This window comes from Grampus griseus, assembly GCF_964374135.1.
Source record: "Grampus griseus genome assembly, chromosome: 11".
Classification (NCBI taxonomy): domain Eukaryota; kingdom Metazoa; phylum Chordata; class Mammalia; order Artiodactyla; family Delphinidae; genus Grampus; species Grampus griseus.
This window is the reverse complement of record NC_139005.1, coordinates 9,438,502-9,510,590: the sequence shown is the minus strand read 5'-3', so window position 1 is coordinate 9,510,590 and position 72,089 is coordinate 9,438,502. Positions and strand designations below refer to the sequence as shown.

General features: G+C 41.3%; 2 protein-coding genes across 3 annotated transcripts in view; one reads left to right on the top strand and one right to left on the bottom strand.

The window, feature by feature from the left end:
* The window catches only part of GPR19 (G protein-coupled receptor 19), a 30,915-nt gene extending 7,204 nt beyond the window's left edge, over positions 1 to 23,711 (top strand). Inside the window, exons 3-4 of one of the 2 annotated variants that reach the window (XM_082665089.1) lie at positions 6,466 to 6,622; positions 22,319 to 23,711. In XM_082665089.1, coding sequence (XP_082521215.1) covers positions 22,335 to 23,588 — 1,254 coding nt within the window. In that variant the 5' untranslated portion in view covers positions 6,466 to 6,622; positions 22,319 to 22,334 and the 3' untranslated portion in view covers positions 23,589 to 23,711. Of the gene's footprint in view, positions 1 to 6,205; positions 6,623 to 22,318 lie in introns of those variants that run through there. The other variant, XM_082665090.1, reaches the window with a different exon arrangement.
* A 15,014-nt stretch (positions 23,712 to 38,725) lies between these two features.
* On the bottom strand, positions 38,726 to 62,421 carry CREBL2 (cAMP responsive element binding protein like 2; the record flags this gene model as incomplete). Its single annotated transcript, XM_082665233.1, is given in 5 exon segments — positions 38,726 to 38,752; positions 38,754 to 38,921; positions 40,104 to 40,189; positions 40,192 to 40,300; positions 62,407 to 62,421. Coding segments are annotated over 5 exon segments (405 nt in total).
* Between the last annotated feature and the right edge of the window lie 9,668 nt (positions 62,422 to 72,089).

Here is a 72,089-nt window from a genome sequence, read left to right as displayed (position 1 = left end):
TCCTTATGATAATCTCGCCTCGGACATTACAGAGAATCACTCCTGCCACATTCTCTTCACTGGAAGCAGGTTATGAGTCTGGCCCATGTTCAAGGGAAGTCGTATTAGATGTCACCATTTGAAGGGAGGCATATCAAAAATTTGTGGACATATTTTAAAACCATCACAACTGTTAGGTTAGAGAGAAAAAAAACCAGGCAAAGTGTCCAATTCAGTCTCAGGTATAGTTCAATTTCATTTCTTAAGTGGTTTCTTTAAATAGTATAAGTCTCCTTTGGGTAAAAATGTTTTCTCTTTCATAATGCCTCCCAAGGAGGTCCTGTCATCCTCTCTGAAGATAACATCCATTTGAATGGAGGGTGGGGAGGGGTAACATACACATCCTTGTGGAATTGCTGAGAGGGGGGTATCCCCGACTTCATTCTGGACCTAGAGCGTGCACTGGCAGGGTTCCGGCATGATGCCCCTCGCTGGCCTGAGCGCTGGGGAACCTGCTGGCCTGCGATGCTGAAGCCTGCAGCTGGTGAATTCATGGCCCATTTTTGGCTTCAGGCAAATCTCCACGGGGAGAATCGGCCTCCTCCCCTTGGGGACTCTTTTCCCCTTGGCCCCGGCTGTGGAGTCACCTCACCTGACCACGGCAGGCCCCCTGGCTGTTAGTTGAACATCCATGCTTCAAGGGAACCGGAAACACTTGGGACAGTTGACTGCTCTGTATGCCTACGTACACTGTGAGAAACTTGCCATTGGCCCGAACGGCCATGCAGAGTGCAGAGGATGAGGTATGAGGGGCCTAGGCAGTGGTCCCCAGAGGGGAGCAAAGGCAGAGAGCTCTTGCCCTGGGTGCCCCTCTCAGCATGGAGGTAACTTACTGTGGTACGCAGAGTAAGGACCCCTGAAGATATTCACCCTACCACCCGGAACCTGTGACTGTGTTACCTTACAGGGCAAATGGGACTTTGTAGATGTGACTAAGTTAAGGGCCTTGAGAGGGGAGATTATCCTGGATTATCTGGGCGGGCCCAATCAAGTGACTTTCCAGTCTGAGGTCAGACAAAGGGAGATGTGACTGTGGAATAATGGTTAGAGAGATACAAGGTTGTTGGTTTTGAAGTTAGGAGTTAGGGGGCTACGAGCCAAGGAATGTGGGTGGCAAGGAAACAGATTCTCCCTGTGTAGCCTTCAGAAAAGAACACAGCCCTGCTATCACCATAATCTTAGCCCAGTAAGACCCATGTTAGATTTCTGACCTGTAGTACTGTAAGATAATAGATTTGTGTTGTTTTAAGCTACTGTTTGTGGTAATTTGAAACAACTACAAGAGAAAATGAATGCACTCATATCCGCCTTTGGTCTAGAAAGAGGTCAGGCCCAGTGACTGGCTGCTTTATTCTCTTCTATTTCTCTCTGAACCTGAGACCTAGAGGGAGAGACTCTTTTTTTTTTTTTTTTTTTTGCGGTACGCGGGCCTCTCACTGTTGTGGCCTCTCCCATTGCGGAGCACAGGCTCCGGACGCGCAGGCTCAGCGGCCATGGCTCACGGCCCAGCTGCTCCGCGGCATGTGGGATCTTCCTGGACCGGGGCACGAACCCGTGTCCCCTGCATCGGCAGGCGGACTCTCAACCACTGCGCCACCAGGGAAGCCCGAGGGAGAGACTCTTACTTTCCATGTGGCATGTCCTTTTTCACCACAGAGCAGAATTTATTACTTTTTTATTTTCATTCAGACAACAAATTGAAAGTAAGTACAGTAAACACCCATACACTCTTCACCCAGATTTCGCCAGTTAATGTTTTGCCGTATTTACTTTCCCTTTCTGATTATGTGCGTACATATTTTTTGTTGTTGTTGAACCATTTGTGGGTAACTTGAATTCGTCTCGACCCTTTATCCTTAATACTTCAGCATCTCCTAAGAATAAGGAAATCCACTTATTAACCACAATTCGTTTCTCACACCTAATAGAAATAATAATTCCATGACACCATCTAATATCCAGTTCACAAGACAAATTTCCCTAATTTCCACAAAATATTTTAGAGCTTTTTTATACCAATTCTCCCTCCCTCCCCAGTCAGCATCTCATCAAATTACATGCTTTGCAATTGGTTTTCTTTAGTCTCTTTAATAATAGCTCACCCTTCTTATTTCACAACATTGACTTTCTGATAAGTCCAGACTAGTTCTCTTGTAGAATATTTTGTTTTCTCATTTTGGTCAATTATTTTCTCATGATGTCTTTAATCTGTTTCTCCAACCCCTGCCCTTCCCCCCCCCTGCCCCCGCAAACTGGGCACTCTGTCTAGAGGTTTGATTAGATTCAGGTTAAATGCTTTTAGAAAGAATATTTCATTAGTAATGTTGGGTAGGTCACCTTGCTTTATGTTAGGCACTAATTTCAGGTTGTCCCACTGTTAGGTTAGTGATGCTAAATTTGGTCACTTGGTTAAGATGGTGAGCCCCTGCCAGTCTCACCCTTGAAAAAGTACACATTTCCCTTTGCAGTTTGTAAATAACGTACAAACAACCTGTTCCCAACAACTTTTCATCTCATAGTTTGAATACCTGCTGTGGTCCTTGCCTGAATCAGTTATTTCACTGCGGCCTGCAGAAATGGTGTTCTAACTATTATATTCTGCCTTTATTAGCTGTCATTCTTTTGTAAAAAGAGCTTTCTTTTAAGAGAACTGTTGTAATGACTCTCTCAGTGGACAATTGGATAGTGGTTTGCTTTCAGTTTTTTTGTTTTTTTTTTTTTTTGCGGTACACGGGCCTCTCACTGTCGTGGCCTCTCCCATTGTGGAGCACAGGCTCTGGATGCGCAGGCTCAGCGGCCATGGCTCACGGGCCCAGCCGCTCCGCGGCATGTGGGATCTTCCCAGACCGGGGCACGAACCCGTGTCCCCTGCATCGGCAGGCAGACTCTCAACCACTGCGCCACCAGGGAAGCCCTGCTTTCAGTTTTGTTTAAAGCAATTGGAAAGCTCTTGTTTCTTAAAAGGATGCGTTAACTCAATTATTGAGTTCACTAATATCTCAATAGCATCCTCAATATTTCCAGTTGTTTCTTTGCTTGTTTCCCAGGGCTTTTTAAGATCCAGGCAGTTCACCATTGTAGGATTTGAGGTGGAGGTGGGTGAGACGTTCACCAATCTATGGTAAAAGGGAAGAAAAACTACTAGATGGGAACCAAGAACGAGCACGGCATCTTGACTGCACCCGTTCTCAGGAAAGTCAGCTTGTGGAAGTTGAGAATCTAGAAATTCCGATAGAACTGCCTGCAGGCTCTGGAACCCCTTGGAAAGGTTTTGCCTGCCCCAGTGTGAAGGCCTTCTCTATGGTACCAAACAGTCTGAGCAAAGTCTTCCATATTTGGTTGATGACAAATAAAGGAATTTTGAGAATGGCTTTCAAAACGGTAGCTTGGATTTCAAGCCTGTTGTCTTGCTGTACACTCCTATTTTGAATTTCAGAAGCTGAATATTATTTCCTTCTTTCTTTCCATTACTTTTATAATTTCTGAACAGTGCCACATTCCCTATCCCCAAGGCAAATCGATTCCCCAGGCAGGCAGAGGGGAAAAGAATCACATAAATTATTTTCAAAATATTACCCTAGCTACACAGTATTATGGGATTTTTATGGGTTTGAATAGAAGACAGCTATTTTCTTCCCAATGGCTGGGAATAAGTTTGGTGATTATAAATTTAATATTTTTAACAGAATTAGTATATTACATAACATGTTTTATAGCCATCCTTAATAATATTTCAGATTATGATTCCTTATAAAATCGTTTTTATTATTTTATCACTAAGCTGTGATGTACACATACAATCATCCTAAAAAGAATGAATAATTTGGCCTTTTTTTTTTTTTGCATCTCAAATGATTTAAAGAAATCTTTTTGTTTTTTTTGCCGTACGCGGGCCTCTCACTGTTGTGGCCTCTCCCGCTGCGGAGCACAGGCTCCGGACGCACAGGCTCAGCAGCCATGGCTCACGGGCCCAGCCGCTCCGCGGCATGTGGGATCCTCCCGGACCGGGGCACGAACCCATGTCCCCTGCATCGGCAGGTGGACTCTCAACCACTGCGCCACCAGGGAAGCCCAAAGAAATCTTTTTGATTTCTTCTGTCAGAGGCCCATAGTAATGAATCACATCAGTCACATTAAATAGACAAGTTATTTTGATCGAGTCCATTATCCATGATACAGATTCGTATCATATAATATGCCTGCTCTGGAGTCATATTAAATACTCCTCAATCCTAGCTCCCACACTAACTAGTGGTGTGGTTTTGGGCACGTTACTTATCTTCTGTAAGTTTCCTCGTCGGTAAAACAGGAATGTTAATAATAGTACCTGTTTCATGGTTTGATAGGATTAAATGACATCATGTACTGAATACCTGGTGCATGATAAATATTAGCCGGTTTTGTTGTTGCTGTTATCATTCACTAAAGGAAGAGAGGTGATCTCTTAAGTAACCATCTGGCTGGCTCTCTAAAACTTTCTTCAAACACATATCCAGCTTTCCTGATAAATGAATTTTCTGAAAGTGACAAATATTAGAACTAACAGAGTTGAATTTCTCTGTGAGTCTTACATAGAAAAACTAGAATTAACTTGATTCTTATCCTAAAATAAAAGATGTAAACATATCTTAAGCTGTGGATGTTGGACCAGGAAGGCGCTTCAGTTTCCTGAAATTATACTCCAGCTCCTGTATGCTACCTCTTTTCTTATAGAGTTTGCATTATTGCACATTGAAAGTCAGCATTTCTATCCCTCAAAATAAATATTCAGAATTGCCATGCTTAGGATTCTGAGTTAGAAACAATCAGCTCTATGCATGCCTAATGAGACAAGTGCATAGCTAGCTTAAGTTCCTGACTTGGGATAGTCCAAATGCTATCCAAGGGATTGACCTTATTATTCAAATTTATTTTTATTCAAAATAATCCAGCAAGGCACGTTAAACCATATTTATCTTTTCCGCTATACAATTGTAAAGCATTCACAAATTGTTCCTGGTTCAGGTGTGGCTCTAAAGTATCTCCCTAAAATTAAGACTGTTCGACTTAGATAAACGGCCTCATAAAAGTCAGAAGCCTCAGCCTGAGAAGAAATACGTTTCCTGTGTTCTTCCCTGTGCTCTGTGGTGGCATGCCACAGTCGTTCTGTGAAGCTGGCATTTTCATTTAGTTGCACCTAAATAGATTTTTAAGGAAAGAAGCAGTGGAGGATGGGGGGAGTTACCATTGCAGAGTCCATACGAATTCCTAGAAGCCTTTCAAGATTTAGGGTCAACAACAATTCAGTAAAGAAAGGGCCCATTAGGTAAATTTGGCTCTGCAAATGCTAATTGAAAGTCCTCCTCTGCAATTCAGTCCTGTTCCCTCTTCCTTTCTTTAGTCAGTAGGGTCCCATGGTGACTGGTTCTGAACGAAATCATCCCCTTCAACAGTTACCATGGCAACCGGGACGTCAGTGAAGCAGGAAAGACCCTGCACAAAACTGCTCCTGCCGGGCTCCCTCTCTGAGTTGGAGAACTCAGCCCTGCCTGAGGCCTAGGGATGGGACTAAAGACATCTGGACGTGCACACTCACGTTTGTCTGTCACTGTGCCTGTGAGCGTAGATATATGGGCATATGGTAAACTGTGTAATGAGAATTTCCCCTCCCCCCAAAAAACATGGAGCATGTTTAAAGGGTGGGGATGGGTGGTGGGATGGGGCCGGGGAGGTGGACATGGGATGGTCTTTTTAGGTTTAATGATATGTAAAAATTATATTTGTGTTTATAAGGTTACAGTAAGTTGATAGTAGGGGAGGTTGGAGCCTTACATGTATATAGCCTGATGTATATTTAGACACAAGACCTCAGGGGAAATATTTTTTGAATATTTTTATTTACCTGAGAGTGAAATAGACAAATGGCTTTAAGGAGCTCTGAAGGGGGTGTAATGCTGTCCGTGGTGCTGAACACTTGATTGTCTCAGATGTGCCAAGGGGGCTCTGGAGGGAGGTTAGGGAACACCTTGCCATGTTAGGGTACTGATGATAAGAAAGAAAGAGACGGTCTGGGGAGAGAGCATTCTTTCCTTCCCTTCCAAGCAATTCTGAATGCCCAGGAAAAATGTTCAGATGAAAAATAAAACAAAAAAGAAAGCGGAGAAGCCTGGAGGTTTGGGTGGTTGAATCTTCCCCTTTTCATGTGGAGATTTTTGGTCCGAGCCAATCAGGTCGGAGATTTCTGCTGCTATGCTCCCAAAAGGAAAAGTGGGGGAAGGGAGAGAGAAGCCGGCCACATTCTCCCCTGGAGCCACATGATCCATTTCCCATGTGACACATTCCAGAGCCCTGGAAAGGAGAAGGGAGGGGCACCAAGAGAGTGGGGCTGGGGGCGGGAAGATGGTTTAACAGTCAACCCTGCACAGCGTCATCTTGTCTTCCTACCAGGAAGCAGGCTCTGAGCCAAGGGGAAGGCAGAGGACAGATATGGATGTGTTCCCAAGCTTCCCTGGTGGTTTATGGCATTCTCCAAACTCCTCTGCAAGGGCTGTTCCTGACCAAGAAGACCCAAGGAGACCGTCTCTGAAATAAAGTCCGGATGAAGGTATGTGCTAGAGATCCCGCGGTTTTGTGGCTGAAATTTGGCTCAGAGGACATAATACCTTCTGTTTTCCAGACAATTTCGAGATTTTGTCCCGTCTTAGACGCTGGTTCGGGGCTTTAGATTTGTCACAGGTCCAGAAAAGATGCCTAGGTAGTTCTGTAAAATGAACAATTCACCACAGTCACTGCCTGTTGAAGAAAAACGAGATGGGAATTGTATATAGTGATAATTAATAAAACAAAGCACTCATTGCTGAAAAGCATTTTTTTCATTGAATCCTGGAAAGAGGGAAAAAGATAATATTACTGACACCAGCCAGATGTCATTGTCACTGCAATAAAATCCTGTTTCATCCTTTTTCAGCTGCTTATTCTGTGCCCATGTTCCCCGAGGTTATTGGCAGTGGCTTAGGGAGCCTGAGTGGGCTGGCGTGCTGTTTCTTTGTGCTGTGTGATCGTCTTCCTTCTGATGTTCCTGATACCAGGAGTGCTTGTGATTGTTGCCAGCTCTCTTAGGGACAGTAGACTGTCACCAAATTCCATATCTTTCAGAATAGCTACCAAGAAGGCTTCCAGGAAGTTCTCAAAGGAATCTTCCAAAGTTACAGGCTAAAAGAATCTGCCATGCACTCAGATCTTGATATCTTTGACTATTTCTATCCAGCACAAAGAGACGAGCTAGCAGATTTACATTTTATTTTGTCTTTATTTAACGAATACTTGTAAAGTTCTTGTTATGTGTAAAGCATCATTCTAAGCACAATCAGTTATTTAATCCTTATATAACCCTCTGGGGGAGTTATTATTAGTACCCACATTTTGGAGACGAAGAAACTAAGGCACAGAGAAGTTAGGGAATTTTCCCAAGGTCACACAGCTAGCAAATAGGAGAAACAGGGTTTGGACCCAAGAAACTTGACCCTAGAGTCCATGATCTTAACCACTTAACTATGCTGCTTCCCTGCTCCTATTATTTCAAATGATGTCAACAGTTGATTTGGCTACAAGTTTTGTTCAGCTGATGCTACTAGAACATTGAATCAGCTTTCCTGGCTAAAACAGACCCCCAGTGAAATCTATAGTAATCTTGAATTATCCCAGTAGTCACATTCTGTACCCCCAAATAACCCAGTAAGTAATTACCTGTTCTTCTCTTCCCCTTGTGCTGTATAGATATCTGGTGGTAAAACACTGTATTGCAATGGTGACCAAATGATGTCTAAAGGAAAAAAAGAAATCTAAAATTACATCATGGTTCATTTTTTTTTTTAATCAAACCTAGAAACATTCTTCCATCCTCAGGACCTAGTAATAAGACCAGCCTAAGCATATTAACAGTACTTACCTGGTTTTCAAAATAAAATAAATAGATTAAAAACTTCTGAAATTATGAACACAAACTATGTTATCAAACTGACTGGATTTATTGCTTTAAAATAATATTATCATACTTTAAAATAGGGAATAGATTTCTCTCTTTTTGCAAATTAATTTAGGTTTTTAAGGGGAAAAGAGGAATTTTTGTTAACTTCTGGAAATATCTGAAATATAAGGGTTACCTCCTTTTGGTCTGTGTAGTTTCCCTTTTGGTCCTTGGCAAGAAAAGATGACTGATCTCATTCTTATATGCTGTGGGAAAACTTAGAGAAGTTACTAGGTCAGAGATACAAAGAGGAAGAAAAGGGGGTAGGAATCCAAAATTTGTGAAATTCCTCACTATATAAAGTGTTTCCTTCACGGTTTCAGTTGAAGAATACTTTGAGAGGAAGGAGTCCCCTTGACACCTTAAACTTTATTGAACTTTAGTTCTTAGATTTGATCCCTGCTGAAATCAGCATTTCCCTGGAACAAGTACACTTAACGCTAGCTACTATAGTCATCCGAAGTCAGCTTCTGGACAGAAGGGACCATCTCCTTCCATCTCTGGATTTCTAGCACTTAGCACCCAGCCCGTTTATGATATCATCTCAATGTACCCTTGTGAATGAAGAATGGGAAGACTCAAGACTGACAGCATTCTGGGGGCCCATGCCTGTTTTGTTTTGCATGCTTTTATGGGGAGGATAGTGAGGAGGTAAAAGTGTAGTAGGAGAGAACTTGGCAACAGTCAATATTATGTCTGAAATGTACATATGCTAGTCAGACAGACCCTGGAGCAATAGCAGACTAGAGTTCCAGAAGGATCCATAAATTATTTCCTGGTTATTACCAATCCCCCTGACATTTTATTTATATTTAGAATGAAGTTCTCCTGATATTTTTATTTACATGTAGATGGGAGCACCCCAAATAGTCTCATTTTCCTCTGATGTTTTGCCTGGCACCGTCTCCCCGTGTTGAAATAGTTCACCTTGGGTTGAGAGTGAATGTCGTGAGAAGGTCAGTTCCTGCCCCAGGCAATCCTGCCCTAATCAGCTGTGCCTCCCGGTCGCTAGAACACTTCACCAAGAGCCCACCTGGTAGGACTACAAGACTCCTCCCTGGAGAGCCATGGGATCTTCAGAGTCAGAGTGGGTTGAGCCAGACTGCCTTTTCCACACCGTGGCAATTAGGACCTGAGTACGAAAGATGACCAGCGCGTCTTGAAAGGTTGCTTAGGATTTGAATTTAAGCTAGCAGTCTAACCTGGCTTAAAATAGTCACCCCTCCTGATAATATACACAAATATAACCTATTCTATTCTTTTTCCATCTGATTAAGTCATTAAGGAGCATTAAGAGTGGGGTTTGTGGTTACGGTTTGGGTCCTTGAATCCTGTCTACTCATCCTCCTGGTCTTTAGTGTGACCTGGAGTGAATGAGGGGTGGAAAAGAAACAGCCCTGCTGGAAGCAAGGTACAGCCAGGCCAGTGCTGCCTGCCCACCGCACGCTTGCCGGCCTCAGATGAGCCAGGCTAGTGCACACAAGAGGCTTAGATCTGGAAGCCTCTCTGGGCTTCCTACTCATCCTTCTCAAAACTGAAAGGGGGCAGTCCTCTCTACCAGCTGAACAGGAGAAGTAGAATAGAGAGAAAGTGGAGCGGTTCCCCTGGAGGAGAGGCCTTGCCAAGAGTGCTTCCAGCTTGGAGGCTAGGGATGAAAGAAGAAACAAGAAGAAGGACAATGGACTTGTCCCTCAGTGGGCATGTGAAAGTGATGCCTGGGTCCTGCTTTTCACTCTTAGTAACTTCCCGCTGCTAGTAAGCCCTGCCTGCTGAATTATCAGGTCCTTTCCTAGGATGTATATGTGGGGAGGTGGAAAGAATAGAGAGAAGGACCAAAGTGTGGATGCAATTTCTCCTCTGAACCCAGGCAAACAGTGGGTTGAGATGGGAGGTGGCTTCTCCAAGAGGACAGTTTAAAAAGCAAGAGGGGAGTTACCATCATGACTATATTTCCCTGTTTATAGAGTCACTTTTCCTGGGCCAAACTTTGAAAGCACCCATCTCTTGGAGCCTGCCATTCAGCATATTTCCAAGACACTGGATGTCTGTCATGTTTAATCCTGATGGAAGCTCTCTGATATGCATTATTAGCCCCAGGTTCTGATCAGGAAGCTGAAGCTCAGAGTAACTAATCTGCCCAAAGTCACACACAACAAATAAAGCCAGGATCTGAATCCAGATCTTTCTGATTCTGTGCTCTTTCCACTATGTCACAAAATAAAGTTCTTTCCTCTACATTCTTTTTAAAAAAGTGTTTTTGGATATTAGGGTAATACAAATACAGTTCTAGAAAATTTGGAAAATATAAAGAAATATAAAAGTGTAATGAAAATAAAAATCAGTCATGGTCTGGCCACCTAGAAACAACTTATTTTAAAATTTTGGTGTTTCTCTTCTCAGTCTTTTTCGATGCATCTAATGGTAATGAAAGTAAACATTCGTTAAACACTAGCTTTTTTCCAGACATTGTTCTTAGCTCCTGTCTGTGTCATTTGTTTTATTCTCACAACAAATCAAGAGGGTGGACACTGTTTTTATCCTAATTTTACTGGTAAAGACGATAAGCACATAGATGTTTAGTAACTTATATAAGTAACAGGTGATTTGAAACCCAGGCAGGTTGGCTTGAGAGCAGGGTTTCTCAGTCTCAGCACTGTTGGCCTCTTGGATCGGATAATTCTCTGTTGGGGGTTGGGGGGAAGCTGTCCTCTTCATTGTGGAATGTTTAGCAGCATCCCTGGCCTCTACCTACCAGACGTCAACACTTTCCTCCCCGAGTTGTGACAACCAAGAATGTCTCCTGATATTGCCAAATGTTCCCTGGGAGGCAAGATGACCTCTGAACCACTAGTCTAAGAGCCCGTGCTGTCAACCATGCATTATGGTTGAGATAACGTAGCCTCTTCACATTTTAAATGTGTTCAGAGTTATTTTCTTCTACATCTAAAGAAGGGAATACACCTTTGAATTTGGAGGCAGGCTATGAAGACTCCCTGGGATGTCAGTGGCTTTAAAGAGCATAGGTAGGAAATTAATTATTTCCAGGGAAATGCTAGACTTTTGTAACAGGTTTGTCATATCCCACCGTTGCCCAGTGTGGAGAATAGCCATGTTTCTTTCTCTTATTACCTTTTCCTGGTTCTATGTGTCAGGCACCCTTAGCCTTCAAGAATTCAGATTTCAGGTGTACACTTATGGTATAGCAGGGCAGAGCTTATCAACCAAAGTGTCAAAATATGTCCCAGACAAAAAATGTCTGTTGCAAATAATTTCTAGCTGATAAAATACCAAAGTTTGCTGGTGATTCATTTTTTAAAAAACTAATCAGAATAAATGTAAGGATATCTACATAATTATTTTCTTTTCAGCATGGCTTCTAGGTTGAAGATTGTAGGCTGAGCTCCTGGTGTTACACATAATTCTGGATGTGTCCGTAGGAGTGTATCACATGTATGGACACATTTGTCACATCTGCCTCTGAAGAAGAGGTTGAAAATTGCTGGTGTTGGTGATTTTGGTCAATCATTGCTGATATGCAGAGAGGATTAAAATAAGAAGCACTGAGAAGTGATAGCAGTAGCATTTTAACTTATAAAATGTCTAAAAATATAGGGCACTAAAAAATATATTAACCATGTGAAACATATGCAGATACACGTTCAGCCATATTTTCAGTCACATCTGACCACATATATAGTTGCATAATTTGTCCATGAAAAATACATGTTACTGCAAATTCAAATCTAACTTCTGCTCCATGAATTTGAAGGTTGCTTTCTTGGAAAACCCTGATTGAAGACAGTGGTGCAGATCAAAATTTCCCCAGAGTGTTGATGTAAACTTGATGTGAGACAGAATGTAAATGCTTCTGAAAAACGGAAGTTCTTAGTAACTTCCTGTTCGGTGCTTACACTCGGTTCTTAACAAATCCTTCACCTTCTTTTCAGATAGCTATAAATCATATCTACTGTACAGCTCTTTGCTTTGAGTGTAATGAGTCTGCTCTTTGCCTCCCCCCCTCTTTCCTATTTCAGTCATACAACTAAAGATGTTGATACTGAAATCAGAGATTGGACATAAAACTGAACATTTCCCTCCCAAACTTGGACTCAGTGAGCACACGGCAACTATTCAAAAAATGTTTGTTGTAATAAATTAAATTGAATTTGGCAAGGTGCAAATTCTGGAGCCAAATTGTTTTCTTCAAAATTTGGAAGATCCCTTACGAGGAGGAGAGGTGTGGAAAGTTGGTCGAGGACAGTCAGGGGTTCTAGCAAGTGTTTCTTCCTGCTGAGAAGTTTGGTGTTACATGGGATGAGAAGCAAACACAGGTGGCAGGTCTTCTTAGACCAGACCGCTTCTTGCAAGGAATCTTCAGTAAGAGATTATTGGCACATCCAGGATAATTAGTGAGGAGGGCTTGGCTGGCCCCTCTGTACAATTCATCTCTCCTTTGGAGACCCAGACTACCAATCTTGGACAGCAGAGGCTCAAGAACTGGGCCCCAGCAGCCCTAAACAGCTTCCCTGTCCTCCCATCACAATGCCCTTTCAGGATGCACTCTGCGCCAGGTGAAAGTGGTGGATTATAAGTTAAATGAAAGTGTGTTGCTCGTCACAATGTCTACCTATCAGTTGTAGTTCATAGAGCAAAAATGATCCTAGAAATCATCTAGACCAACTCATTCATGTTGTAGATATGGAAATAGAGATTCAGGGAGATTAATTTACTTAAGGTCCTTACACCGATGTAAAAATAAGACCTGGGCCTCTTGACTTGCTGTTCAGTGCTTATAATCATAATCATAACTTAGGTTTCTTAGTCTCCAGTCTAACATTTAAGGTGAAGTAGAAAGTGCTACATTCTTTAAGCTTTTGGGGGTTTCTAATATTCTAGATGACGGTGGGGTAGTGGAAAGTGATAGAATGGCTGGTATGAGTTTCAGTTTTCACACTCAGTTATATAACAAATGCTATATTGAATTAGTTTCTATTGCTGCTGTCACAAATTAACACAAACTTAGTGGCTTACAATAATGGCCATTTATTACATCACAGTTCTGCGGGTCAGGAGTCTGCGTGGGCTTGGCTAGTTTCTCTGCTTAGAGTCTCACAAGGCTTCAAGGTGTTGGCAGGACCATGCTCCTTTTTAGAGGCTCCAGGGACGATTCCCCTTCCACGCTCATTTTGGTGGTTGGCAGAATCCAGTGCCTCGTGCTTTAGGACCAAGGTCACGTTTCTTTGATGGCTCTCAGTTGGGGGCCACCAGTAACTCCCAGAGGCCTCTCCCTGGTTCTTGCATGTGGGCCCCGGCATCTCAGAGCCAGAACAGCACGTTGATTCCTTCTCACGCTTGGAATCTCTCTGGCTTCTGCCGCATCTCTCTGTTACTAGACGAGAAAGTTCTCTCTTTGTAAGGGCTCATTAGTTTGGGTCCCCCTGGATAATCCAGGATAATCTTCCCATTTTAAGTTCCATAACCTGAATTGTATATGCCGAGTCCCTTTTACTATATAATGTAACCTATTCACAGGTTCCAGGATTGGGGCGCGGGCATCTTTGGGGGCCCAAAGTGATTATCTTTCCTTTTCAGCCTCTGGAAAGAGGAAGGCAAGGAAGGAGTTGGGAATGGCCATTGGGTAACCAACCAACCATCTGCCATCCATTTCCCATCCATTTTGGTTCCCTATTCTGCTATATTTTTCTCCATAGCACTGACCATTTCTTTGTTAATTGTGTTGTTTTTCTTATTTAGCTGTGTAGTATTGTTTCTCCCACTAGAGGAAAGCTCCATGAAAGCAGAGACCTTGTCTGTCTAGTTAACTTCTGTATCTCCAGCGTTTAGCACAATCCTGACTCACACTAAGTGATAGAAATTTGGATGCTTTGTGTGATTGAGGACCACTTTGCATATACCATCCTAACACATTAGCCATTTCTTACGGTGAAGTTTCTTGGTGTTTCTTTTTCTTTTTCCCATTTTATCTGACCACCGACTTTGTGAGAACAGTAGGGAGGGAAGTTCTGTGTTATTAAACCATTCCACACAGAATCCTAAGTGGCAGTTAGGGTGGGAAATACCGGATAGTGTCCTTTATATATTCCCCCAAAGAGGAGCCAGTGTGACCTAACATTTTCTCCTGCAACTTGGTTTGCAGAGAATTTGGGGAGGACTGCAGCTTGTGGTCAACATAAACCTCCACATGGGGTGAAGCTCGGGCTCCTTTCTGAGATCATAGATCTCAGAGAGAGACGTAGTCTCAGAGGTCACTGCTCTACTGATAATATGTAAAAAATTTACTCTTTAAGTAGTAGTTACATTTTAAATGGAACTTTGGTGCTCACTTCGGCAGCACATATACTAAAATCAGACTCTGACTTTAAAAGAATGATGCTCTGATGGTGATAGAAGCCTTCCTGGTTTCTGGAAATCACGCCAAGGATGCTGACTTTGTTTATTTCTAATATTTTAGAATTCGTGTAAAGAACAAAGATAGGTAAAGGTGATAGAAGAGGAATAGTTCCTTAAATCTAGATATCTAGAAATTTCTCACCCAGAAATGTCGTTGTGGGTTATTTTGTGATGCTAGAAGAGGCTGTTCTGAAAATCCTTCTCTGTTCAAAAAATCATGTTCTCCTTGAAAGCATAACCAATATTCAAACAAAAAGAAAATGTGCCAAGTCTGATCTCAGGAAACTGCTTGATCCCAGTTGGGAAACAAACTGAAAGGCATAGACCGGGAAATATTACGGAGGAATATTTATATATCTTATATAACAGGAGGAAAGGGAAAAGGGCATTAGGGAAAATTCCAGGCTTATAAGTCGTGATGCTATTGGTCTCAGATGGTGGAGAAGAAACTTGGTTTTCATTGAAAGTATGAGGTTCTTTTGAAATTATTCAAAATTATATAAAGGAAATAATTTAAGCAGCATAGACTCTATATGCTTTTGAGAAAGACATAGTCAATCCAGTTATATTTACGTCTTTTGGTTTAGGGTATAGAAAAAGGTTTTATCTGGCTAACATGTCACTATAAAATCATCCCCAACTTGGAGAAAGGCTATGTTTATTTATTTGGACCCCAATGACTTTCCCCTTAAAAACAATGTTGTGAATGATGATTAGGTCCCCAGGCCCCTTCACAAAAGCCATTCATCCTTAACAGTGCTAAATTACGTGACTAATGTTAGTATTATCACTATAGTATGTGATGTGGTTACTAAAATTTGCTTGTCATATGGCTTAGAAGACTTTTATGGGCTGACAGTAGTAAGAGTGCTAATTTTTTCAGCACTCGCTATGTGCCAGACACCAAGCTAGGTGTGTTTTAGAACTACAGTAGGATAACACTGATTGAATGTTTTTCTCATACCAGGCAGATTGACTTGTAATAACTCATTTAACTCCTGTGCATCTGTTATCTCATTCAATCCTCATGATAATCAAATGAGATAGGGACTAATTGTCCCCATTTTACAGATGAGAACACTGGAATCAAGAGGGTTAGTTAACTTGTTTTGGATCACACAACTAGTTAGTGAGTGACAGAGGAAGGACATACACTTCAGCTGTCTGCTTCAAAGCATGCACACATAACCACTTTGCAATATTCCTGTATTGTGAGATGAAAAATAAATGTTTTTCAGCAGAAGATTATGTTCTGGGTGTGTAGGTTTGTCAGATTTAGCTAATAAAAATACAGGACACCATTTAAATATTGTAGGAGATATTACATGGGACATACTTATGCTAAAAAATTATGTGTTATTTATCTGAAATTCACATTTAACTGGGCATCCTGTATTTTATCTGGCAACCCTGTCTGGGTGGCACATTATGAGAACATGTCTCTGTCTCTCTGGTTTTCCTCTTCCCCACCACAGTCATGCTGGTGGCTACCTGGGCCTTAACGTAGTTCTGTAAAGCACATAGCTCAGTGTCCGCACCAGAGCCATAGCTCAGAGCCAAAAGCAAGATAGGAACTCAGGAAGCTTCTGAAGAGTGTATGGGACCTCCTTAGCCATTTGTAAATTCAGGGATCTGTGTAAGTTCAGGACTTCGGGATAGGTTGCCCCGTAAACTCTGCCCTACTGGAAGCGGTGGGCTGGTCAACATTTAACAACTGGCTCTTCAGGGAAAAAACCTATTTGTGATGTTTGTCAGTTTCATGGTGTGAATATTCCTACCATGGCTGATTCATGATACCAACATGATGTCGCTGAACTTGGAGTTGGGAAGGAATGTGCACAGCTGTCTCTGAGGAGCCCCATGCAGGCCGGTCCCAGTCCACCTCTGTTCCATTCTGATTTCATATATAGGTAAATTAGGCCTATATAACAGTGAAAGATTTAAGGAAAATATCTACCACCATTATATTTCCTAAATTACAACAATTAAAATTTAAAAGAGAATTTCCTACTCAGGGAAATACTATTGATCAAACTTTTTCTGCACTTTAATCAAACTGACGTCTAGAGTTCTGCTTTCATTCCGCATTTAAAAGGCAACAAGTTAATCATCTGCGATAATGAATCTCCAATATTCTCACATTCTTTATTCTGAAGAAAGGCTGTATTTCTAGACCAACATTTCTACTGCACTTTTGATGCTAAGCCTCTGTGCAGTATATAGTGGGAGTGATTTTTTTTCCCCAAATGTTCACTGTGTCACATATTTCTCAGCTAGCATATTGAACAGATGTATCTGTGGGTAGCAAGAGGCTGTGGGGGAATAACTTTATATACCTATGTTTGATTGAGAAGTCCATGTACAGCCAGTTTGTCTGAATTCACATCCAGCCCATTGTGGCTTTCCAACAGTATGACCTTGGGGAAGAACTTCAGTTTTTCTCAATTGTAAAACAGGACTAATCATGTTACCTACCTCGAAGGGCTACGCATATGAAGTACCAGACACCTAGTAAGCACAAAATAAATACTAACTCTTGGTAGTAGTAATGTTATAAATACTGTCATCATTGTAATTAATCTCATTAGTAAACAGCCAATGTATCTGCTTAGGTGCAGCAGATACTTTCCATTCTACAGAAAATGTTTCCGTTCATTTTTTTTCCCCAACCAAACCATATAAATATTCAACATTATAAAATTCTAATTTGCCATTAAATTTTTAAACAAATGTCAGAAAAAAATGGTCTTCCTATATTATGAGAACATCTGTGGATCTTTAGAATTTCAGGAGGGAAAAAGAAATCTGTTGTTAGGGTTTTTTGAGTCTAGAAGAAACCTAACCAGCAAGGATGTGCTTATCCAGGAATAGCTGCCGGCAAACTGTGAAGTAAACACAGTTTCTCATCTGCGCCCCTCTAGTCCTCTTTGTGGTCCTCTCATTAGTTTCTAATCATTCATACATTCAGCCATCGATCAAAATATGATTTTCAAAAAGTTAAAATCATGACTGTCACGATTTTCAAAAAGTTAAAATGACTGTCATTCATCGTGACTCATTCAAATATAGAATGAACACCATATCAAAGATTTATTAACTTATTACTGAAGGAACTGATCAGATAATCAGGTTGCTTCCAAGAGCATTTGAATAAATGGATATTTATAGGTTTTTTTTTTTTTGTCATTGCTGTTGTTTGTTTCCTTAAATAATGTGAGCATAAGATTGCTAGGAGGCACTGTCGTACAGGGCAATAAGTCTATAACCTTTGGGGTTATTTTATCTACTAGACAGAAATTTGCATGTTAGCGTGTAATGTCTGGGCGCTAGTCATATAGTAATAGCAAAATCAAGCACAGATACATTCTTCCAGAGAATTAAATAATCCTTGGGGAAGCCCATTTAACAATGTCATAGCATGACATTAAAATGTTATGCTATGGGGACCTCCCTGGCGGTCCAGTGGTTAAGACTCCACGCTTCCAATGCAGGGGCTTGCGTTCGATCCCTGGACGGGGTGCAGCCAAAAAAAAAAACACTTAGGCTATGCTCTCTGTGCCTTATTTTCAAGTATTGGATAATTTTTCTTAACACCTCTATCCATTTTTTTATTCAGTAAACCTTTATTAATATCTGTATGCCCCAGGGATATAAGGACACAGTCACTGTCCTTAAGGAACTCATAATGCAACAGGGGAGACAACGTTCAAAATAAAAATTACAGTATAAAATGATAGACATATCATTTTATATATAGACCCAGACCTCTGTAATGATGGGACTCTCCAGGGTCCCATTATTTCAGAGGTCCCCCAGTCCCTAGCTCTACACCATGTCAACCCATCCACCATTTTCCCCACCTATATATTAAAACCCATCTCTTAGATCCCAATAGATGAATAATTCCTCTCTTAGATAATATATAGATAGAGATATATTTTAAAATAGGGGCCCTCAATATCAACCCAATGGAGTGTGTCATGTGGCAGTCTCCGAGTTGGTTGGGAACAAACAGGTTGAGCAGGAAAGAGGTGAAGAAGTCTTTCTTGTCGCTGCTGTAATTACTGAATATGGATGACCCAGACATAATTTTGAATTCCGCAGCCCTTGTATTTCAGAAACACCCCCTTGAAGATGTATTTATTTCCAAATTAATGGAGCAGGGGAGACCTTTCTGAACTTTTACTTTGGGACCCTAGAATTTAGTTATAATTTAGTTATAATATGGCAGACCATGTTTTCTGGGAGGGGGGTGCCGGAGGCTGTCTGCGGTCACCTAAACTACCTTGACTGTCCCTTAAGTGAGAGTTGACCTGGGTGACTTCAGTTTCACCTGCCCTGCTCTGCTCTGGAGCCATGTTTTCCCCTGTCTCCATGGTCACCAGCGTTTCGGCTCTCTGAGAACACACGGTGATTTTCTGTCTCTGCATTTAATTCTCCTAGCAGAGCCACCTAGAGTAGGAGGCCTGTATTTCAGTTCTCTGTACTTATGGAGTCAATTCAGTAAATAGCTAACAAGCGATTATTAATGTAAAGAACTTCAGTGGAAGCTGTAGAGCACGGACAAAGAATAATGCCCTTTTCCCAGGACCCCCTAGTTAATGAGAGAAGACAGAAACATGGAAGCCATTCTACAGCAGCGATTGTTAGTCTGGGCTGCGCGTTGGGATCACCTGGGGAACTCTGAAACATCCCGATGCCCAGGCTGCCCTCCAGAGCAATTAAATCAGAATCCCTGAGGGGGGCTTCCCTGGTGGCGCAGTGGTTGAGAATCTGCCTGCCGATGCAGGGGACACGGGTTCGAGCCCTGGTCTGGGAAGATCCCACGTGCCGCGGAGCAACTAGGCCCATGTGCCACAACTACTGAGCCTGCGCGTCTGGAGCCTGTGCTCCGCAACAAGAGAGGCCGCGACAGTGAGAGGCCCGCGCACCGCGATGAAGAGTGGCCCCCGCTCACCGCAACTAGAGAAAGCCCTGGCACAGAAACGAAGACCCAACACAGCCAAAAATAAATAAATAATTAAAAAAAAAATCCCTAAGGGTAGGACCCAGGCATCTGTATTTTTTTTCAAAGCTCCCTGGGAGAGTTCAGTGTGTTGCTAAGCTAGAGAGCCATGGCTCTAAAGCAAAACAAACTGGGAAGAGGAGTAACAACATGTTCTGTGAACAAGGAATCCACAGCCATTCTGTATATTCTTATCCACTGTGTGACCACATTTCAGTCCATGAATGTGGCAAATGTAACCTCTCATTATAACCATGGGGAAAATGTAGGTCAGTTTGACTGTAGGGCACTTAGAGACTGTATAGTCTGGGAGGTATGGTCTGCAGAAGACTATACCTCTAAGGGGAAAAGGGCCCAAAAAAGATCAGCCCTAGAAGGATGACCCCCAAATCATTCCACATGCTTTCTCCCTGCCTTGTAATGTTTGGGGCTTTTTAAAAAACCCCTTGTGTTCCTGAAGAAGGGACCTTCATCCTCCAGGTCTCCGGCTTACACCTCACCTCCTTTGTGAAGCCTTTCCTTTCCTTCCCCCTATCCCAAGAAGAATCGGGTCCCTATTTTTCTCTGTCACTTAGCTCCTTATCTACTAATTATACTTATTATAGAATTTAGTTATACTATGGCAGACAGCTCATTTATACATTTACCCTTTTATGAGCCTTACTTTTCGTTGTTCTCCTAGTACGTAGCATAGTTTCTTGGTGTATTGAATAAGTAAAAAGAGCTGCAGCACTTTTAGGTCCAGTCAGAAAAGTCATGCCATCAAGCAGGGGAGACCTAGACTGGAGAACTCCTCAGGCTGCCTCGTTCCATTTCTGAGCAGCGGGATCCTGCGCTTCCAGGCAGGAGTGTGTGGGGCGGGGGCGGGGGCGGGGCGCCAGAGGAATTGGTGGACACACTAGTTGATGTAAAGCGGCTGGAGGAAAGGATGGACGAAGGCCTCGCAGCGCTTTGGTGGTAGTGGTGATCTTGAGTTTCACCTGCAGAGTTTTGCTGTGAGAGGAAGAAAGAAACAGAAGTTCACAGGTTTCAAAGTGTGTGTGGAGCCATGGGAAAGTGCCTGTGCTCCCAGCTCCTGTTGTATTTAGGCCACAGGCATCCCCCAAAGTTTAGAACAGCTCCTTCTGTCTGGGAAAATAGCTCGTCTGTTTTATTTTTAAACTTCAAATCTTTTAAAAAAATTGTAGGGTTTTTTTGGGGGCTTTGGGTTTTGTTTTTTTTTTTTGAATTTTGTAGGTTTTACACATAAAAAGGTGAAAAGATTATTTCAATTTTGTAAGGATAACAGTCATGCATTCCAGATTTTCTAGGACAGTGCTAATTTTAGATCTTATGTCCTGTCTTCAGACCGTGTATCCTAATTTTTTATATGGAAAGTATGGTAGCTAGTCTTACAATTTACTATCAACCAGTCAGCCGTGCTTAAAGGTCTTTTAGTTATTAAAATGGCTAATTACCATACATTTCTCTTTGAGAAATCAAGTAGGGCTGTTTCATGGACCAAAAAAAAGCCTTGAAGGGAACCTGGGCCTGGCCTTCAGTGCATTGCCCTGAGCCCCAGACTTTTGTTGAATGTGGTTTCTTGGTGAGGACAATATCTATTAACACCCTCTCCCTACCACAAGTCATTGGGAAAACCCTTCAAGGAAAAATGGGTCTTTAAAACTGTTCTTTCATCTCACCTCTAAACCCCAGAAACGGTTCTCTGTGAGGTGTAGTGACAGGAGCCCCGGAGAGGGCCGGGAGGCCCTGCTGAGCCTGTCGCTGGTGTGCCCTCCCCTGCACCACCGGCCAGGTGGGATCGCTCTGGTTATTATGGATTCAATCGCTGTGCTTTCTCTTTCTGCTTAATAGATTCAGACCAAATTAAACCCTAATGATCGGACTGCAACCAGTCACCTCAGTTTTAATTGAATGGCCCACAATGATACAGGTTTTTTCCCTATTAAAAAGTATACCTTTTTTTTCCCCCCTCACTGAATAGTAGGAAAAAGAAAGTTAAAATAAAGGCTGGGTAAAGTTAGAGTTGCTTGCTTATAATCATCTGAATGCCATAAGGTTTCTAGTAACCTGGTTACATATTCATTAGGGGACATCTTGTATATTCCTCAGTCAGGGTCATTTTGTGAAATACTAACAACGGAATAGCATCAAAATATGTCGCTGATAGGTGGCCTATCATCTTTTGGGAAAAAACAGGCTATGTTTATGTGTCATTAAATGCGCTACTTCTGGCTCATGTGAAAGTGTTATGTTTGCTCCATGTGCTCCCATAATGCTTTTGTAATGGAAATTCTAAAGTAAGTAACGACAGGATCGTTCCCAGTGGCCAGTCAGTCTGTATTCACAGATTTCTGTTAGCTTTTTCCATAGCCGACGCCTGTGTGTTTCCATCTGCCCAAGTTTTCCTCCCTTGCAGCCTCGTTACTTTAGTGGTACGACATTCAGGAACTTCTCACGTACCTACCGGGATTCCAGTAGCACTTCATTTGGGGGTAACACCCTAACCATGAGCCAGATTTGAGCTCTCTAACCCTCCGTGATCCCCAGCGTATGAAGGGAACAAGGTTCAGTGTAGGAGTGGGGCTTGCTATGAGTTCCACCACATTTGACTAAGGGTCAGGAGACGGGGAGGCCAGGGAAAGCCTGAGCTGGGATCAGCTGAAACCATCCTAAAATGAAAGAGAAACGGGGCCAGAGCTCTTTCCGGGTAGTAGTCATGTTTTCCTGCCAACACACAAGCCCTACTCATTGACAGATGACAACCGATCTAAGCGTCCAATAAGATTGTTAGTCTTAGGAATCAATCCGTGTAACACCATTTTAACAGGAGGCCTCATTCTTCTTTTCTTATCCAGAACTAAGAGGGAAAAAATGAATATGGTTTTTGCTCACAGAATGGATAACAGCAAGCCGCCTTTGGTTGTTCCTACACTTCTGGTGCCCCTCCAAAACCACAGCTGCACGGAAATGGCCTCCCCTCTGCTGAGCCAGGACCTGACGGCGCTTTACGAGGAGCACGGCTGGAGGAGTAATGGAACAGACCTGCGCTACAGACCAAACCCCGGGGAAGTGGCCACAGCCAGCATTTTCTTTGGGGCCCTGTGGCTGTTTTCTGTCTTTGGCAATTCCCTGGTGTGTTTGGTCATCCACCGGAGCAGGAGGACTCAGTCCACCACCAACTACTTTGTGGTGTCCCTGGCGTGTGCTGACCTGCTCGTCAGTGTGGCCGGCATGCCTTTCGTCCTGCTGCAGTTCGCCACAGGCCGGTGGGCCCTGGGCAGCACCATGTGCAAGGCCGTGCGCTACCTTCAGTATCTCACCCCGGGCGTCCAGGTGTACGTTCTCCTCTCCATCTGCATAGACCGGTTCTACACCATCGTCTACCCTCTGAGCTTCAAGGTGTCCAGAGAGAAAGCCAAGAAGATGATTGCAGCGTCCTGGATCTTTGAGGCGGCCTTTGTGACCCCCGTGTTCTTTTTCTATGGCTCCAACTGGGACAGTCATTGTAACTATTTCCTCCCCTCCTCTTGGGAAGGAACTGCCTATACCGTCATCCATTTCTTGGTGAGCTTTGTGATTCCATCTGTCCTCATAATCTTATTTTACCAGAAGGTCATAAAATACATTTGGAGAATCGGCACCGATGGTCGAACAGTGAGGAGGACAACGAACATCGTCCCAAGGACAAAAGTGAAAACTGTCAAGATGTTCCTCATTTTAAATCTTCTGTTTTTGCTCTCCTGGCTGCCTTTTCATGTTGCTCAGCTGTGGCACCCCCATGAACGAGACTATAAGAAAAGTTCCCTTGTTTTTACAGCTATCACATGGATATCCTTTAGTTCCTCAGCCTCTAAACCTACTCTGTATTCCATTTATAATGCCAATTTTAGGAGAGGAATGAAAGAGACTTTCTGCATGTCCTCGATGAAGTGTTACCGAAGCAATGCCTACACTATCACAACCAGTTCACGGATGGCCAAAAAAAACTATGTCGGCGTCTCAGAAATCCTCCCCACGGCCAAAGCTGTAGCCAAAGACTCAAGCTATGGTTCATTTGACAGGGAAGCCAAGGAGAAAAAGCTTGCTTGGCCCATTAATTCAAATCTGCCCAATACTTTTGTCTGATTTCTCAGAATTCTTTCAATTACTGTTATGCACCAGAGATTAAAAACTTTAACTGTAAAAACAGAAGCTATTTATATATTTCTTTTCAATCAACTTTCTGAGGGAAATGTTTGATTTTGTAAAATGCACTCACTATTGATTTTAGTTTCTGTGTTTTTTATTTTAGTTGCTTTTTGTTTTCGAGGAAGCTTTCACCTTGAGCTTATGGTCAATGGTCCCTTTCCTGTATTAGTTACATACGTTAAAAAAAAGAACGCTTTCCTACTTTTTAATTTACCAGTAGGTCCAAAAAGCATAAGCCATATACACAGTCTTTGATTAATGATTCAACCTGGTTTTATTCTGTTTCCTTTTTCTCCTCCCTACTGAAATTTTGTTAACTATGGGCTTCTGTTCCAAATGAAATCTGCTGTGTGACACATTTCAGAGACTTGAATTTCTCTACTAAGCAACATTTAGAAAGTCTTAATACTGTATATGTTTTTACATTACCTTCTGTCCGGATCTGTCCTGGAGAGCGCGCCGTATATTGGAATATATTGGAACTTGCTGGGTAGTCTTCTGTGATCGAATTATAATCAGGATTCTTAGGGAAAGAAAGCTTATAGAGTTGCCTAATTTGGGTCTCTGTCTCTTTTTCTGTCTCTCTTTCATTCTCCCTTAACCTAACCAGCTGATGATGCCTTGAAACATTTGAAGTGGCCGTGCTGTTTTCCTCACATCTGTGTCCCATCTAGGCTGTGTCCAGGATGTTTACGTCTCTTCTGAGTTAAACTCAAGAAAATGAGCAGGGACCCTGCCTGGGCAAGCCCAGAAAATGCCAAAGGGAGAAGTGCAGATGGGATCTCCCTGCGCTCTGCAGTTCAGGCAGACACCTTTGGCTGCCCGGCGCTGCCCCTATCCCCTAGGACAGCAAGTGCAAGGAGCGCTTTCTTCTTTCTCCTGGACACTCAGACATGAGGCCGTTTCTCCAGCCAGCACTTCCTACCCCTCATCTCTCTCCAGGATGTATCATCATACCCTCACCAAGCTCAGACTCTTCTTTGGCTGTGGTAACTCGAGATTTTCTTCTCTGGTTGCCAGGTCTCCATTATTTCAAATCTAGGACTAGCACATTTTAAAGATGTACTTATTCAAACAATAACGGGTTTACAGACAAGACTGGTGGCATTTTCACACCCTAGTTAACGAGAATTGCAAATAATAATATCAGTTGTTCAGTGATTTTACCTGTATTATCTCACTTTATCCTCTCAAGTATTCTGTGATGTTCATATTATCATCTCTACGTGACTTGCCCAAGTCGGAGTGTGACCGAGCTGTTTTTCACACTCAGGTCCCCTAACTGCAAGTCTGTTGCTCTTTCCTTGACAAGACAGGTTTCTCTCTATGGAATACATGAGTAGCCAAACCCATCCAGACCTCTGTGGGCCTAATGGCTGCTGCCTGCGTGGAAATCTTGAGGTCTGGGAGAACGTGGCATTCTTAACAGGAGAGTCTAGAAATTTAGTGAGCTGGCCCTCACCTTTTCCTTGGCTGTGGCTAGGTTCCTGGGCTGGTGGTGCTAAACGTCTGAAATGGGAAAGAAGCTGTACATCCCACCTCGCAGACACAGGGAAACAAGATTAGGCTTGGTATTTGGGGCAGAGAATGAGAACAATAAAGTATTCCATCCACAAAACATCTATAGAGCTGATGCATTTAAGTGGAGGTGCTTTCTTTAATCAAAGTCAAAAGATAAAGAGTGTCTTGTATTTTCTTCCTTTTCTTTCCCCTCCACATATTCTTCCTTATCCTATCAGCCAATGGCTGACCAGACAAAATGAGCCAGATGTTTATGTCACATGGCCCTCATATTTTGTGGTTCAGAGTTGTTAAAAAATAGAAGAGACCCTGCAGTACTTTTTTTTTAAATTTATTTTTTAAAGTCAGATTGTAACAAGTAAAATTTCATTTACTTTAATTTTATTTATATATGTATTTTAGGTCTCAGTTTAAACCAAAAAAGACTAGATGATTACAAAGCTCCATTCTGTCCTTAATGTTCTGTGAGTTTACCCCAGTGGGTGGAAATTGAGTGAGACAACCTCTTACAAACTCTTGTTATCGAGATTAGTTTTTTTTTTAAATCCCCCCAAATAATGACAAATTAAAGAGTGTTAATCAAATCACAATGGAGAGAGCTCTGAAGTCTCATGACCTATGATAATTCAGCTACATTTTCTCAGCATGTGGATAATTCATTTTATTTTATTTTATTTTTTTAGTTTAATATTTAGGATTCCTGTTGTCTCACTTGATCCTGAATTTGGAAGAAACTGGATGTAACGCACAGACTGATGAAGATTTGCATAAGTCCCAGCAGTACGGGAACAACATTCACCATACCGCACGTTTACCTGCCAAGCACAGGGAGGCAGGCTGTTGGGGGGAATAGGAAAACGACTCCAGTCTCCTTATCAGGCACATGACGAGGTGCATCACGAGTGTGGATTCATGTAGCTTCCAACCAGGAGTTCAGGAAAGCTAACGGGGAGCAGGGTTCTGAGGAGAGCAATTCCCCTCCCTGGCTCCAGGTGCCCACAGACCATCAGAGGAAGGGGCAGGGTCGCATCCTTTGAGGTGGAATTCAAATTTCTCCTTTCCTTCTAATCTTCAGTGAAATCATTAGTGCCACCAGCCTGCTGCCCAAAGTCCATCAGCACATCCTGCTCAGGTACACTTCCCTGTGGACCTTCCGTCACAGGTTTCCCCAGGGTGCCTGGGACCAATGAATGCCCTGGGCCAGAGTTCTCAGCAAGGGCAGTTTCATCCAGGGGGACCTCCACCAAGCATGTGGGGAGCAGAGTCATTTGCCAGATAAGGTTGGCACTCTTGGCTCTCCTGGTGGGCGCAGTGCTTCCCTTCTCCCTCCAGCCTTGCTGCTACCTGCCAAACTTGCTTTGAAGCAACAGAAGAAAGATCTGTTGGAGCTGCTGGACCAGGATCAGCTTCAAGGTTATGCTCCTTATAAAAACCACACGTAACAGAAGCAAAGAATTCGACTTTTAGAGTAGAAGGAATGGGACGTTGGGAGATCTAACCCAAGCCCCTCACTGTTCAGAAGAGCAAATTATGTCCAAGAGAGGTCAATGTAGGGATAAACAAAAATGCCTTCTGCCGACCAGTCCAACATTCTTCAAATTTGCTGTGCCGCTGGCATGATGCATTCACTGGAGTGAACAAATCCTCACTGTGTTGGGAAGAATATGAAAAGAATAAACAATTCCCCATTGCTTAATGAACCTGCTAATTCATCTGGAGCAGAGACGACCTTAGGGGGCCGTGATTAGACAGCCATGGAAACGAACCAGCTTGGTGCCACTGTTTTGCAGAACGACCGCTTGGTGGCACTGTGGCCAGTAGGCAGACCCCAACAGCTCTTCACAGGGCCTGGCACACTGGCGATTTGGGGGAAAGTCCTCGTTGCATAGCAACAAGACAGTGAAAATTGCTGAGCATCCAGAGCAGCAGCTGCAGATTAACTAATCAGTGTGTTCAAAACACAAAGCATCTCAACATAGGAGGGAATTCCAAAATAATTAATACCCTTTACAGACATGAAATCACTAGTCAAAATATTATTTTAAACCCATTTTACAAATGGTAGCATTTTCGAAAAACCCCATCTCACCAAACACGCAGTTATGCCACCCACACTTACCAGGGCCTCTCTCTTTTCTCCTTTTATTATTTGACTCTCAGAATTTATGGATTCCATAGCAGTGTAATCTAGACTTTCCCTAAAAGTAAATGTTCCTGTGTTCCTGGTAGGTAGGCAGTTATATTTTTGGCCCGTCTCATTTCCCTCAGACCCTCTTGAATTTTTTGAGCCCCTACCTACAGTCTGGGCCATTCTGAATTGTTTGCTCAACTGAACACTTCTGTTCAAAAGCTCTGTCTTTCTCAGGAGAAGCTTCCTTATTATTTTTTTTAATTGAAGCATAGTTGATTTATAATGTTGTGTTAGTTTCAGGTGTAAACTGGACACCTGAAGGTAAAAGTATATATTCTTTTTTAGATTCTTTTCCATTCTCGAATAGGTCATTACAAGATATTGAATATAGTTCCCTGTGCTATACAGTAGGTCCTTGTTGTTTATTTATTTTATATATAGTAGTGTGTATCTGTTAATTCCAAAGTCCTAATTTATCCCTCCCACTCCTTTCCCCTTTGGTAACCATGAGTTTGTTTTCTATGTCTGTGAATCTATTTCTGTTTTTTTTTTAATTTTTATTTTATATTGGAGTATAGTAGATTTACAATGTTGTGTTTCTGCTGTACAGCAGAGTGAATCAGTTATACATATACAAATACCTATTCTTTTTCAGATTCTTTTCCCATATAGGTTATTACAGAATATTGAGTAGAGTTCCCTGTGCTATACAGTCGGACCTTGTTGTTTATCTATTTTGTATATAGTAGTTTGCATCTGCTAATCCCAAACTCCTAATTTATCCCTCCCCACATTTCCCCTTTGGTAAGCATAAATTTGTTTTCTATGTCTGTGAGTCTGTTTCTGTTTTGTAAATGTGTTCATTTGTATCATTCTTAGATTCCACATGTAAGTGATATCATATGATATTTGTCTTTTTCTGACTTACTAGAAGAAGCCTCTTTAAAAGTATTGCTTTTTAAAAACTCTCATCAACCCTAATTGAGTTATACAATTAGGATTCACCTATAATTTGAAGAATGTGTGATTTTAACTCTGCAGGAAAATGACCCCCAGAAATGCTGGGTGTGTGTATCTGGTTTCAGGGTTATGATGCAGGTCTGGAAGCTTGAGAACATCATCTGGTTTTCAGTGGCAGACAGTCAATATAGCAGTTTCAGCTGTTTGCCCACAACAGCTAGATATGGGGAATGAAAACTATAAGGGAATTCTGAATGAATCCTCTCTATTCTGCTTCCCTGCAATACCTTCCAAAGAGTGCTCTGTTTTAGGAGACTATATTCTGCTAGTAGGACCCTGAATGTGCTATGCGGACCATGGCATGGATACCTGGGCAGCAAAAGATCTGTGAAGAGTTTTATGGTGGAGAGGGTGGGGAGCACAGTGTCTGAGAAGAATGGATTTATACTCTATTCATCAGTCCAGACTCATTAAAATTCTGGGCTGATTCTCCAGGTAGATGGACTATATATACTTGAATGACCCTTTAAAAATTAGTAAAAACTGGGCACAAGACTCCAGTGACACCTCCAGCCAGCAAAGTTTTCCTTAATCACAAGTATGATGGTTGTTTTCAAGGGCTCTGGAATCAACTTCTGTGTTGAAGCTCAGGTTCTGCTTACCACCGGTTTAACCAGCAAATTCTCAAACCCCAGCTTCTCTATTTTTAAAATGGGGAAAATAACATGCCTACCTGTATTAGGGTTCTCCAGGAAGAGCAGAACCAATAGGACATAGATGACAGATAGATAGGTGGATAGATGACAATATTTTAAGAAGTTGCAATTAAGGGGGTCAGCCAGCTTGAAGTTTGTAGGGTGGGTGGCAGGCTGGAAACTCAGGTAGTTGCTGCAGTCTTCAGTTTGAAATCTAGGGCGGGCCAGCAGGCAGGATTTGATGCTACAGTCTTGAGGCAGCATTGCTTCTTAGGGAAACCTCATTTTTGTTTGCTCTTAAGGCCTTTAACCGAGTAGATAACCATATTATCAACGATAATCTTAAAGTCAGGTGGTTGTAGCTGTTGAGCACATCTACAAAATACCTTCACTGCAACACCTAGGTTAGTGTTGATTAAATAACTTGGTATTCTACCGTAGCTGACATGTAAGACTATCATACCGCCTTACAGGATTGTAATAAAATGAGCCCAGACCCATGTAAACCATTCATTCAGTGCATTACCAAACACATGGGAAGCCCTCAAAAGAGGTTTTCTATTGTTGTTATTTGAATTTAGTTGTTGCTAACCCAGTGGATTTTTCCATTTTCAAGTTCTTCAGCACCTATTGCTATGTGCTAACTAGTAGAAACAGTTTTTTAATACCATTCTCAAATTGTGGCATCGTTTTCCTTCTTTAGCTTTTTTTCTTTTCTTTCTTTTTTAGTTCTGCTAATATTTTGCAGACTCAGGGGGAAGGAACACCTGGGAACAGGAACTTGAATGGGAGGTAGGTGACAGAGCTACTTCTATTCACTCACTCCAAAGGGGATTTTTTTGAACTATTAAGAAGGCATGGTCTAAATTCAGGATATGAAAACACTTGAGAATGCAGCCTTTTACCATCATTCTTGTGTTGCGATTTCCACATATACAATAGAAAGAACTGATGGAGGGAAATCAGTTTCAACTGTTAATTTAACCATTCTAGTCAAATATAAGAAAAACCAGTGAAACGGGACTTAAGTCACTCCTGGCCATAGTTAATTGTAGGCAACTCTGTAGCTAAAAACATGTAACCATTATATATTTTCAGTTGAACCATAAGTGAATTGTACTGTAACTCGAAACAAATCTAAGTGAAATCAAGTGAAATTGAAGTCAAGATAGTTTTTCTTTTGTTTTTTGTTTTTTTAAAGCTATTTGATAATTGGAGTGAAGGGGCAAAGAAACACAATGAAAATCCAGACTCAAACTTACAAACACAAATATTGTAAGGAACTTTTAAGTTTATTTTGAAGAAAAATTTAAACCAGCTAAATGGTTTATGGCTTTTTTGTTTTTTTAAGAAAAGATATGTGAGTATACTGTTTGGAGGACAAAGGGGAAAAACACTGCCTATATTTATCCGTTTTGTGGTTTAAAGAAACCCTCAACTAGAACAGGCCACATATTAAAACTCAATGTAATTTCACAGACTAGGTAGAGATCTCCAATAGCACCTGCTTCCGTTTTTTGGTTTATGTGAGCTGTCACACCTTGTGGAAGGTGAAAGTGAGACCTTGCCCTTTGGCAGCTAAGATCACCTGCAGGCTGGATGCACGCAGGCTGGGTGCAGCGGCATTCATCACCTGGCCTCGGGAAACTGCTAGTGATCTTAGTGGTATTATCCCAACCTGGCTCCACCTGTCCCAGAACTGACCCCACAGACTAAGGTTGACTCTTCACTCCCTAGTCACCCTCACATTTATTCGGGAGACTGAAGTATATTAACCAGAGGCCAGTGTATTGATTTTCAAGGGGATATATTCCTTTCCAATGACCAGAATGCTTAGATGACTTATTCAGGGCACATTCTTACTGATTTTGGAATAATTGGGAATCTGGAAGTTGCTTGGTGAATATGGGATCTGACAAAAAGGAGTATGGTTATTTTTTTGTTTGTTATTATTTGGAAGATATTTTAAACTAGTTTATTTTTATAAGTTGAATATGAAATCTATATTTCACATGGAAAAAAATGGAACGATTGTATTAGTTATCTATTATTGCATATTACCCCCAAATTTGACAGATTATAATAACCCACATTTTTTTAAATCTCATAACTTCTGTGAGCAGGAATCTGGATACAGCTTAACTGTGTCCTCTGATTCACAAGTCTGCAGTCACAGGGTTAGGGTCAGGGTCTCATCTGAAGGTTCAGTGGAGGTAGCATCTGCTTCCAGGATCACGTGGTTGTTGTTGGAATTCATTTCCTTAGGGGCCTGAGGTTTGAGGGGCATTACTATTTACTTTTTGTCATTAACCCTATACCTTCTTTTCCTGTGGTATCGGCAAGCATGGTGTTCATTCCACTGAAGTGGGAAAACCCAGAACTCACTGTGGGCTTTTGGCCTGCTGGTTCTGGGTTATCCAAGGCTACCTAGTGGAGGCACAGGCGTCGTCATTTCTAGCCTGCTGACTTGACCAGGTTCGGGGCTGTAAAGTTCGGGGCTTGTCAGGCACTGTTTGCCTCTCAGGAAAGGGGCACTGAGGCATGGCAGGATTGAATTGGGTTCTGTTGGATCTCAGGAGATTTTTCCTGCTCAAATATTTATCTAACTGCAGAGTCAAAATGGCCTGTAAGCCAAAGCTGACTGTCCAACTGCAGCCCAACCCCCAGCCCTGGAGTGTTGGGAGCACTGTGTCACAAAGCAATAGGTAAGTTAGTTGTACCCACTCTGACCCCAAGGCTTGCTTTAAGAATTCAGCTGATCTGCCTCCCAGTTATTTCTGGAGTTCACCTGGGTAGTTCTCTGCAACCCATAACCTTTTCTGAGTCACAACCACCATCTGTCTTATGAAGTAATCTGAATTTGACATGGATGCCTCCAAACTTCCTAGAGACTTAGAAAGAGTCCTTCCAGCTCCATGTGTCCTCCAGTCAGATACGTGGGGCCTCAAATGTGGCTGCTCGGGTCAGGGCCATGCTGGCCTACACCAGGCCTTTACAGTGGTCGGCTGGAAACCAACTCTCTGGCAGGGGAGGGAAATCCCTGATTGGTAGCATTTACTGATTTCTGTGGTGTCAGTACTCCCATCACTGCTGATTAAAAGCTACCAATCTGATGTCACTCAGCATAGAGTTGGGATAGATGCACATGATTGGCTTTCTTCTGGGGCCAGCAATACACCAGCTGCAGCACACTGTCGTTTTGCACGTTTTATGAAAGGCACCCTCCACGTAGAGGGATTAAGAAAGGCTCCTCTCTGGGCAGACCTGCACCATACGTGTGACCCGGTGAGCAATGGCAGGCACCCTTTCCTCCTCACGTGGCTTGTTGAAAGGAACGTGAGGTCGATTTTAGGCCTCCTCAACTGGGTGCCTTTGTGCAATGCACATTCAGCACAACCTCACACAGCAGTCCCGCTTCGATTCATGATACTGTGTAATTAAGTAAAATGGATGGAATAAGGGAAAAGTGAGCCAGGTTACCTAGCAGCCTGAAAACCTGCTTATACAGATGATAGGATTACTGCCAGGTGGAACATTAACTTCTTAAAATTAATCTAGTTAATAGAAGGCCATTATTGCTAAGAAGAGCCCGCAACTATACACCATTCCAGGGATAGACATAATTATATAGCTAAAAAGACTTCAGAAACATGAGGCCTGCAACACTACATGTTTAGATTCCAGACCATTAAATATATTTATCGTTAGTGATTTAAATCTTAATAGTCAAACCCAGGCACACATGAATATTTAAAATTTAACGTAATTCTTTACTACTTAAGAAGTAGCTTCTCATAACTCTATTTAGCCTACCAATTACTCTGGAAATTATCCTCCCACTTTCTTACATATGAGGAAATAAGCCGAGAGAGTACATAATTCAAGGTGACGCAAAAAATGGATTCAAGACCAGTTCTGCCTAAATCTCATACTCTTTTTACTATGCTTATACAGACATACTTCAGTATTGTGAAACAGACAACCTGAAATGGCTCCAGTGAAGATATTTTATTTTTCATAAAAATATAATTGTACAATGCTCTTCAGAGAAAGAAAAATTCCTTCAATGCCCCAAAATACCATGTGATTTAGTAGTAATTTCCCTCTCTTTTAAAACTAAAAATGTAATTGATAATGTGCAACTGATTTCTTGTGAAACATCGCATTTACATTTTTAAATTTTATTTGCCTTTATTTTAACTAAGTCCAGTTTAAACCTATGCTTTTTGGAACAACCCAAATCAAGCCTACCAATTCAAAGATGATAAAATAAAATGCTAAACGGTGATGCTGATAAATGCTGTCAGTCAGCTGGTAAACAGTGATATGAACTTGCTGCAGCATGAAAGATCCTGATTTAGATACATTAGAAAGATTTTAGATACAATAGGAAAAAGTTTAAGAACTTCAACTATATCCTAAAATTTGATCTAGTCAAACTTATTTCATATTATACTCAGTTGCTCTAATATACAACGGATCTATGCTAAATTAACAACAGAATATGACTGGTCTAAATACGTAAATTTATTTTCCCCCTTACCTTCCTTTCTTTGGGAAAAGGAAAAAGGAAATATTACTCTGTGTACCCAGAGAGCAAGGAGAACAGCAGAACAGATGAAGGGGGACTGAGCTCGCTGACTCTTCCACCCGCTTCTGTTCTCTCTCAGCCGGTATGTTGTCCTTATAGGTGAGTGAGAGATGCTAGGATTTCAGCATGCTGCTCCTTAACTGGAATGGGGCAAGAAATGCTCCAGCTGTTTTAATCAGTGACGTTTATTAACATGCTTCAAGTGGCCAAAGCGTGCAATCAGCACAATACCCAAAGCAATCAGAACACTCCTTTTTAAAACCAAGAATTTTTCTCTCGGTTTGATCTACTCCAAAATACCAAATAGATAGGTTTAGGATTAAACTGAAATAAACTGTAATTTACTTTCACCCAAAATTACATATCGGCTACCTGAGGACAAAGTCACTGCTCTTGTAAAGATACTGAAGGGAAGGGGAGTAGCTCAAATGAGCCTAAAATTTAAAATCACAACCAGAGAAGAAACACTTCAAGCACAATGGGGACATTCCATTGAAGAGCCACATTCATTTGGAATGTTTGTTTTGAAAACAACTCTTTTGGGGAATTCAAAAGGTACTGAACAAAGCAACGTAGAGTAAGTCTTGGGCTGTTTTGCAAAATAAAAATATACATTTGAGTAGACCAGATGGCAAAAACATACCCATTACAATCTGAACACTATATTTAAAAAACTTAAATTCTGAAGGCCTGAATATTAACAATCTTTAATCTATCTATATTTGTGATCCTAAAAAGACATTAAATACTCTTAAACCCCCAGTCCTCCAAAACACAGAGAGGCCCAACAGACTGGGCTAGTGGTATATCAGTTGTCACACAGTACTAGACTAGAGATCTGAGTCTGCGACCTAAGCACAAGAGATCTTCAGGAACTCAGGCTTAGGGGAAGCACTTAATTCAAATGCATGGCCTCAGAGAAGGAGGGAGGTACCTCATCACCTGAAACTATGTGGTCCATCTCATGTTCCCCCTCACAGTCAAGCTAGACTATGATGCCTCCTCTTAAACTACTTCGTAAGAAAACACATATTGTTTGGAAGCCAAATGTTTGCTTCATTAGAGCAAAGAGCAATTACAATTTAGCAGCAACAGAGAACACAACTCCTGATTTAAGGACGGGAAAGAGAAGAGTGTTAAAGTGTCCCAGTGGGGACATCAAAAGATTCCCAGATCTGAGTGTATCATATTGAGTGTAACTCCTCAACCATCACTCCATTTGGTAGCCAGGAAGAAAGCAAAGTAGTTGTGGTGGGAACTGGAGGGAACTCCTCTGCCTTCTGCCCCTCCTGCCAGGCCCCCTGGCGACTCTGCTTCAGTGCTTCACTCCAGAGTGGAGGCATGGCCAGGGCTGAATCGGATGCACACCCACAGTGTGTTTCTCTCTGGCTCAGAATACATTCATAAGGAAACTCAAATCAGGGAAGAAACTAAGTGTTCTGGTTATGGCTACCGCCATTAGATCCACCAGCAATGTGTCCCTCATTTCGTTCCAGATCTCTTGAGGCAGAAACTCCATCTCAGCAGCTAATTTCATCCTATTTTCTTTAGAAAAATTCTCCAAATTAGGTGATTACAAAACGAAATGTGTGTGAACATTCACTCCTGCCCTCCCCATATACATATATAGACATACAATAGAAACACACTGTATGGGTTGTCAAGACGATGTATGTTACTGAAATGCCTAACAGGTTACTTCTTATTTAAAAATAAAGTTTGACTAATTATTCTCCAAGTACAGATTAGGCCCTAGCAAACCTGTATAAATACAGTTAGAAAAGACAGCAACAAAAGTTTTAAATAGAGGCTATCTTAAGGGCTTCCTTGATGGATTTTGTTAATGTGTACATTATTTAAAACGGGCATATCATTATGGATTATAAAAATAGAAATGTATAAATTTGTTAATACATATTCACAGCTTATGCTGGAATGGCTCACAGGAGAAATGGTTCATGCAGAAAATAAACATTACTCAAGTAAATATAAAGGAATAAGATTAGGTCCATAAAGGCTGAGAACTTATAGTCAGTAATCAGCCCATTTGGTTTCTCTTTGTAGGGCAATCAAAAACATGAAAGGAAGTGACACCTAAACACACATACACATACAATTACATGAATTACATGGAAAGAATATAAATTAACCAATAAAGCAATGTGGAATTGAGGTGCAAAAAATATAATCTTCACTCATTCTCTCTACTGTACTTTCAAGCATTGCAACATGTTAAATGCCATGGGTGGCAATACCAACCAGAACAGGTCTGAATGTCTGTAAATTTTCTAAGTGTTGAAAACTAAAGCAAAATCCTTTGAGATCTATGATCACACATTTTGGTAGAAATTGCAAATTTACAGAGATGACTGAGCAGTAGGTAGTAAATGGAGCCAAGAAGTACAATCTTGCCTATTCATCCTCCAATAAGAATCAGAATATTGGCTTCAATCACTGACTCATCATTTTATATGCTCTTCACCCTGAAAAATAAAGTTACCAATGTAAGAATGCTTTTTTTTTTTTAATATATTTATTTATTTATTTATTTATTTGGGGCTGCGTTGGGTCTTCGTTGCTATGCGCGGGCTTTCTCTAGTTGCGGTGAGCGGGGCCTACTCTTCCTTGCAGTACACAGGCTACTCATCTCAGTGGCTTCTCTTGTTGCGGAGCATGGGCTCCAGGTGCGTGGGCTTCAGTAGTGGCACGCAGGCTCAGTAGTTGTGGCGCACGGGCTTAGTTACTCCGTGGCATGTGGGATCTTCCCGGACCAGGGCTCGAACCCGTGTCCCTTGCACTGGCAGGTGGATTCTTAACCACTGCACCACCAGGCACAGGGAAGTCTCAAGAATGCTTTTAAAGTCAATGAAGTTCGGTTAATCTGTTTTAAAATGCATGCTTTTTTTTTTTTAATTTAGTATCTACGGGAAGGCTATTTTCAAATACAGACTGAAAGAAAACTGAACTGTTTTGGCTTTTTTTCATTAATTGAATTTAGATTAAGGCAAATGTTACCTCATCTAATAACAGCTATAAAAAGCCAATCCTTCAGTTTTATAAAAAAATTTTTAAAAGATAAAAAGTTTGTAACATTTCCTTATAACTATTTTCAAGTGCTCCCAAAGCAATCACAATGATGAAGAAATCAACATATGGCATCTTCATTCTAAAACCTTAACAGTTTGTCCAACAAATGGTGCTGAGACAACTGTATATTCACATGCAAAAGAATTAAGCTGGACTTCTATCTCTCACCATATAGAAAAATTAACTCAATAGATCAATGATCTAAATATAAGGCCTAAAACCATAAAACTCTTAGGAGACAACACAGGGCAAATCTTCATGACCTTCGATTTGGCAATGGATTGTTAGATATGGTACCCAAAGCATGAACAACAAAATTAAAAATGGTCTTCCTCAAAATTAAAGTCTTTTGTACACCAAAGGATACTATCAAGAAAGCGAAAAAACCTACAGAATGGGAGAAATATGTGTAATCATATATCTGATAAAGGTCTAGAATCCAGAATATATAAAGAACTCTTACAATTCAACAACATAATGAAAGACAATTAAAACATGGGCAAGGGACATAAAGAGACATTTTTTCAAAGAAGACATACAAATGGCCAACAAGCACATGAAAAGTTGCTCAATGTCATCAGTCATTAGGGAAATGTAAATCAAAACCACAATCAGATGCCACTTCACTAGGAAGGCTACAGTTTTCAAAAATGGAAAATAAAAAGTGTTGACAAGACACAGAGAAATGGGAAACTTCATATACTATGGTGGTAATGTAAAATATTTCAGCCACTGTGGAAAACAATTTTTGGTTCCTCTAAGAGTTAAATATAGGCACTTCCCTGGTGGTCGAGTGGGTAAGACTCCGTGCTCCCAATGCAGCGGGCCTGGGTTTGATCCCTGGTCAGGGAACTAGATCCCACATACATGATGAAACTAAGAAGTCAGCATGCCGCAACTAAGACCCAGCATAGCCGAAATAAAAATAAATAAATAAATATTTTAAAAAATAAATAAAAGTTAAATATAGAATTACCATATGACCCGGCAATTCCACTTCTAGGTATATACCCAAAACAACTGAAAACAGGTACTCAAATACATACTTGTACATGCATGTTTATAGTAGCACTGTTCACAATAGCAAAAGGTAGAAACAGATATCCATCAGTGGATAAATGGATAACAAATTGTGGTATACATATACAATGGAATATTATGCAGTCATAAAATGGAATGAAGTACTGATACATGCTACAAGGTGGATGAACCTGGAAAACATTATGCTAGGTCAAAGAAGCCAGACACAGAAAGTCACACAGTGTGATTCCATTTATACGAAATATGCAGAGGAGGTAAATCCATAGAGACAGAATGCAGATTCATAGTTAACAGGGGCTGGAGGGAGGGGGTAACAGCGAGCAACCTGCTAATGCATTTGGAGTTTTCTTTTGGGGTGATAAAATGTTTTCTAACCAGACGGAGGTGGTAGTTGTACAACACTGTGAACGTACTAAATTCCTCCGAATTGTGACTTTAAAATGATTAATTTTGTTATGTGAATTTCTCCTTAATTAAAAAAAAATCCTTACAGGTGATGGGCTACTGTACTAGATAGAGCCTGAACTAGGTGAGGACAGGTTCTACCATTATAGCTGTGTGACCTTGGGCACCTTACCAAACAGCACCTGTGCTATTTCTTCATCTATAAAATAAAAAGTACAATCATACTTCACACAATTACTGGAGGAAATAATTACGATAAACATAAGTGAAAATACTTTGTAAATCAAAATCAAAGGTATTGTTATTATTAACAGTAACTAGGGAATTCCCTGGCAGTCCGGGGTTAGGACTTGGCGCTTTCACTGCCGAGGGTGCAGGTTCAATCCCTGGTCGGGGAACTAAGATCCCGCAAGCCGTGCAGTGCGGCCAAAACAATAACTAGACTGGTACACTCTCACTTATTGACTGAGTCTACTTTAAAATTTTCCCATGAATTTATCAGTTGCTCTTTATAGACCCCATGTATAATGCATTTCAATATTTAGAATCTAACGCCAGTTCACTTGCTTATTAGTGTATTACAAATGACATCAACATTTTATTTTATTTGAAGACACAGCAAGGAAAGTGGTCAACAGAAAGCCTACTTTAAGTCACTCTTCGAAAGATAAACTCTCCCATGTACTGTACTCACAGGAATTGCTGTTAGCGTCTGTCTTCCCAGCTTTCAGGTGCCTGCTTGAGTTCTGCTGAGATTTGTTCTGCTCTTCTCCAGTGAGTAGGGCCTTTATTTCAGAAGGGATTTTCCCTTGGTCCATTGCCATGCACCACTGCTTGTACTGAAATATGTAAAATATATTTAAATAAAATTTTACTAGTCAGAGTTCAGCAACCACAGGTGGAAATCCTAGACATAAGAACTCCCATAACTAGAGGTCAAATTGACTGCTGGGAATCCCACCTTCTGTTGTATTCCTGTTTATAACCTAGGACATGGATGAGGCCTGCTATCTTCAGAAGAGGGTGAAAAACTACTGCTGAATCTTCTTGTGATGTGCTGGAGTAGTGCTCAGATTAAAAAGGGCCCTCTGGCTAAAAGTATATCTCCCCATGGAGTGCCATTCATTAGAATTCATCTCTTTTTGCTGACTGTCACATTATTATTTCTACTCCTAAAATAAATAATTTTGTAACTTCCTTTCTCTATTTCATAAATATTCACTAAACATCTACCTTCTACCAGAGTGTGTACTATGGACTTTGGGGGTATAAAAGATTAATCAGTCCAAAGATTATGTCCTGCAGTGGCTTACAGTGCAGAAGGTGAAACATAATTTACAAGTCCAATTCAACGTATTAAAAAAAGTCTACTGAATAGTGTACATTTGGACCCTCTTCATGACCCGACTTAATTCTCTTACCTTCTAAAAAGCTGGGGGTAGCCTGTCCCAGTTTTGTAATGATCATGTTAGCATTATCTCTCTCTTTCCAACCTGTCACCTCCTCCCCTGAGCTCACAGTACTAATGGGGTTTCTATTCCCTTTTACCTATTCTCTTGTATATGTCTACAAGCTACTACCTGAAGTCTGAATGAATGAATGAATAAAACCAGGCCAAATAGTATCATACTATGCATATTACTACATACTGTTGCACTGCTTTTTCCACTTAGCAATATCTTGTAAGTGTCTTTTTACATCAGTAAACATACATGTGCACTGTGATTTTCATGGCCTGCAAAGCAGTCCAACACATGAATGTAGTATAATTTAACCAATCCCCTACTGCTGAACATTTTGGTTATTTTCGATTTTTTTTTCCTGTCATAAACAATCCTTAAAGAAACAGTCACTTTCCACTCCCACCAGCAATGTATGAAGATGCTTATTTGCCTATGTGCTGGCTAACAGATGAATGTGCTGTCCCACGTTCGTCAACTGGATAGCTAAAAACTGGTATCTTCATGTTTTAATATAGCTTAGGTTGATTGTTTCATGCGTTTATTGACAGACTTTCTTACCATTTCCAGTTCCTCTCTGAGGGCACAAATGGCTCTTTCCCGACTGGATACCAACTCTTCCAAATACTGATATCTCAGTTTTTTCGGGCCCGGCATTCTCTTGCACTCTGCCGGCTCCTCTCGAGTTTTGCCTTCAAGTCAATTTTGGCTGGCTTTCGACCACGTTTGCCGGGCTTCTTCACTTTACCTCCAACCACCTTCAGCAAGAGAGAGAAACAGTTAATTTTTTTCCTAGTTCTGGGTCTAGGAAAGTGACTGCGGCTGCATATTAGCAAGGAAAACATTTACAAATAACCAATAAATGGAGTCTGTGGCACTAAGAAAGCATAATCCCATCAAATGCCTTATGATTCTTTGCTTCATAATTTCTTTTTCTGATACTTTTGATACCATGAATGTGAGAGAAGAAATAGTATAAGTTTTCATTATTTCTTCAATAATAAACTTGTTCTATACAGAGCTTAACAGTAAACTTTATGAACCATGTGTAGCTAGACAGTAAAAAACTAAAAGACTGCCATTAAATATTTTGTTCACATAGAATTTTTACTGACTTAATAAGTAAGACAAAATATTGAAAATTAAGTTCAGTATGATCTCAATCTTATAAAACAACACATAGAAGAAAGGATCGTAAAAGGTCAGTGGCAGGGAGGAATCAAGATGGCAGTGTGGGAAGACGTGGAGTTAGCGTCTCCCCACAACTAGGGTGCCTGACGGCCACTGGTGGGGGAACTCTGACCCCCAAGGAGATGGGAGGAAACCCAAAGTGAACCGGTAGGACGTAGGGGGACCGAAGGGGGTAGGAGAAGTGGAGGCCAGACAGGATCAGCGCCCCTGAGGCCAGGGAAATCAGAAGAGGCAGGTGGGAGGGACTCTTCCAAGAAGAGCAGGAGAGGAGTGGAGGGCCATCACCCAGCCCACTCAGATGCAGGGAGCCTGCTGGGCTCCCAGGTGAGGTCCCGTGCCCTCTGAGACTGCGGTGGGGGGCATGCCTGTGCCCCTTCTGTTCCTTGAGCCTAAGCCCCACCCCCAACAGCACCCAGGGCCTTTTCCAGCCCTGTGGGTCCTGAGCATTGGCCCCGCCCACTGCCCAAAACTCGCCCTTGTTTAGGCCCCGCCCTCCACAGCCAAGGCCTTCCCCCCCCCTCCCTTTTTTTTCCTTTCCCTCTGTTACTATTGTGGTACTGATATACCTTCCGGTTGTTGACATACCTATATTTTTACATTCTTTCTAACATATTTGTTAGTTTCTTCGTCTAATTTTATTTTTTACTTTATTATTTTTCTCCTTTTTTTTTTTCTTGCCACCCCACATGGCTTGCGGGTCCTTGATTCGCCAGCCCAGGGTCGGGGGGAAGCTCCCGCAGTGGGAGCTCCGAGTCCGAACCACTAGACTAACAGAGAACCTCAGACCCCAGGGAACACTCACTGGAGTGAGGTCTCACAGAGTTCCTCATCTCAGCACCAAGACCCAGCTCTACCCAATAGCCTACAAGCTCCAGTGTTGGAAGCCTCAGGCCAAACAACCAGTAAGACAAGAACACAATTCCACACATTAAAAAAATAATAATAATGAGATGGCACAAAAATATGTCACAGATGAAGGAGCAAGGTAAAAACCTACAAGACCAAATAAATGAAGAGGAAATAGGCAATCTACCTGAAAAAAAATTCGGAGTAACGATGGTAAAGATGATCCAGAATCTCGGAAATAGAATGGAAGCACAGACTGAGAAAATACAAGAAATGTTTAACAAAGATCTAGAAGAACTAAAGAACAAACACAGATGAGCAACACAATAACTGAAATGAAAAATGCACTAGAAGGAATCAATAACAGAATAACTGAGGCAGAAGAATGAATAAATGAGCTGGAAGACAAAATGGTAGAAATAACTGCTGAGGAGCAGAATAAAGAAAAAAGAATGAAAAGAATTGAAGACAATCTCAGAGACCTCTGGGATAACACTAAATGCACCAACATTCGAATTATAGGGGTTCCAGAAGAAGGAGAGAAAAAGAAAGGGTCTGAGGAAACATTTGAAGAGATTATAGTTGAAAACTTCCCTAACATGGGAAAGGAAATGGTCACCCAAGTCCAGGAAGTACAGAGAGTCCCATAAAGGATAAACCCTAGGAAAAATACACCAAGACACAAATTAATTGCACTAACAAAAATTAAATTCAAAGAAAAAATATTAAAAGCTGCAAAGGAAAAACAAAAAATAACATACAAAGGAATCCCCATAAGGTTATCAGCTGATTTTTCAGTGGAAACTCTACAGGCCAGAAGGGAGTGGCAGGATATACTTAAAGTGATGAAAGAGAAAAATCTACAACCAAGATTACTCTACCCAGCAAGGATCGCATTCAGATTCGATGGAGAAGTCAAAAGCTTTTCAGACAAGCAAAAGCTAAGAGAATTCAGCACCACCAAACCAGCTTTACAGCAAATGCTAAAGAAACTTCTCTAAGCAGGAAACACAAGAGAAGAAAAAGACCCACAAAAACAAACCCAAAACAATTAAGTAAATGGTAATAGGAACATACATATCAATAATAACCTTGAATGTAAATGGATTAAATGCCCCAACCAAAAGACACAGACTGGCTGAATGGATACAAAAACAAGAACCATATATATGCTGTCTACAAGAGACCCACTTCAGACCTAGGGACACATACAGACTGAAAGTGAACGGTTGGAAAAAGATATTCCATGCAAATGGAAATCAAAAGAAAGCTGGAGTAGCAATACTCGTATCAGATAAAATAGACTTTAAAAAAGACTGTTACAAGAGATAAGGAGGGACACTACCTAATGGTCAAAGGATCAATCCAAGAAGAAGATATAACAATTATAAATGTCTACGCACTCAACCAGGAGCACCCCAATACATAAGGCAAATGCTAACAACCATGAAAGGAGAAACTGACAGTAACACAATAACAGGAGGGAACTTTAAAACCCCACTTACACCAATGGACAGATCATCCTAACAGAAAATAAATACGGAAACACAAGCTTTAAATGACACAACAGACCAGACAGATCTAATTGATACTAAATAACCAAGAGATCACTGAAGAAATTAAAAAATACATCACTAATTATTAGAGAAATGCAACTCAAAACTACAACGAGGTATCACCTCACGCCGGTCAGAATGGCCATTATCAAAAAAGCTAGAAACAATAAATGCTGGAAAGGGTGTGGTGAAAAGGGAACCCTCCTACACTGTTGGTGGGAATGTAAATTGATACAGCCACTGTGGAGAACAGTATGGAGGTTCCTTAAAAACTAAAAATACAACTATCATATGACCCAGCAATTCCACCCCCAGCAATTCCACCCAGCATATACTCTGAGAAAACTATAATTCAAAAAGAGACATGCACCACAATGTTCACTGCAGCACTATTTACAATAGCCAGGACATGGAACCAACCTAGATGTCCATCAACAGATGAATGGATGAAGAAGATGTGGCACATATATACAATGGAATATTACTCAGCCAGAAAAATAAATGAAACTGAGTTATTTGTAGTGAGGTGGATGGACCTAGAGTCTGTCATACAGAGTGAAGTAAGTCAGAAAGAGAAAAACAAATACCGTACGCTAACACATATATATATGAATCTAAATATATATAGAATCTAATATATATAGAATCTATATATATATAGAATCTAAAAAAAAAAAATTGGTACTGATGAACCTAGTTGCAGGGCAGGAATAAAGAGGTAGACATAGAGAATGGACTTGATGACATGGGGTGGGAGGGCGAAGTGAGAGCAGCATTGACATATACACTACCAAATGTAAAATAGCTGGCTGGTGGGAAGCAGCAGCATAGCACAGGGAGATCGGCTCAGTGCTTTGCAATGACCTAGAGGGGTGGGATAGGAAGGATGGGAGGGAGGCTCTAGAGGGAGGGGATATGGGGACATGTGCATGCATATGGCTGATTCGCTTTGTTGTGCAACAGAAACTAACACGGTCTTGGGAAGCAATTATACTCCAATAAAGATCTATTAAAAAAAAAAAGTCAGTGAGGATTTCTCTGATAGGTGTGATTATAAAAAGCTTTTTTCTCATCTGTATTTTTTATGATTTTTAAATATTTACAATTAGAAAAACATAAAATTTGTATATAAAATTATGTGTATAAATAAATAAATAAGAATCCTAAACAATTTGGCTATCAATTCCCTCTTCAAATTTGTTGAGCCCAAGGGAACACACAGAAGTCCCTGAAATCTTCAGGATAATTGTCTCCTGCCTTTACAAGTCTATAATTATAACCCTAGACTGTCTCAGGAGATTTCTACCTGCTCCCTCTGGTGTCATAGACATCCTCTCAATATCCCTGTCATTCATTTATCTGCATAGGCACAGTTTTTTGGTGACTGCCAGAGTAATTTAATGTTCTTCACTGTTTAGCTTTGGAACCTCCCCAAGTTCTTATATAAGATGTAACTTTGAGATAAAGATGATGAATTTTAAATACATGAAACTGAACTTATACATCAAATGAATTTTCTTTAAAGGAGTCACTTTGAAAGGGGTAAATTTATTCCAATGAATAAGCTTTCTTGGAAACTGCTTTTGGAGCCAGTTTCTTACAAGCCACAACACAATATTACTTTCGCCGTATTACTTTCGAATGATACGTTATTCTTTAAATTCCCAATCTGATGGTCCGCTTTGTTTATCTGACGAGGCTCCAAATGATGTCTAGGTCTTTCTGAAAATTACCCTCAGAGAATAAAAATGTCACTACTTTAGTATACTGAAAGGAATATTGTTGAGGCTTTAAAGGCAATTCTAAAAGAGAAGATGCAAAACTCAAACACTGGCAAATCATTGGAATAAATGCAGAAGTCTTACGAGGTAACAAAACTAAAAGGATCAATCTCCATTTGGATATAAAAACTCTAATTTGTTTGTGTGTTTGGAATCACTATTAATACCATAAACCAACAATGCCCAGTACCCTATAAAGATCAGATCTTTACTTGGTATCATGGTTGGGTCAGGAAAACCAAACTTCAAATGTTAATCAGCTACATTTACCAGAAACTGTGTCATAACAAGACGGCGAACCACTGCATCTAGCATTTTACAGGGTGGCTCTGAAATGAGCCTGAATACTCTGAGACTCTGGAAGAAAATCCCTTCCACCACCATCCTAAAAGCTAGCTGCTTCAGTACTGCTCCCAAATGAGTTTTAACTTTTCAAAAACTGGTCTTTCAAAGCTTTCCTATTCTGTCTCATCACGTTTTGATTCCAATATAATAATATATACCTCAGGAAACTTTTTTTCAAAATCAAATATATGATTAGCACTTGAAGGATAACTAGTTGATCCAAATATTACTATGGGCTAAATTTTAAATTATGCCTATATTATATCAACTGCACAATTTCAATGAAGTATTTTGAAATCACCCAAGATTAAAACAAAGTATATTTGCTATTGATAGTCTTTAAAAAGCAATATATTTATAGCCTAAAATCATGTCTATAGTGAAATAAATGGTAATCACATCTATTCTTTATGTAGTAAAATGAGTCATCAGTCACATACCACTCACTATAATCCAATACCTTATATATTGCTGTTTTTAATTAATTCAGGAATGGAATTCAGGAACGGCTGCCTTTGAGAAGCCAGCAAGAGGACACAGTGTACTGCACAGACTTCACTGATTTTTTACACAAACCTAGCATAGTCATAAAAATCAAACAAAAGGTATAGCCCTTTGTTTAGTTTTCATGGTAGCAAAATATTTAAACTGGAACTATTTTATTCCTTTTTTTAAATTAGAAAGGCACAGTAAATGAATCCAGGGTTCCTGCATTTTATGTCATCTGTAAAATTATATTTAAGACCACATAACCACCACTTCTCTAGCTTAATTTTTCCTCAGTAATAGACTGAATTATTGGCTTTTGGTGTCAGCTAAAATCTGATTAGCATGCCAGTTTTCAAGAGAGTGAAACACATCACAGGATTATTATAAATCTTAAGTAAAATAATGTATGAAAGCACTTTTTTAGAAAAAAAAAGGGTATTATACAAATATAGGTTAGTATACTAGTTGCCTTAACAACTGAACTTTACATATTTCATAAGCCATAAAGATTGGGGAACGGATAAGGGAAGTTAATAAGAAATGAGGAACCAGGGGACTTCCCTGGTAGTCCAGTGGCTAAGACCCCACACTCCCAATGCAGGAGGCCCAGGTTCGATCCCTGGTCAGGGCACTAGATCCCACATGCATACCACAACTAAGAGTTCGCATGCCACAACTAAAGATCCTGCATGCCGCAACTAAGACTCAGCGCAGCCAAAATACATTAATTAGTTAATTAAAAAAAAAGAAATACATGCTGTATTTTAAAAGAAAGAAAAGAAATGAGGAACCAGAAACTAAAACTGAAATCAACCCCACAAATTCCTTAAATATGTCTGAGCCAAAAATTAGTCTTACCAATGTTTCTTAGAATTTTCACAAACTCAGTGATAACCACATTGTCCCCTTGCTCTCTCTTATTCTGTGAGGAAGCACATTAATGTGGCTAAATAAAAGTACTGATTTTTACGCACCAACACAAATGCCAAGAAGAAAACTATGGAAATAACCCCCCAATTTAACTTCTTTTCTGTTGTAGTTTTATTTCTACCGACATAGGGCCACGTGAAAATTTAAATAGCTGTTATTGTAACATGGTACCTCTTTATCGGCTATCCATTTTACCTCCTCTTCCTCCCCAAAACACATTTGAGCTGCAGAGAAAAGGTCCTAAGGGAAACACTCACAAGGCCTGTCTCCCTAACCCACACCACCAAGAAAAGCAACCTGCCAGCCATTGATTTTGTCTTGCCCTGCACAGGGAACTTATTTCACAAAGGTAAGATATTAGAGATGTTAGATTTCAGCAGGGCCTCTGCAATTCTAAGTCTGTCTTCATTATATGTTAAAAACGTTAAAGTAAGAATGAAGGTCCTACTTTTCTGTTAACTATCTGTTTTTAACACTTTGAGATAAGCTAAAACCAAAGGTCATGATTTTTAGAAAGTAAGCACCAAGGACTCTGTCATATTTTACCTTAGTACACAGTAAGTATTTAATAAATATGACAGATAAAACACAAAAGACATTCCTAAGTAGCCAATGAGTCATAGAAGACATCACAAGGGAAATAAGAAAAATACTTGGAGATGAATGAAAAGGAAAACACAATATACCAAAACTTTATGAGATACAGCTTAAGCAGTGCTCAGAAGTAGCCATAAACACCTAAATGAAGATTTTAAAATCAATAACCTAACTTTCTACCCTGAGAAACTAGAAAAAGAAGAGCAAATTAAACCTAAAACAAGTAGATGGAAAGAAATAATAAATATCAGACTAGAGATAAATAAGACAGAGAATGGAAAAACAACAGGGAAAAAAATATCAATAAAACCAAAAGTTGGTTCTTCAAAAAGACCGACAAAATTGACACACCATTAGCTAGACTGACCAAGAGAAAACATTCAGAATCCTAAACTCAAGACTGAAAGAGAAGACATCACTATTACCTTTACCAAAGTAAAAATGGTTTCACGGGAATATTATGAAAAATTGCCAAAAAAACTAGATAACCTAGTTGAAATGGACAAATTTCTAGAAAGACACAAAGTAGCAAGACTGACCCAAGAAGAAATAGAAAATCTAAAAAGACCTATGACAAATAAAGAGACTGAAAAAGTAATCAAAAAAATTCCCATAAAGACAAGTCCAGGTGACTTCACTGGTAAATTACCAAACATTTAATAAATTAACACTAATTCTTTTAAAACCTCTTCCAAAAAGCAGAAGAGGAAAGAACATTTCCCAGTTCATCCTATGAGCCAATATTAGCCTAATACCCAAACCAAAGATATCATAAGAAAACTAAAGACCAGTATGCCTCACGAATATAGATGGAAAAGTCTTCAATAAAATACAAGCAGACTAAATCTAACAGCATATAAAGAGGACTATCTACCATAACTATGTGATTTATCCCAGGAATAAAGGTTGGTCTAACAACTGAAAATCAATTACTGTAATATACCATATCAGTAGGAAAAAGGACAAAAATTACATGTTCATCTCAATAGACTCAGAAAAAGCACTTGACAAAATCCAACACCCTGGGGCTTCCCTGGTGGCACAGTGGTTAAGAATCTGCGTGCCAATGCAGGGGACTTAGGTTCGAGCCCTGGGGTCCGGGAAGATCCCACATGCCACGGAGCAACTAAGCCCATGTGCCACAACTACTGAAGCCCACATGCCTAGAGTCCGTGCTCTGCAACAGGAGAAGACACTGCAATGAGAAGCCCACGCACCACAACGAAGAGTAGCCCCCACTAGCCGCAATTAGAGAAAGCCTGTGCGCAGCAACGAAGACCCAATGCCAATTAAAAAAAAAAAATCCAACACCCTTATATGATTTTAAAAAAACCAAAACACTCAAAAACCTAGGAATAGAAGGGAACTTCTTCAACCTGGTAAAGGGCATCTATGAAAAAAAACACAGCTAACATCATTTAAAGGTGAAAGATTGAATACTTTCCCTCAAAGATCAGAAACAAAACAAGGATTTTTGTCTTCTCTTGTCACTTCTATTCAACATTGTACTGGAGGTTCTAGCCACAGCAATTAGGCAAGAAAAAGAAAGAGAAGGCATTCAGATTACAAAGGAAAAAGTAAAACTATTTCTATTTGAAGGTGATATGATCTTATATATAAAAAATCCTAAGGAATCCACAAAAAAACTATTAGCGCTCATAAATGAGTTGAACAAAGTTGCAAGACACAAGGTCAATATACAAAAATCAGTTGTGTTTCTATATACAATGAACAAGCGGAAAATGAAAACATTCCACTTAGAATATCATCAAAAAGAATAAAATACTTAGGAATAACCTTAATAAAATAAGTGCAGGGACTCCCCTGGTGGTCCCATGGTTAAGAATCTGCCTTCCAATGCAGTGGACATGGGTTTGATTCCTGGTCAGGGAACTAAGATCCCAAATGCTATGGGGCAACTAAGCCCGTGCACCACAACTACAGAGCCCATGCGCTCTGGAGCCTGCACACCACAACTAGAGAGCCTGCATGTCGCAACTAGAGAAAAGCCCATGCACCACAACGAAAGATACCACATGCCGCAACAAAGATCCCACGTGCCACAACTAATACCCAACTCAGCCTAAAATTAAAAAAAGAAAAAAGTGCAAGACATATACTGAAAGCCACAAAAATCACTGTAAGAAATTAAAGAAGACCTAATAAAAAGAAAGACATTCCATGTTAATGGATTGGTAGACTTAATATTGTTAAGATGACAGTATTCCCCAAACTGAGCTATAGATTCAACACAATTCCTATCAAAATTCCAGCTGACGTTTTGCAGAAATTGACAAGATAATCCTAAAATTCATATGGAAATACAATGGACCCAAAAAAGCCAAAGCAATCTTGAAAAAGAACAAAAATGAAGGACTCACACTTTCTGATTTCAAAACTTATTCGCTACACTAATCAAGATAGTGTGGTACTGGCACAAGGACAGACATATAGATCAATGGAAAAGAATTGAGCATCCAGAAATAAACCTTTATGTTTACGGTCAATTGATTTTCAACAAGGTGCCAAAACAATAGACAAATGAGGAAAGAATAGTCATTTCAATAAACAGTGCTGGAACAACTGGATATCTACAAAGAAGAATTAACTTGCACTCCTACAACATGCCATACACAAAGATTAACTCAAAACAGAACAAAGGTCTGAATGTAAGAGAGACAACTATAAAACTCTTAGAGGAAAACATACAAATAAATCTTTGTGACCTTGGATTAGGCAATGGTTTCTTAGGTATGACCTCACAAGCAACAAAAGAAAAAATAAATTGGACTTCACAAAATTAAAAATGTTCTGCTTCAAAGGACACCATCAAGGTGAAAAGACAATCCACTGGGAGAAAATATTTGTAAATCATACATAAGGGACTTACATCCAGGATATATAAAGAACACTCACAACTCAACAATAAAAATATAAATAATCCAATTAGAATGTGGGCAAAGTATCTGAATAGACATTTCTCCAAAGAAGATATACAAATGCCAATAAGCATATGAAAAAATGCTTAACATCATTAGTCATTAGGGAAATGTGAATCAGAATCATGAGATACCACTTTAAACCCACTAGGTTGGCTATATAATCAAAAAGACAGCCAAGAACAAGAACTGGTATAGATGTGGAGAAATGGAACCCTCATACATTGCTGTTGGGAATGTAAAATGGTGGCCACTTTGGAAAACAGTTTGGCAGTTCCTCCAAAATATTAAACACAGAATTACCATGTGACTCAGCAATTCTACTTCTAGGTGTATCCCCAAAAGAAATGAAAACATATGTCACATAAGAACTTGTACACAGATGTTCAGAGCACCATTGTTCATGATAGCTAAAAAATGGAAACAACCCAAATATCTATCAACTGATGAATGGATAACAAAATGTGGTATATCCATACAATGGAATATTATGCAGCCATAAAAAGGAATGGAGTACTGATACATGGTACAACATGGATGAACCTTGAAAACATTATGCCAAGTGAAAGAAGCCAAATACAAAAGGCCACATACTATATGATTCCATGTACATGGAATGTCTAGAATAGGCAATCTATAGCAACAGAAAGTAGATTCGTGGTTGCTTAAGGCTGGAAGGAGAAGGAGATAATAGGGAGTGACTGCTAAAGGTTGTTTTGTTTTGTTTTTAATTAATAGACTTTGTTTTTTAGAGCTGTTTTCAGTTCACAGGAAAATTCAGCAGAAAGTACAGAGTTCCCATATATCCCCTCTCTGCCTGCACAATTTCACCTATTAACATCTTGCATTAGTGTGGTACATTTGTTACAACTGATGAACCCCATGTTGATATATTATTAATAAGTAAAGTCCATAGTTTACTTAAGGGTTCACTCTTTGTGTTGTACAATTCTATGGGTTTTGACAAATGCATTGTGTCATATATCTGCCATTAGAGTATAATACAGAATATTAAAATCCCTAAAAATCCCCTGCCCTAAAAATCCCCTGCACTCTACCTATTCCTCCCTCCCTCTCCCGTGAAACCTTGGCAACCACTGACCTTTATTACTCTACAGTTTTGCCTTTTCCAGAATGTCAGATAGTTGGAGTCATATAGTACGTAGCCTTTTCAAACTGGCTTCTTTCACTTAGCAATATGCATTTAAGTTCCCTCACACCTTTTTGTAGCTTAATAGCTCGTTTCTTTCTATTGCTAAATAATATGAATAACATTCCATTATATGAGTATAACAGTTTGTTTATAAGGGTTTCTTTTGGGGTGATGAAAATGTTCTGGAATTAGATAGTGGTGATCATTGTACAACTGTGTGAATATACTAAAAAGTCACAGAATTATATACTTGAAAAGGATGAATTTTATGGTGTGGGCTATTTTAAAAAATGACATGAACCTTAGAGGCAGAAAGAATAGCAGCAAAGGAAGAATCAAGGTGGCGCAGAGACACAAGCAGATGAGAAAGACCACGAGGGAGGGGAGGGGTCAAGCATAAAGCTCCTAATTTATGAGTTTTAAAAGGCTGAGAATTAAGATAAAACTACTGCATTTAGCCAAGAGGGAGCTCCTGATGCCACAGGCTCCCCAGTCAACGGGTTTAACATCTGTGGAAAGCAGAGGTGTGATTGTAGATGCCCTTTAGGGGCTTCTTCCAACGAGGAGGACTCCAGTGTCCAGATTAAATCCTATTCCAAAGATTCTTGGATCATTTTACTTTGGCTTTTTAGGAACAAACAACAAAAACAAATTCAGAGCTAAATCTGGGCATGCAAGGAGCAAGCACTCACTGCGGGCAAGGCCTTGAGCTAGGCCTCCACGTGTCAGGCTCACATTATTTCACACCAGGGGAGGTTAACACTGTTATCCTCATCTTTTTCAGGTAAAGAGGGGAAATTTAATTTCTTATTTAACAACCACTTATTGAACACTCACTTTGCCCCAAACACTGTGAAACTCTAGGAATATTAATGTAAGAAGATAGGGTCCTTATCTTTTTTTTTTTTTTTTTTTTTGGTGGTACTGGGGCCTCTCACTGTTGTGGCCTCTCCCGTTGCAGAGCACAGGCTCCGGATGCGCAGGCTCAGTGGCCATGGCTCACGGGCCCAGCCGCTCCGCGGCATGTGGGATCTTCCCGGACCGGGGCATGAACCCGTGTCCCCTGCATCGGCAGGCAGACTCTCAACCACTGGGCCACCAGGGAAGCCCAGGGTCCTTATCTTTAATATATTTATTAGACTTCTGAAATGCAGCAGACATGAAATAAACACCATTATAAAGGGCAGGATATCAGTACATACAGGAGTCCTGCTGGGAGAGGGATGCACACACACACACACACACACACACACAGATAAGCATAGTGATCTCTTTATTTCATGGATATAAAATCTAGATAGAACCCAAGCCCCCGATTAGCATCACAGCAATTGACTCAAGATGCTCAGTTGTCACAAGCTGACTCACTCTCATCAAGCGTGACTATTTCCCTTCTGGATTCCTAGGTAGGACTCATTAACCTGAACATACAACTCCCTGAAAAGGCTCTAAAGCTGACAGATGCTTTAAATGCAGTGCTATATTAATGCTATATAGTCATTCATTTAATGACTGGATTCATTTAATCCAGCTCACTGTGACATTAGTCACTTGATGGAGGGCAGCGGTGAGGAGGTTAACTAACAAATTTTTTCATTTTATGCGTCTCTGAAATTTCCCTCTGCTATTGGCGACTCTCTGTGCCCACCCACTGAAGTCATGCCAGTTTATTCCTTTACAACATGTCTGATTCAGCTCTTCTTCTCTATTCCTACTACCTACATTACTACCCTACTTACAGAGTATTGCCGTGGGTTTCCCAGTGGGTCTCCCTCCCATCCCTCCTTTTCCATCCTTACTTCCCTGGTTAATCTGTCTTGCAAAGAACTGCCTAGTTAGCCTTTCTTTTCAGCTTATTAAAATAACTTTAGTGTATTTTTTTTCATTGTGAAAAAGTAATACCTGATCATTCTAGAGAGAACAAACTTTAACGGCCCTTTGGCCATGTCACGCTCCAGCTCAAGGGAAGGCCTCTGGCTCAGCACTGCTTACCAGGTCACCAAATCCAGAATACTGACTTCCTGTAGCTGCTGTAACAACCACCACGAAGTTGGTGGCTTAAAACAACAGAAATGTACTCTCTCTGCTCTGGAGGCCAGAAAGCTGGCAGGGCTGCTGCACCCCCTCCAGAGGCCCTAGGGGAGAAGCCATCCTTTGCCTCTTCCGGCTGCTGGCAGCTGTGAGCATTCCTTCCTTTGTGGCCACATCAATCCAACCTCTGCCTCTGTGGTCACACTGCCTCCACAACTGTCTGTCAAATCCCCTCTGCCTCACTCTTAGGGGGACACTTGCCATTGGATTTAGGGTTCACCCAGAGAACCCAGGATAAATTCCTCCTCTCAAATACTTAACTAAATCACATTTTTGGCCATATAATATTCACTCTTTTACCATATAAGGGGACCGGTTCCATTAGCACATGGATGTATCTTTTTAGAGGCCACCATTCAGCCCACTACATCCAGGCTCCTGCTCACCGAGCCAATTTTCTCTTTCGTTTTTCCCAACAAGTCATGCCTGTGTCCTTGGGGAGCTCACCCCACGCCCTGCACTCCTACCTATACTCACCATTTCTCTAAACGCTCCCTCTCCACCGCCGCCCCTGCCGCCCGATCCAAACCTGCAAATATTATGCTCCCTTTGGTTAGGGCCAGCCCTGGCCCTCTTTCTGTGAAGCTCTTGCTGACAGTCACCTTCTGTCCACACATTATTTTTCGTCTCCGAATCTCTGGACCATACAGTCACCATCACGCTGAATTGACACGGTATACTGGTTATTTTTAGCGGCCTCACAGATTTAAGTTCTATCTCCCCAAGTGATGTGCGCACCGCAGGCACAGAAGCTGTGTTTTCTATTCCAATCCCCACTGTATCTGGCCCAGAGCCAGGCACTTAAAAGGCATTTATTAAAAGACTGATAATTGGATGAATAAATGCAAAGAAAAATTAGCAATATTTTGCAATTTAATTTAAATTGGTATTACTATGACCACCACTACCACCAGCTAATAGAAGTTGATAAAAAAAAGAAAACCAAACCTCTCTCATAAGGGATGTAAAATCTCAAAAACCAATCAATAACTCTTATTATTTTTACCACCCTTTTAGCATTTATTTACATCCTAATGCTCTTAATTCTTTTTTTAAAAAATATATTTATTTATTTATGGCTGTGTTTGGTCTTCATTGCTGGGCGCGGGCTTTCTCTAGTCGCAGCGAGTGGGGGCTACTCTTCATTGCGGTGCGCGGGCTTCTCATTGTGGTGGCTTCTCTTGTTGAGGAGCATGGGCTCTAGGCACGCGGGCTTCAGCAGTTGTGGCATGTGGGCTCAGCAGTTGTGGCTCGTGGGCTCTAGAGTGCAGGCTCAGTAGTTGTGGCGCACGGGCTTAGTTGCTCTGTGGCATGTGGGATCTTCCTGGACCAGGGCTCGAACCCATGTCCCCCTGCATTGGCAGGCGGATTCTTAACCACTGCGCCACCAGGGAGGTCCCCTAATGCTCTAATTCTTAAGGCGACCCATAAAAGTTTCAAGTTGTTAAGTCTAAGAGAATTACTGCATTTACATGAAGTGGCAGCATCAGCCCCAGCTAAGAAGGAAAATAGCAGGAAAGCTTGTTTCACTTTTCTTTTGAAAACATAAAGTGAAACATTATCTGCCATCGATTAAAGAAAAATAAGATAGATATGAATGCGGCCAGCCACTGCTCTTTACCACTTTAAAGAAAAAAACAAGCAGCTATACTTTCATTTGGTGTCAAGGCTCCCATAACTTCCTTCACAGCTGTTGGCTAGGCTTCTTCTCTTTTCTTATTTACCAGATCTTCAGAAAGAGAGAAAGTCTAATCACATCTTCCTGCTGCTAACCCTTCTGCCAGTTTTTCTCATCAACAGAGGAGAAACAAGATAAAGCAGGCATTTCTGACTGTTAACTCGTGCCTCTCCTCTCCTGACCCCAATCCTCTCCTTCCCCAGCTATTACTGTTTGAAGCTAAATATAATACATGTATTTTAGCAGTGCCCCAAACTGTTACAAACTGACTCAGTAAGAGTGGCCTACAGGCATATCTCATTTTATCGTGCTTCACTTTACTGCATTTTTTAACAAACTTAACGTTTATGGCAATCCTGCATTGTTGGATGATGGCTAGCATTTTTTGGCAGTAAAGTATTATTTAAGTAGGGTATGTACTTTTTTTTTAGACATAATGCTATTGTATACTTAATCGACTACAGTATAATGTAGACATAACTTTTATATGTACTAGGAAACCAACACATTCATGTGACTTTGCTTTATTACATATTTGCTTTACTGCAGTAGTCTGGAAATGAACCCACAGTATCTCTGAGAGGTCAGCCTGTATACTTAACTGTCTTTACTTCTTTACCACCCACTCTTCCCCAACCGCTACGTTTTGGCTTCTGCCCCATCACTCTGTTGAAACTTCTCATGCTAGGTTCATAAACAATCTCCTGTTTTTGAAGTCCAATGGATACTTTTTCACTACTTACTTTACATGGAATAACAACCTTTTTTTTCCTGGTTCTCCTGTATCACTAACCTCTCCTTTTCAGTTTATTTTGCTGAGTCATATTCCTTGGCCTCTTCTGATCATTTTAAAGTTTTCCAGGGTTCTGTCTCTTTAGCTCTCTCTTCTGTCCACCGTCTTCATCCTTCAAGGATTTTATGCACGCTGCATCAACCACAACCTACCTTGTAATGGTCTCTAGCATGGTCTTCAGCTCAGGCCTTTCTTCTGAGCAATCTAACCAAGCTGGTGAGGAGTCACAGAGGACCAGCATTTATTTTGAACCCATTATGTACTAAGTTTGTTTTAATACATATATAACATTTAATTCTCACACTAACTCAATAAGGCTTTATTAACACATCCAATTATAGGTAAAGAAATACAGTTCTGAAAAGATTAAAATAATTGGCCAACATAAACCATAGCAATATTTTCTCAGGTCAGTCTCCCAAGGCAAAAGAAATAAAAGCAAAAATAAACAAATGGCACCTAATCAAACTTCAAAGCTTTTGCACAGCAAAGGAAACCATCAACAAAAAAGACAACCTACAGAATGGGAGAAAATATTTGCAAACAATGCGAATGACAAGGGGTTAATATCCAAAATATTAAACAGCTCATATAACTCAATACCGAAAAAACAAAAACCCAAACAACAAATGGGCAGAAGACCTAAATAGACATTTCTCCAAAGAAGACATACAGATGGCCAACAAGCATACAGATGGCCAACAAGCACATGAAAAGATGTTCAACATCGCTTATTATTAGAGAAATGCAAATCAAAACCACAATGAGGTATCACCCCACATCTGTCAGAATGGCTATCATCAAAAAGTCTACAAATAATAAATACTGGAGAGGGTGTGGAGAAAAGGAAATCCTCCTACACTGTTGGTGGGAATGTAAATTGATACAGCCACTATGGAGAACAGTATGGAGGTTCCTTAAAAAAACAAAAATAGAACTACCATATGATCCGGCAACCCCCTTCCTGGGTATATATCTGGAAAAGAGGAAAACTCTAATTCAAAATGATATATGCACCCAGTGTTCACAGCAGCACTATGGCAGTCCACAGCCAAGACATGGAAACAACCCACGTGCCCATTAACAGATTACTGGCTTAAGAAGATGCGGTATATATATACATACAATGGGATATTACTCAGCCATAAAAAAGAATGAAATATTGCCATTTGCAGCAACATGGATGGACCTAAAGAATATTATACGTAGTGAAGTAAGTCAGACCAAGACAAATATTATATGATATCACTTAATGTGGAATCAAAAAATAATACAAATGAACCTATATACAAAACAGAAACAGACTCACAGACATAGAAAACAAATTTATGATTACCAAATGGAAAAGGGAGGGGGGTAGGGATAAATTAGGATTATGGGATTATCAGATACATGCTACTATACACAAAATAGATAAGCAGCAGGGATTTACTGTATAGCACAGGGAACCATATTCAATACCTTGTAATAACCTATAATGTAAAATAATCCAAAAAATATATATATATAACTAAATCACTTTGCTGTATACCTGAAACTAATACAGTTCTGTAAATCAACTATACTTCAATTAAAAAATAATAATCTGTCCAAAGTCATAATAGCTTTAAGTGGCGGAAATTAGATTTGAACTCTGGTTATATGCCAAAATCTATGTTCCTTCCTGATTGGACCATCTGCCTCTAGTCTTGTTCCAGTTCCTACATCTTTACCCTAATCCAGTCTCCATATAGCCATGAACATTTTTTTTGAAAACACAAATCTGATATTATCACCTTTGCTTTAAAATCCTTTAATAGCTCCTCAACAACTATGGTGCCTTGGTTTTCAAACAAAATTCAAATTCCCAGGCCCTGTTCCCCAAAATTCTGATTCAGTCTTCTTTACTTCACACTTTGAAAAATACTGGCCCAAATTTCTGAACTTAACTTGCCAAGCAAATCATGATCTGGCCCCTGATTATCCGTCCATCCTTATCTCTGCCCACACCTCTACTTGTGCCTTATGCTCTAGCTCAGGGATCAGTAAACTCCAGCCCAACTGGCAAGCCAAAGCCAGCCTGTTGCCTGTTTGGGGAAATAAAGTTTTATCAGAACACAGCCATATCCATTCATTACATTCTGCCTACAGTTGCTTTCACGCTGCAGTGGTAGAGTTAATTGCGACAGATCGATCACATGGCCCACAAATATTTACTATCTGCCCCTTTAAAGAAAATTCCCCAATTCCTGCTCTAGCTTGTAGCAAAATACTTATTTCCCAGTGCAATATGCTTTAGTATAGGACGTTCCCTCTTTCCCATTTTCTGAGGGAATCCTATTCTTCTTTACAGATTCATTCCTACTGTGTGAACCCATGTCTGACATACCCAGTCAGGCATCCATTCTTAGTGCCCCCAAAGCACTTTGCCATGACTCTCCTCATTTCTTACCTCACCACGTTGTAATTATTTTTCTGTATGTCTGTCTAGCCCACTGAAACATAAGCTCCTGAGAATAATTATAAACTCTTACCTGTCTTTGTATCTCTAGCACAATGCCTCGTATTACATACATATTAGGTGTCTAACAAATGTTTGACGATGAATGAATAAATGAACAAACTTTTAGGAAAACCTTAAAGAGCAAAACATTCTGAATAAGGTTATTTAAACTTAGATTTCAACTGATATCTGTAGAGGTACCCTAGTTAAAATGTACCCGTAGCCTGCGCAGGTAAGGAAGGCACATTTAAAACATGAATATCTACTGTCTAGGTTGGTAAACGAGCTGGCTCTTCTGTCTTGCTATCATGGAAAGCATGGATAGAGCAGGAGAACAGAAAAGGAAGAAAGTCTCTGGGCTCCGTGGCACTGCCCAAGGAAGGTAGTTCCAACTATAGCAAAGGATGGCTAAGGGGCCGACAGGAGGGACTTCAGGGGCCAAAGGACAGCTCTGGGAATGTCAAAGAGATTTTTGGCCGGGTTAAAATTTTTGTGAGAACCAGCAGTACTCACCGAAGGGGTAAGGAAGGTATAAGAAACCTCATTTTCAAAGAATCATGTGGAGCACAGGTGGAAAGGAAGTATGGAGGAGAAGGGCAGCTCATCTTAGCATCCTGCGGCCAGTGGCTGACACGCTCTCTCACCAGTCCCTCAGCTGGAACTTGGTGCCCTAAACTGTCAGGCTGGGCAATACAGAATGGAGGTCTTTTACCAGCTTAGTCTGCGGCAGGAACACAGCTGGTCTAGGATATTTCAAGTTACTCATTCATTCATTCGATAAACATGAAAGTCAAATAGAAAATAAAAAACCCTCTATGATCAAAGCCTCTGAAAATAACACATTTCAGTTTTTTTTGTAATTGAACGCAGCACGTTAGGGAGAAGAGGCTTTCATAAAAACAAGCGCTTTTTCTTAGTGGTGGACAAGCAGGTAGACTCAGGACACTACCTTTCTCACACAATCTGACAGTTAAGGGCACAGTTTAAGGTCATTTCATGCCCCATCCCGTTGTCCCTGTCCCACTGTGGGGCATAGTTAGGAGCAGAGGGTAGCATGGGGGAAACACAGCTGCAAATGCCATGCAACAGCACACACTTAAAAATTACTAAAATGAGCATCTCAGGTGCCTACTGCCCTGTGTTAAAGACCGAGGAAGTCCCTGACAGGTAATATGATAAGGATAATATTTTCTGAGTGCCTGTCATGTGTTAGACTCTATTCGATGCTTCATATGCATTATCTCTAATCCTCAGCAAAGCCTGGGAAGAAGGTACTGACCATCTAACAGATAGAATGGAAGCTCAAAAAGGTTAAATAACGTAGCCAAGATTTTTGCCTTCCCAACTAGCCTAAGTAGAAATCTATTCAATCAGAATTTGAGATCTGCTACTTAGCACTTCCCCAAGCCCAGTCTGTCTCTTGCTTTATTTTTCCCCTTAGCTGTAGTCTGTATACTCTGGCTGGCTGGCTCAACAGGGCAAACTGATTAATAAAGCCCAGGTACACCTAGGGCAGTCTCCTTAATGCCACTCTGTTCCAATTCAATTCAACCACTATTAACCAGTACTCTATGATGTAACATAACAGGCACATTGCTACCTACCTGGAAGGCAAAGCTGCACTCCCATTCAAAACTGTCCTGCCCTGACTCCAGGAAACTAGACGGCAGAAGGTGGAAAGCTCTTGGCAAACTCATTCACCACCACTGATGAAAACAACTCAGAATACAGAATCTTTATAAAGGGATTCATCGCATCATCATCATGTTTCCTGACCTGCTCATTCAAATACTGCCTCTCTGTAACTGCTGCACCTGCCCACTTTGTCCTCTTCCTGTTGCCCTGGCCTTGCTGTCAGCCAGTTTGTCATCTTTTATGCTATCACCAGCACAACGACCATATACTTTCAAGCCTCAACTATCCCCTTATACAGGGGAAAATGGAACCTGAGACTCTATCACCCATACATAATGTGAGGGAAAAGTGTGTTTTGTGTGTGAGTATGTAGGTATCTACTAGGAGGAGAATACAATTTTGCAGGACTGTAACAACTAGAGCACAGGGAAAGGCAGGCCTAGGAGCCTTTTTAAAAGACTGTTTCATACCGCCTGACTGCTGAAAGAGCAGTCCAGTCTCGCTGTACGTGGCATTTAATTATTACTCAACCACAGCTACGACATGTATTCAAAGTGAAAGTAGTGTATTCACAGAGGCACTATCCATCCAGAGACATCTGAAGTGGTTTTTCTTTTCCGTAATCATTAAAGATTGAAGAAACTGCTGGTTTTTAAATACCGTCACAATACAATGAATTAATAAAGAATGAGTACTGAATTCGTTTTGCTTAGCTATGAACATTCTAAGAAGTTATGAAAAGCCTAGCCCCCAAAATTAACTTAACTCTTTAGGCAAAACCGTAACACTTTATACCTTCCACTAGAGCTTGCCTGTTTCTAGAAATAAGTCCTATGTTATTTTATAGGTAGATAAGATAACTCAAAATCCTATGTATTTTTCTTGAATTTATTTGAGATTACTGAAGACTCTGAGAAAGTTACTACATGTTTCAAAGGTTCAAAAAAGAAACAACTGAAAATTATGTAGAATATACTGTGAGAGTCTCAAACCGAGGACATAAAAGAATATGTTGCTTTAGCATCCTTTCCCAGCCATATCTAGGAAAGATAGTGGATACAGTATTTGGACTTAATTTCAAAATTAACACTGAAAGATCAAGCTAGCAAAGGTTGTTATGGAAAATTCTCTTCTGATTTTTCTGGAAAACTTTCAGAACTCCTCCTTTCTGTCTGGGAAATACCACTTCCTATTAGGAGGGGTTTGCTACTTCACAAATAAGCTTCCTCTAGTGAGTCCTGATTCCAGAGTACTGCCTTGGGCTTTCCCTGCTTGCATTTCTCTCGGAGCCTTCTGCAGGAACAGGAAGAGGAGATAAGGTAGAATAACAGAAGCAGCACAGAGAAGATGGAAATTTTTTCAATCTCTCTGAGGATAGGTGAAACAAAAACTTGATAGCAGCAAAATGTTACTCGTTAGATGGAGGGGGAAAGGGTACCCAAATGAAGGAAAAAGCTATCACAAGCGGCATGCCAGAGAGTGTGGAAAGTAAGACCTCTGGAAAGCATAGGGAAGAGTGTCTATTTTGAAAACTGGCAAACTCTAGAGTCTGATTCCTTAAAAAAAAAAAAGTCCAACTTCCTAAACACTCTAAAACATCGATAAGCTGATGATGAATAAACTGACTATCACTATCTTCATAACATATAACTAGACAACACTAACGCAGATAGACAAAGGTTATACATAAACTATATGAATTAACCAATAATGAATACTGTCGGTCATCTTATCATCATAGGGATAAGTGATCTGGATAGGGAAAGGGGGATGGAGATGGAATATTAAGATAGATTAACAAGAAGGAATTCATTCCTTTTCTTGGAGAAGGCTTTCTAGAGGAGGTTAGATTCCAGACTCTGGACGAATAGCAACAGGAGCTTAGCAGAACAGCTCAGAGGGGGAGTGAACCGATTATATGAATGGGGCATTGAGTAAGGGAGCCTGGGAGAAGAAAGGGGGACCGTCAAGGGGAACAGGGCCGGTTCAGGGTGCCCTAGTTAAGGTCTCCAACGTGGAGAAAGGCTGGGTGGGGGCAAAGGAAGGCAAAAAGAAAAAGCACAGTAGTTTCTTCACTTATCTCGGGAGGACTAGGGTTTACACTACCTGGAAAAGCTGACCAACAGGCTTGCCCTGGGTGTGATTTTCCAGAGGAGTGGGCCCTTGCTGGAAGAACGCAGCCCGCTGTTCCCTCAATTCCTGTCTGGGTAGCTGGGGTCATAGCTGGAGGCGCAGAGATGTCTAAGGCCGGTGTCTCTTGGGTGCTGCGTGGGTTACAGGGCTGAGGCTCAGCGGCGGGCACTTAGCGACAAGCAGGCGGCGGCTGCAGCAGCTGCGCGTGCAAACCCCGGGACTTACCTTACTGTCATCCATCTCGGCAGACAGGCCAGCCCGGCCGGGCGCTCCCTCCCCCGGCCCTCCCCCGGCTCAGCCGGCCTGGCCCGGCCCGGCCCCAGCCCCGGGGAAAGAACGGGATAAGGTTCTGACTGCCTCCTCCTCTCGCCTAACAGTTCGCTTCCCTGATGCCACAGTCACGGGGACGAGGGACCAGTTCAGGGATGGCAGAGCGGACCCTGGAGGCGGCGCAGAACGCCTCCCTTCGCCGCGGCTGCCTCCTCCTCCCCCTCCATGACAGGCTCTGGCTGTGTTTACAGACGCCCTGGAAAGAGGCCCGGACCGGAGAGAGGGCGGCAGCGCGGCGCGCGGATTGGCCGCTTCGGCTGCCATAGCACCGCGGCATTCTGGGGATTGTAGCTTTCGTTACCGCGGTCTCTGCGCGGCGAACCAAAAAGGAAACTACGATGTCCACAGAGCCTCAGAAAGGCGTCCGTTTTCCTGCCGGCGAGCGGTCCGCAGGAGGGGCCGAAACTACGTTTCCCACAATGTTTTGGTCCCTGGGTTCCAGCGGTCCGGGCGTAGGGAGGGGGCCCTAGGAGCCCCGCAGAGGCGGACCTGAAGGAGGGGCCGTGGGAGCAGGCCTTCCTCATAGACACCGAGGAAACCCTGTTTATTTTAAAAATTCACCCCCCCCAACAAAACAAAACAAAACACAAAAAACCTAAGAATGCACAATGGTGCAGCTCCTTCTGGAAACCATTTGACAGTTCCGATATTCGACATAGAGTTACCATATGGCCAGCAATCCCACCGGAAATGACACCGTGTGTCCCCACGAAAACTTGTGCAGTAACGTTCTGTCCTAAAGGCGTTATTCTTAGTAGTCAAAAAGTGGAAACAACCCAAGTGTTCAACAGTGGATGAATGGCTGGCCAATTGTGGTATTTATATTCAAAGGAGTATTATTCCTCAATGAAAAGGTATGAGGTACTGATACATGCTGCAATGTGGATGCGCGAGGATGAGCCTTGAAAACACACAGTGAAAGAAGCCAGACCCAGAAGGCCACATATCGCGGATTCCACTTATAATGAAATGTCCGGAATAGGTACATTTAAAGAAACGAAAAGCTGGTGAGTGGATGTAGGGGGCTAGGGTTGGGGAACAGCAGGGAGGGAGGGAGGCCAGGAATGGGGAGTGGTTTTTAATAGGTACTGGGTTTCTTCTGAGGTGATGAAGCTGTTCTAAAATTGATTTAGGGATGGCTGCACAACTCTGAATATACTAAAAACCACTGAATTGTATACTTTAAATGAGTGAATATTATGGTATGTGAATTACATCTCAATAGTAAGTAACAATGTCTTGGCATCCTCCTGATTTAGTAAAGTCAGTGAGCTTGTTGTTTTGGCCTGTGTTAGGCCATTGAGAATTTGACAAAGATTGTCTTTATTAATGTTATTCTGGAGAGCCCCTTTGACTCACTCCTTTTCAGACTCCTACAGTGCTTTGCTAAACCCTTCCAAAGTTCAAATGAGGTAGAGTTCCCAGATTTAGCAATAAATATACAGGGGCTTCCCTGGTGGCTCAGTGGTTGAGAGTCTGCCTGCCGATGCAGGGGACACGGGTTCGTGCCCCGGTCCGGGAAGATTCCACATGCCGCGAAGCGGCTGGGCCCATGAGCCGTGTCCGGAGCCTGTGCTCTGCAACGGGAGAGACCACAACAGTGAGAGGCCCGCGTACAGCAAATAAATAAATAAATATACAGGACACTCACATTTGAATTTCAGATAAACAAGTACCTTTTTAGTATAAGTATGTCCCATACGATACTTGAGACACACTTTTACTAAAAAAAGCATTCATTGCTTATCTGAAAGTCAGATTTAACTATGTGTCTTCTATTTTATCTCACAACTCCAAATTGAGGAAGAGTAATAATAGAAAAGCAGAATTGTCTCTGTCCGATATGTACAACGCTTCAGAGGAACTAAAGCAGGTCAGTCCCTCAGAAGTAAATGCCGCCTAACCAGGTCATCATGTGGGGTTGCAACTTTCGGCCCAGCCAGGGTAGGGGGGCATCTGTAACCTCCAAACCGCATTCCACGCAGTCTCAGAGACGTCTAGCCGCATCCTCTCTGATGATCAGGGGAGCAAAGCCTGTGCTCCTTGCAAGTTCTTCTCCTCTTTCCTCACCTAATACCCCTTTTCCGTGCCCAGTAAGGCCTCTGTCCTCCTCCCCAGCTATGCCCTTGCCACTGCTAAGCCCTCTTTTTCGGCGTGGAACTGCCTTTCCCCCGGGGTTAGTCCTCTGTCACTCTGTCTGCATCCCTGCTGACAAAAGTGCGCCGGGCCCTCAGGAAGGAGGACTAAGACGTTTTGAACCAGGTGATGGAAATTTAAACACGTGCTAGGGAAGTAATATGTACACCAACTTCAGGAGAGTGGTTTTCTCTAGGGAGGGAGAGAGAGAAATGGGATGGAGAGGGTCTTGCGGTGGTTAGCTGTAGATTTAACTTATTTTTTTAAAGAATGGTAACATTTTTATTTATTTATTTATTTTTATATTTATTTTTGGCTGTGCTGGGTCTTCGTTTCTGTGCGTGGGCTTTCTCTAGTTGCGGCGAGCGGGGGCCACTCTTCATCGCGGTGCGCAGGCCTATCACTATCGCGGCCTCTTTTGTTGCGGAGCACAGGCTGCAGACGCGCAGGCTCAGTAGTTGTGGTACACGGGCTTAGTTGCTCTGCGGCATGTGGGATCTTCCCAGACCAGGGCTCGAACCTGTGTCCCCTGCATTAGCAGGCAGACTCTCAACCACTGCGCCACCAGGGAAGCCCTAGATTTAACTTTTTTTTTTTTTTCGGTACGCGGGCCTCTCACTGTTGTGGCCTCTCCCGTTGCGGAGCACAGGCTCCGGACGCGCAGGCTCAGCGGCCATGACTCACGGACCTAGCCGCTCCGCGGCATGTGGGATCTTCCCGGACCGGGGTACGAACCCGCGTCCCTTGCATCGTCAGGCGGACTCCCAACCACTGCGCCACCAGGGAAGCCCTAGATTTAACTTTTAAAGAGATGAAGCAAATATGTGAAATATTTTGGTGGAGAGTACGGTGTATTGTTTTCTTCGCATTTCTGTACATTGAGAAACTATAAACATCCTCACTTTAGAAAGTGTGGAAATACTTTAAATTATTTACTAAAAATTTAATTTATAAAAACAAACAATCACATCATAAAGTAAGACTTGGTAAAGGGAAGAAAATCTTATGAAGAAGTATTGTATAGTCATATGTTAAATATTTGCTGAGAAGTACCCAGGATTGGTAACAAAGGGGTGAGGAAGAACAGAAGAAAAGTATTTGCTTCTGTAAATTTAAATCCTCAAGGAGCCTATAATCCAGGAAGGAGAAATTCACACATACAGGAGACTAAGAACAATCACTAAACGATACAGACCAAGTTTAATATCTATGTGCTAAGTTGTTCAGAGTGGGTAGGGAGAGCCAAGCATCAGGCTAATTCATGGGAAAGGAAAAGTGAACACAGCAATTTTTTTTTTTTAAAAGAGTGGGAGGAAGCTTAGATGAAGAATATAATCTCAGGGTCCTGGATATTTTGTATACATGGTTTTCAATCTTTTCTTCCTATATTGCCTTCTCGAAAGGAACCTCCGAATCATTCAGTTCCTTTGAAAAATGCATATAATTTTCTCCTCCCTCCCCTCCCCACCTTTCCTCCCCAGCACACACAAACACATTTCATGTGCTCTCAGACACCCCACATAGAGGCACTGTTGGCCTGTGATGCGTCAGGTCTCTGCTGTTGCTGTGGAGTTTCTTGTAGTGAATTCCTAAACAGCATGGCACACACCCACTCCTTCTTGATCTGCATGCCTTCCATGCCCTCATCTCTCTCTTTCTCCTGCTCCCCTTACTGCTTGGCTAAAAGAGCACAGGTGTCTAAACAGAGCCAAGATGATCATGTTACTCCCTGGGCCACATGGGTCTGCTTGGCACTAGCCCCTGGGGAACATCAGAGAGAAAGGAAGCTCATTAAAATAGCTTGTTAGGCTCCAGCTGGCTTTCCATTAAGTTTGACACCTAAGAGTCTAAGAATTTAAAAATTATCCAGCCCTTTCCAAACGTTCAATGGAAATGAAAATTGGTTGATTCAATTCTGCCATGCAGATTGGTGCTAGACTCATCTCCAATCTAGAAATAGCAATAATGAACAACAAAACCTTCCAAGAAAGAAACAAAGGTGGCCGTGAAATCGACCACGGTAACTTCTGACCCACCTTAACACACACCATACATTTGGGGAAGAAGGTATCCCAGAGTCACCCCAGAAGTGACCCGTCGTTACTTCTCTGTCCCTGGCCTGTCTTCTCAAAGAGTTGATCATCTGTGGCTGAGTGATAAAGATTTTTAAAACGCAGCATGGTTGTACAGTGAATTTGTGGATGGTCCCGATTATGACACAGAGACGGGGAAAGAAAAGGAGGAAAACTATTCAAAGAAAAAAAACAAACCACTGATTGAAGAGAGGTAGGGGGTGGCATAAGATTAAGAGAGGAGGGTAAGGGAACAAAAATTAACCTTATTTAGAAACCACAAACAAGGGGAACAGTACAATATTCTACATTCAGGAATGCCATGGCTACATTGATATGTAAATCTGGCACTAGAACAACAGAGTATTATTGCCGCTGATATGGTAATCTTCAGAGGTACAGAGAAAAAGTGGGTGGGTCATGTGAAATTCATGAAATGCTTGAGGTGAACTCACTGTTGAAGTTTTAGTCCTGTTTTGTTTTTTGTGTGTGTTTTTTCCAACATACTTTATAGATAAGTATTTCTCTGTCCTTTTTGTTTCCGAAAAGTTTAGCTTATTGTCATGAGGCTATAAAATATTCCATTTCAAAAGTTTGGTTCTGTTCTAAAGGCATTTTGCAAAATGCTCCCCCCCCACTTTGCCTACACGGACAAATATGCCTACATTTGCATACAGCACAGTACCTATTTACTCTGCATTGGCTAGAAAGTTCAGAAGCAAGAGCCTAAAGGAACATTTTCAGAATGAGCACATAATTCAGCCTCCAGCTTGTCAGCAGGAGCAAAAGAAATAAATGATGCCACAAAGGACTGAAACAGTCTGTTGCCGAGGAATGAAAAAAGATCTGATCAGCATAAAAATAAGGAAGAGAAAATGAAGCTCAAGGAACCAAAACCTTCCACGTTCAAACTTTCCCTTACCTCTTCCCCTTCACCAATGTACTGAAAGTGTCACCTCCAACTCAGCAACGGCTTTTCTCAGTATCCTCCCAACTACCGTTTCTACTGAAAATACTAAGCCTTATGTACCTCACACTGTAGGAAAGAATGAAGTGTGCCCTTGCTTAAGTAAAAAAATGGGAAATTATTTGGCCAATAAGCAACTGTTTAAAACTAAACCACCCTTTATAAGAGATGGCTTGCTAAGCATCACTATTAGTCATTTACACTTTAGTATGAATGTGCTTCTTTTTTTTTTTTCTTCTCCTTGTATTTGCTACCTGACGATTAGGTTTAGGTTTGGGAGAAAAGAGGAATACACATATGGGTTTGAAGGACAGGTGTTCTAAGAAGGGGAGAGATCTGTGTAGATCTAATTGCTGTGCTGGAGCTTTGAGCATTTAAAGAGCAGCCCAGTAAACAGTGGATGCCCATGAAGGTTAGGGCAGGGGAGATAGGAGACAGATGAAGAACCAACAAGTGACCAGGTACCGTCTTTCACGATTCTCCTGAGGGTTTACCCAGCAGACACACGTAAGACAGGCACATTTATTCTACTGACTCAGACCCGAAGAAGCTTAAACTTACCATGGCACTTGTGATGGAGGAAGTAAAAAAAACTCAGCCTGCATGTTTGCTTAGGAACATTTTTTTTTCCAAAAACAAGCTTCCTTTCATCAAAGTTCACTTCTGAGGTCTTTTCCAGTTAAGTTTTGGTAAACCCAGAGTTGTTTGCTGAATAGAAATCTGACAGGGCTCATCTTCCAGATCCTACATTGTTAAGGAACAGAAGACTGGAATCCTGGGTTATGCAGGAGAAAGCATGGTTTTGGTACCTGTGACTTCAGGAGAGCAGCAGGGGACCTATTTCTTATTTTATGAATAGCCTTAAGTCCTCCAAATTTTGCTTCAATATTCTCCATTTCTAAGAAAAAAAATGCAACCTAAAATTTACTATTGGGACTCTATCAGACTTACTTACGACCGTCAAGATGTTTTCAAAAAGCTCCAAACAATATTTATGAGAATTTAAGTGTTAATATTTCCTGTCTCTAGGTGTTATCTACTGCTAGATGTAAACACCTTTGACTCTTTCTGGCATTACTTTTAATATTATGGGTATTCTGGTATTTCTGTTTGGTATCACATATCTTCATTTATTTTTTGACTCGTTTACATATTCAAGAACTTTTACAGCATATTTTCAATTCCCTTAAAGGCTTCCTCATCTGCATAAGAAGACTTCCATTCCAGATACATCTTTAAACCATTTTACTTATACATTAGAATTGTTTCCAAAAACATTTAAGCCTGAATATGGTTAATGTCAGTCTTCTTTGGTCAATACAATGGTACTTGAATGGTATAGCACCTCATATTTTGTGAGATAAAATATAATATTATTAGTAGTAATACCACTCAGTTTCCAAAAATGTTTGCATGAAATTCATCACGTAGGAATTAAAGGATTGCCACGTGGAATTTGACCGATTGTGCTAAGGGTATTTTTGTCACCAACAGCAGTCCTTTGGCAGACGGCATGATTGTCCTTAAAAGTTAGATAGCATCGTTCTGCTGAACAGCCATTTCTGTCTCTGTCATTCATAAATGTGTCCAAGTCATTAAAGATTTTTTTTCTGCTTGCTATATGAAATAGTTCTTTAAAAATATGTGTTATAAATGTATCTCAAACAAATTTCACAGGACATCCTTTGATCCTTGGAAGCAAGCCATGGTGATTGTGCCCTCACGGTTTCTGGTCTTCAGAGAGTCACACCGTGCTATTTCTCAGCTGTCACATATCCAGATGAAATGTACTGTTTTAAAAAGGTCTTTCCCCACGCCTGAGCCCTGTCGAGTTTTGCAGTGGACTTTTCTGAGTGGTTTCTGACACCATCATCTCTCTTTCCAGGGACAGTCACAGAAATGCCTCAGTACCATCTCCCCTGGGTGTGGATGTGTGTGGAGCAACCACGGTTCTGCTTGTCTGTGTTTTAATCTGACTAAAAGAATTATTCTCTTTTCATTTCTGTTCCAGACTTTTTGCTGCCCAGCATTTTCTGGGGCCTTCTACTAGAAACTTCAGGGGATGGATTAACCACAGCGATCTGTAGGAACTTTGTATAAGCATATACATATTTTCCATGCAATTACTAAGCTCTTTGTGCCTTTCATTTTTTCCCTTTAAGTCAGATCTTTAAACAGCCACTTTGTCTCCCTAACAAGATAAACCGTATTATCAGAACTGAGAGTTTATACGACTAGCTAATTTTGTTACAGGGCTCATTTTAGAGTTCAGTGTAGGCATGTAAGAGTCTAGTTTGTTGCTGCACCTCTCCCGACACACCTGCTGCGCTCACGATTATGAGATTCAAAACACGAGTAGCAATCCTCTCCTTCCGCTTTCTACCAGGAGTACATACATGTCATTTCGAATTCTACAGATTCACTTTACATTTCAGCTCTAGTCTCTAGATGTTTTTCTAAATCAGAAAAGAAAGTCATTTTGTCTTAAGGGATGCTGCCTGCCTCAGACAAGCATCTCGCATGGTACCATGGCCAGTTCAGGATGGCCTTGCACTGGCTGATGCGCACGTCATTAGAGGTTGTGCAAGAAATGTCACTTTTGCCTCAGTGTCTGGCACCTCTGACATCACCGTGGACTCTCTGACCCTCTCCTCTGTGCCTCACCCTTTCCCTTTTTTTCACACGGTTCTTGCCTTGTGCTCTGTTCTTCTTGATGTTTTGTGTTTTCAGACAGCAAGTCCTGGGAGGCGGTTTTCCTTTCCCTAAACCTGGAGGATTTTCTCCAGTTTGTTTTGTCTTAGAAAACTTCAGGCCTTCTGCCGTGTTTCGCTTTGATAGCCTCCTTTGCCACTCAGCACGGAGTGTGTCTGTTGATCAGCTCTGTTCTGGCTGCTGCAGGTGAGGCTCAAGTAGAGGCCAGCTCCCTTCCTTCTCATCACAGCTTCCAGACAGGATCACACCTCCCCTTCCCCTAGCCTCCCATGTCCCCCGCAGGGTCCCAGAGGTGAGGGGGGAGTGGTCCTGGCTGCACTTGCCCGGTTTCCTGCCCTACAGTTGTGTTTCCTCCTCACTTCCCATCCCTTCTCTCATGCGTGCTCCTTTTCTCCCTTGTTTCTACTCCTAAATCAAGATGCACTTCTCTCGTCGCCTCTGAAGCAGTGCTTGACACCCTCTCCAGCTCTGCCCTCCTTCCAGACAAGCGAAGTGCTAAGGTACCCGCACTGCTGTTCTCTTGTTTCCACAGGTGCTATTGCCAAGCTCAGAAGAGGCAGTTTCTTGTGGGAGTGGAGGCTGGTGATGGAATCCCTTGGGGGGGCTGCCTCCCCAGATTTCCCTCTTTAATGTCTCCAGCAAACAGGTGGTCACTCTACTGGTAGTAAATTCCTGGGTATTTTTACCCAACACCCCATAAACAAAATGGCAATGTTATTGGACATGTCATACAACCAGGCCTATTGAGTAATGTCCGCATTAATCAATTTGCCAAAGAAAGCAGGTTGTTATCTCAGCTTGTTCGGAGAGAGGCTAGCTATGGGAAGGAAGAAGAACTCAGGCATCAGGCTTACAAGTACGCGGTCAAGATTTAAATGATACCTAATCGGTGATTTGGTGCGCCGTGAAGTGAATCTTTTCCTACACGAAACTGCACTGGCAGTACAGTTGATTCTCTCGTAATTGCTACAGGAACCTCACTAGAGTGCCTTGGGGAGAGCCTGTTGCCCTGGGACTGAAGTAGCGAGGAGATAGAACCCAAGAGAGATGCAAGTTTTACCAGATTTGTCTCAATATTAAGAAATGTTGTACTACAAAGAAATCCTTTGGCTGGAGGATGACTGATTCACTTTTTGATCCATCCATTCATTCATAAAACACCTTGAGCAGCTCCTTCTCCCCAGGCATTGTGCTGTATGCTAGACACACCAAGATTCACGAGGCAGGGTCTCTGCTCTCAGGGAGCTTACACACTGATGGGAGATTCTCGGGCGTACCTCTCTAAGTATGCGCAGGATAGTGTGTAAAGTGTGATAATAAAGCTACACATAAAATACAGAGGGGATCTAGGGGAAATCTTTCCTGAAGGGCTTATTTCTGTGCCAGGTCTCAAGGGATGAGCACAAGTTTTTCAAGCAGGCAAGAAAAGAAATGTTTTCAAAGGCAGCCTGGTGTGAAATTACAATGGGAAACCACAAATAATTTGGTTTGGGTGTAACACAGGCATCTCAGGAGATGGGAGGAGCAGCGTCAAGAGCTAAGGCCAAAGACATACACAGGAGCTAGATGATGAAGTGCACTGAATTCAAGCGGGGACTTAATTTGAAGCTGCTTGGGAGCCACTGAGAGTTTAAGCAGGAGAGTAACAATTAAATCTGGGGGAACTTGGCCTTTCACATGCAGTTGGCAGC